Raw genomic sequence first — 72089 nt, forward strand, 5'->3', positions numbered from 1 at the left:
CCCCGCCCTTCACCTTTTGACCAATTAAAAAGGCTGTGAGTGTATCACATCCAGGTTGCCAGTTACGCACCGCCATCTTCGTCGCGCTACTGCCACTGGTAAAGTTACTAAACATGTCAGACCTTAGTTAATCTAAAAGGCCGTATTACGATTCTGAACTTATTCATGACAAAGTCAGGAACAAAACTAGGATTTGTATCGGGGATGCCTTTGAAAGATGGAGACGATTGAAGGCGGAGAAGATTTTTTCATCTGACGCCAAATTTGCTAATTTCCTCCTTGATAGGTAAGTCAGGCATTAACATTTTCTTATTACTTGTAATACATGGAAAAGGAGATTTAGTATGTAAGCTATATTGTCCAATACAGTCTATGATGTTGTCTAACAAAGCTAGTATAATCATGCAACGAATGCTTAGCATGCTAGCCTGGTCAATGACACAGCGACATATAGGCTAACAGTGGAACGATATGCCAGTTAGCCTGTATGTCAATGTCTAATTGCTAGGGCAAAATATATTTTTGACAAATAAAACCTTTGTGGTTATAAGTAGTGTTAGTGCCTATTTTGTTCTCAATATGCTGATATACTGAGGAAATGTGTTCCAACATCCGCACAGCTAATTGCTAATTGCAGCTAATTACACATTTGTGAAGGCACCATACAGGTTTTGGAGCGATTTATGTTGCCATCCAAGCAACGTTTTCATGGCCGCCCCTACTTATTTCAGCAAGACAATGCCATCCATAGTAAACTTGGTCTCGTCAATCAATAAAACAATCAATGTTTATTTGTATAACCCCAAATAACAAGTGTCTCAAAGGGCTGCAAAAGCCACAACAACATCCGCGGTACAGAGCCCACATAAGGGCAAGGAAAAACTCACCCCAGTCAGTCCCAAATGTTTACTGAGTGTTGTTAAAAGGAAAGGCCATGTAACACAGTAGTAAAAATGCCCCTGTGCCAACTTTTTTGCAATGTGTTGCTGCCATTGAATTCTAAGTTAATGATTATTTCCCTGCGATGAGTTGGCGACTTGTCCAGGGTGTACCCCGCCTTACGCCGGATTGTAGCTGAGATAGGCACCGGCGCCCCCCACGACTCCAAAGGGAATAAGCGGTAGAAAATGGATGGATGATTATTTGCAAAAAAAACTGCAAGTTTCTCAGTTGGAACATTAAATACCTTGTCTTTGCAGTGTATTAAACTGAATATAAGTTGAAAAGGATTCGCAAATCATTGAATTCTGTTTTTATTTACGAATTACACAACATGCCAACTTCACTGCACCCCTACATTCAGGAACATGTTCGATGTGTTTCCTCCTCTTGCTGCCATATACGCAAGCGGATTTAGAATGTGGGACAATCTTCCATAATAGCAGTTTCTATTTTTATAATAGGTGAAGCATTCCCAGCTGATTTAGTAGTTTTAAACAGCGGGAAAAGTTAAGTGGACTTGCCTACGTCACATTTCAAACAGTACGAAAGGAATACGTGTAACCCCATTCTTGGGTGGATCTGCCGTGAAAGGAAGAGGGGGGATTAATTATTTTGCAATGCAGTCTGGCGAAAATGATAAGAGCACACCACTACAAGAAACTGACACTGCGGTGAAAGTTGGAATCCTCACAAAACAAATTTTAAGATATTCAACACTCTACTGCCATCTGGCAGCTAAAGCAGATAGTACGCTCCCACATCTGTCACGTTTCATGTGACAGGTAAAACAATGACGAATGGGGCCAAATAAATCTGTACATCATACTTGCCAACCTTGAGGTGTCTGAATTCGGCGGATGGGGGGTTGTTGGGGGCGTGGTTTGGAGGAGGGGTTGGGAGGGGTTGAGGTGCAGACAGCATACACCTTCCACTTCGAGCTGCCCTGGATGAAATGAAATTATTTTTTCCAATCATTTTGGAACTTGCAAGAGTATTTCTTCTTCTTACTCATCGTTACCATGTCTCTTCTTCGTTCTTCTGCTTTGTCTCCATCTTGTTGTGTGTGCAGTTGTGCAATGAGCTCCAAAAGCCGTAGATGTTATTGTAGCGTCCCGGAAGGGTTAGTGCTGCAACGGGTTCTGGGTATTTGTTCTGTTGTGTTTATGTTGTGTTACGGTCCTGAAATGTGTTTGTGATTCCTGTTTGGTGTGGGTTGAGAGTGTGGCACATATTAGTAACAGTGTCAAAGTTGTTTATGCGGCCACCATCAGTGTGACCTTTATGGCTGTTGATCAAGTATGCATGCATTCACTGGTGTGTGTGTGTGTGTGTGTGTGTGTGTTTGAAATCAATGTGATCATTAAACCACTTGAAAGATCACACATTGTGTCACCATTCTTGACATCTTCGAGTAAAGACCATTGTTAAACCCTTCAAATGCTACAGTATTATGTGACTGGGCCGTCACGCTGTTTATATGGAGGAAAAGCGGACGCCTGGATAGCATGCGGCTGGCAAGGGGTGAATGTTTCAGGTGAGAGAGTGCCTTTAAGGCATACTCCCAATATTTTTGTCCGGGTGGAAATCGGGAGAAATTCGGGAGAATGGTTGCCTCGGGAGATTTTCGTTAGGGGCGCTGAAATTTGGGAGTCTCCCGGGAAAATCTATATGCAGGGGCTGGGGTCCTGATACAGCCGCTATAGCCACAAAGGACCTGAAATATTTTTAACGTGCATATCTCTTATATCAGGGGTGCTCACTTTTTTTCTGCAGGCGAGCTACTTTTCAATTGACCAAATCGAGGAGATCTACCTCATTCATATTTTTAATTTATATGTATTTATTTATGAAAGAGACATTTTTGTTAACAAGTTAATGGTGTTTAATGATACTACAAGCATGTTTAACACATATAGATTATTTTCTTTCATGAAGACAAGAATATAAGTTGGTGTATTTGATTCAGATGACTTGCATTGATTGGAATCAGACAGTGGTGCTGATAGCGTCTGCTTTTTCAAATGAAGGAGAAAAAAAATCTTCCTTTCTGTCCAATACTACATGAAAGTGGTTGGATTTGGGGTCTCATTTGTCCAACTTGCATAATCGTTTTTAAACACTTTGTTATGAGAGTAGCATATGTGTGTGTGGCCCTTTAATGTGTAACAACAGGTGAGTGATGTCAGTGAGTGTGTGGCAGTGAGTGTGTGGGCGAGCGAGGAGAGGGAGCGGTCGCTTAGGGCTGGGGAGAAATACATTGGCATCAAACTCCGTAGCTTGCTAGCTTGTGCACGCTAGCTTTCTGAGACTTTTATTTTGTTAGCACAGGCAGGATGAAGCAGGACTTTTATGGTGAAGACAGGAACTGTGCAGCGGTCTTTAGAGTTTTGACAGCAGGTACGGCCCAAGAGTCTGTTGAAATAAAAAGTGTTTCTCACCGTCCGTCCTGTCAGTGATTTTTTTCTTAATAATGAGCCCGCAGCAGCCAGCGTCATCTCACAAGATCCTCGGGTGCCGAGAATGTCAAACAACTGTCGAAAGTGAAGTCTTGGTGAAGATTGATGATTGCTCATTTTTATGTCTATTTTTTTTTAATGCCTAGCTCGTGGTCGACTGACACACCCTCCGCGATCGACCGGTAGCTCGCGATCAACGTAATGCCCACCTCTGTCTTATATCATACAAACACTATGAAGGAACATTTTAATGGTTTTAAAACCATCTCTTTTTTATACCTTAAATTGGTAACTGGCCCATGCTTAAACACTAATAACCTCACAAACACTGTTCATAGAAAAGAAACATTAGATTTTTTTTTTTTTTTTTATGTTGACAATTGCCAGACTGGAATCCACCTGTGTGTGTTATTGAGGACTTAACTTAATATCAGAGCCTATTCTCAGTCCATTACACTGGTTCTCTGGGGAGGAAAAAGCAAATTAGAACTATCTCTACTTCACTGACTTCATCATTAACATTAGAATTGGGCTCCCTGCACTCTGCCTGTCATAAACACTCTTTCACATACTGACCAGAGAAGCACACACAATCACGTGACCCAAAGACACATCACAGTATGCATGTTCAAAATACTCTAATACCATAACCATCACAGATACAAATCACCAGATAAACATGACTCTTGGAACTATCGATCAGAAAACATAAGGGGGTGAAACGGCTTTGTTTCAACCCTCACATTTTCAGCATGACTCTTCTATTAAAGAACGCTTCCCTGGCTGCCACTGTGTTCCGTCCAATCTGTTGATAGACCTGCGTGTGTGTGCCAGTGTGTGTTGGGTCAATTACCCAGCGGTGGACTGCCTTTGATAATGATGAAGAGAGAATGGCTGGTCATTTAGTTGATAAAGCTTCACACCAGGTTTCATCCCCCACTGTTTCCCATTCAAGATCAATAGTGGCAAGGGAAAGAGCCCATCGCACAAGAAAAGTGGCCAGAAAAGGTATATATGTACTAATATCAGAGCCTGTTTGTGGTAATCAAAACAATAAAAATTGATAATTGCAACATTTTCTTTCTAAACGAAAATCACCTAAGAGAAAAAGAAAGCTTGTGTTTGTATTTATGTTTAGACAATTGTGATCCAATTCCACATGCTTTCTCCTGGAAATGTGAAGGAAGTCTTTGGAAAGAACAAATTGCGCACTTATTCAAATAAGACTGTTTCAAGTCATTCAGTGCTGTGAATGAAGGATGCCTGTATTCTTGTTGGCAAAATTGTGTGTGTAAACCATACCCATGCGGTATGGGTGCGTTTCCAATAAAGAAATACTATTATCAGAAGTATCTTTGGATGAAAATGAGCAAGTATCATGTAGTTCAACCTTGGAGTTAAACAGAGATGTTATACTGTAAATCTGAGTCAGAAGATTTCAGATAAGAGGTGGAGGAAAATACACAATGGGCAGTCAGCCATAGGGTTGATTTTATGGCCTTGAATATATGAGCATTGCCATTGTGTTCCTATACAAGGCCTCACAGCAAACGGTAACCCACAACAAGTGGTATCTGGTTCGATTCCAGCTTGGACCACTCTTAAAGTGACTTCCTATGTCCCACTCTCCCTTGTGAAGGGGGTCCGGTCCGATGTCCTTGGTTGAAGTTCTGGCTGTCCAGAGTCGGGACCCAGGATGGACCACTCGTCTGGAGTTGGGACCCTGGATGGACCGCTCGCCTGTGTATCGGCTGGGCACATCTCTGCGCTGCTGATCCGCCTCCGCTTGGGATGGTTTCCTGCTGGCTCCGCTGTGGACGGGACTCTCGCTGCTGTGTTGGATCCGCTTTGGACTGGACTCTCGCGGCTGTGTTGGATCCACTATGGACTGAACTTTTCACAGTATCATGTTAGACACGCTCGACATCCATTGCTTTCGGTCCCCTGGGGGTGGGGGGTTGCCCATATATGTGGTCGTCTCCAAGGTTCTCAGAGTCCTCATTGTCACCGACATCCCACTGGGTGTGAGTTTTCCTTGCCCTTATGTGGGCCTACCGAGGATGTCGTAGTGGTTTGTGTTGTGGTTTGTGCTGCCCTTTGAGACACTAGTGATTTAGGGCTATATAAATGAACATTGATTGATTGAGTGATTGACTGTGATAGAGATAAAACTTATACCACTGAAGAGCAGAGCCAGAAATTCCCACCCAGTTTTTTAGCCTTGCTCAACCGTGTCAAGTCCAGCAGTACTACAGTTGAGACTTTGCCTGCCTTTTTGTTCAGGCTGGTATCCCCTTGAACAGAGTGATTTCAGTGCTGTTTACAAAACCTCAAGCCTGATTAAAATGCACCGAATGCGTTGTTTTGCGGGAAAAAAGTAACTAAGCGGTTGGTACCGTATTTTTCGGACTATAAGGCGCACTAAAAATCCTTTCATTTTCTAGAAATCGACAGTGCGCCTTTTAACCCGGTGGACCTGGATGGCAGTCACACATAAGAGACACGTGTAAACTGCAAGATGCCGCCAGTAAACAACACCAAAACTTAAAATGTTTTTAAGTTTTTAAAATAAACACCACCAAAACATTGAGAATATAGAACTACACATGACGCTCAAAATCTGTCAAAATGTTTTAGTACGAATTTGGTAAGCTCTGAAGTTGCGCCGCTTGATGGATTCTCGGAGCATTACGGTGACCGTAGTCAGACGTACTGTGATTCAACATACGGGTGTTATTATGGTGTGTATAAAGACCCCGAAATGGCATCTATTAGGAGACATTATCTGCCGTCTTTGTTTTGCAAGATTGTGCAAAACTAACTTTTCTTACATTTTGGTACCTGCTGATGTATATTTGAGATCTACATAAGTCTTGAAAATGTGCACTCATCCGTCATTGTAGTCCGTGAGGACACCGTAGTCGATAAGCTCCTTCGTTTTCTTTACCTTCTTGTTATGGGGCATTCATCTTTCGCTAATGCCATTTCTACTACAAAATAGGGTAAAGTTCTAACTGTCAGTACACTCCCGATGGAAATGCTAAAAACTACCGGTGTAGTGATTTTACACAATTCACCCACAGAACTTTAGTTATTAGAGAGTTCTGGTTGAATGTTTTTTCACGAGACACGATGTTGTTGCACTAGTGAGCCATGGATGAGGAGATGCTGCTCCATTATTGATTTAAGTAAAGTTTGTCAGTCATAAAAAGTTAGCTCCATCTTTTTCTTCGACTCCCGCCCTTGCACGCTACACCGCTAAAACAAAGATGACAGAGAGAAGATGCTGTCAAAGTGAAACCACGTAAATAAGGCTGCCCACGAAAGGGTGCATCCTGAAGAGACGGTCTGAAAGTGACTTGAAGATGAACTGTTAAACATAATCTATGCACTATTTTGACCAAAGAACCACCATAACATGTCATGTAAACTACAAGATACAGTTTAAAATGTAGAGAAAAAAAATATAACCCCTTTAATGCTCCGTGTGCTTCCGTGCTTATCTTCATGTGTCCTGTGTCAGCACCTGCAGCTCCTCTTCGTTCCCTGGATTCGAGATGTGTGTCTCGTCTCCCCGGATTCCTTCCTGTCTTCTTGCTGCCTTCCTGGATCTTGACCCCTCGTTTGGACATGGACTCTGATGCCTCGCTCTTGCCTTTGACCTCTTGCTTGCCCACGGACCTCCGAACCTCCCTTGCTCTTTCTGCACCTCCCTCAACACACACCTTCAACAACTCCTGGTAACACTCTGCTAAACCCAACACATAGTCACACCATACGTATTTGCATTACTTGCACACGTCATTCTATTGTTTTAAAAAACACGCCTAAGGCTTAGCGACGTCCCTGTCTCAGTGCTCTTTCTTTCTCTGCCACACATATCACAGATACATTTAAAAATGTATTGTTGCGGCTTAAGGGAATGCCAACCACAGAGGAAAACGTACAAGAAACTGTATGAAGCTACGTACTACATGGATGAGAGAACACTACACCTCTGACAATAGCTGTATCGTTTGCAGTCGCCATAATAATATTATAAGCAAATTTGATACAAATAAATATTTCTTAACCTCGGAAGCAGCATTAGTGTTTGTAGCTCTGCAAGCGGGAGTTCCTACTACAGGTGGAGAGAGATAGACAGAGGTAAGTTAGAGCATACAAATTTGAGGCTTGCTATCATCAGAACGGTGTTAAATCTGCAAACAATATAAAAGACCTACAAACAATATAAATGTAGTAACAAAGTGCTTTACCCAAGAAAAAAAATGTTTACAAACTGCATAAAAACACGAATATCATGATTATAATCATGATTATGGGAATTACAATGATGACATTATAATGATTTCAATTGCTTTATAAACATGTAGTCACACAGCACAAACACAACTCATTTCCTGCTTGCTGACGACACATAGTGCCTTGTGGAGACGCACACTCAAAGTCGTAGATAATACATTATTGTCCTGAATGGATTTAATACTTGGATGCACAACCTACTAATACTGACACTTTTCCATGAGTGGGGTCAAAAATGTCCCTGATTAAAATCAATGTGTTTTTGCAATAACTGGGTTGTTATTCTTTAAAATCTTTAAAAAGAAAAGTTGTAATATTTTCATATTCCAGGTCTTCCTCATAAAACATGTTTGTGACATGATGCCATTTGCATTGTTATTTTGTTTTTCATTAATTTTAAGAAATTGAAGTTTTTGTATCACCATACTTTCCAACCCTCCCGGATTTTCCGGGAGACTCCCGAAATTCAGCGCCTCTCCCGAAAACCTCCCGGGACAAATTTTCTCCCGAAAATCTCCCAAAATTCAGGCGGATCTGACTCAGCAATGTTGTGACCCTCTTAAACAGGAAAATACTGCCATCTACGGTACATAGAATAGAATAGAATGTACTTCATTGATCCCTGGGGGATATTCAGCACCACAGTTTGTTCACAATAAACAATGATAAGAATAAATAATATAATATATATAATATATTATATATATAATATATGAATAATATAAATATATTCTACATTTAAGTGCAATCAAGGAACATATGCATTAGGGAGTTTGTTCTGAAGCCCACAGTAAAGAGACGTAACTTCATCACGTCGCCTGGTTATTGACTCCAACCCAATATATTACACCGTCTATGAGCAAAATGAAGAAATACGCTTGCAAGTTCCAAAACGAATGGTAACAAGAATTTCAGTTTATCCAGGAGTTTTCAAATGGGAAGGGGTATGTTGCCTGTAAATTTTGTAGAACAGACTTCTCCATTGAACACGGTGGCCGAACGGATATACTCAGTACCCATGAGCAAGCACAGTACAGTTAGTAGAACAACTGTGTTTTTATTACTGTGTATTTGATAGGTGCCGTCAGAAATTCAACTATTTATTTTATTTATGTATATAATAAAATAAATATATATAGCTAGAATTCACTGAAAGTCAAGTATTTCATGCATATATATATATATATATATATATATATATATATATATATATGAAATACTCGAGTTGGTGCATTACACTCCTCCCCTCTTAACCACGCCCCCCGCCCCAACCACGCCCCCAACCACACTTCCGCCCCACCCCCACCTCCCGAAATCGGACGTCTCTAGGTTGGCAAGTATGTGTATCACTGCCCCACTCTTCCACAAACGGGGTCAGAAATGACCCACAGCAGTTTCTATGGAATTTTCGATTGAACCTTTTCATTTTTAGCAACTGCTGACTGTTCCATTTACACATCGGATGTCATCTCTCACATTTGTTGCAACTCTGACTGTCATTACTATACACCCAGGAAGGGATATATGATCCACCAAAGACTGTAGGACGACAGAAAGCTAATGAGGTAATTACAAATACTGTAAAATCTGTAACTTTTTACTAATTTTAGATGTACAAGCCATGGCAGGTGCATTGTACAAGTTGGTTATGTTTAACCTGTAAGTTTTGTGTTGTATATTTCAATATTTGTCAAATGTGTTCGTACTCTGAACATTGGAAGCTGAGTCTGCTGCCAACATGGCCATCAAACACAACTAGTAAATGGATTATGCTTCTATAGCGCTTTTCTACTTTCAAGGTACTTAAAGCGCTTTGACAATATTTCCACATTCACCCATTCACACACACATTCCCACAATGGTGGTGGAAAGCTGCCATGCAAGAGCCTCACTACGACCCATCAGGACCAAGGGTGAAGTGTCTTGCCCAAGGACACAATGGACATGAATAGGGATGAAAGAAGCTGGAATCGAACCTGCAACCTTCAATTTGCTGGGACATCCGCAATACCCTCTGCTCCCCCACAACATGGATGGTCACCAAAGACAACTAGGCATTTGACTTTCCTGTATATTTCCGCAATACTAATTAATCATTTTCGGTACTATACCAGCTAACTAGCTAGCGGCTAAAGTCCAGCCCCAGTCGGCAGTTTCTTAGCTACTTCTAAATCACTAATCCTCGCCTCCATGGCGACAAAAAAAAGTATGTTTCTTACAAGTATCATTCCTGCAGTAAAAGGAATAGCCATTGGTGGATCTCCACAAAGCATCCACTGTAATGATACCAAGTACAGTAGCGCATCAAGTCGATACTACTATGATTACATCGATATTTTTTGGCATCACAATCTTCTTTCGCTTTTTTTTTTTAATTTATATTATGTTTATAATCTCAATAACTATGTCCCTGGACAAATGAGGACTTTGAATATGACCAATGTACGATCCTGTAACTATTTGGTATTGGGTTGATACCCACATTTGTGGTATTATCCAAGACAAATAATCGAACAACAGAACAATAAGTGATTAATATATTTTAAAAGAAGTGTAGATACAACATGTGAAAAGAGAATGTAAGCAGATATTAACAGTAAATGAACAAGTAGATTAATAATTAATTTTCGACCACCTGTTCTTAATAATGTTGACAAAATAATAGAATGGAAAAAGACACCATATATCAATGCATACCTCAGGAGCTAAATTAGGAGCCTTTGTTTGCTTACTACTAAAAGACAGTTTGTCTAGTATGTTCACTGTTTTATTTAAGGACAAACTTGCCAAAAGAAAAACGTTTAATGTACTGTAAGATTTGTTTGTTAAAATAAAGCCAATGATGCAATTTCTTTGTGGTTGGAAAGGTATCGAAATTACCGGTACCAAAATATTAGTATCAGGACAACACTACTCTCCTGCAAACAAGGCCACTAAACACAACTAGTCACATTTCTCTTCTGCCAGTTTGATGGCCAATTGCATCACAGTTCACATCGCCTGCACATGAAATCTGTGCTGTGTTGCATGTGTGTGTGAAGATGTAGGGCTACAACCATGTATCTGTCAAGGCATGGACTTTGGTGTGGTTTGTTTTCCCGTGGTGCAAAGTGACTGGACCGGACACGATGGGAAGGTAATGACATATTTTAATTAATAACTCAAAAAAGGAACAAACGAAAGTCGCTTACAACGGAGGTACAAAACTTGGCTATGAAAACAAAAAAAGGCAAAACTATTGTCATAAAACAAAAACTTGCACTATGGCATGAATAACAAAAAACTTACTTGGAATGAGAAAGGAACAGGAATCATCGGCATGGATAACAAGGTTGTGTCGAGGGTGAGTAGAAGGTGATAGAGGGTGATGTCGCCACGCTGTCTGCCTGGCAACTACAGGCTTAAATAGTGACGTGGTGATTGGCAACAGGTGCGTGAGTCCAAGTGAATCAGGTGCGTGACATGGGGACAGGTGAAATCTAATGGGTTGGCATGGAAACAAAACAATGGAGTGAAAAAACAGGAACTAATGGAGTCTTGAAGTAATCTAACACAACTAAACAAAACATGATCACAAAGACATGACAGTATCAGTTAATTCATTTAGAAAAAAGTTTTGATTTATATTCTGTTGCTTTTGATTAATCGCAAGAGTGTAACGAATACAACCTGATAACATTCGGACTGCTATATATTTTGCCTAAACTAAGTTTTGCTGCAATTGTTTACAATTCTGCAGCACGAGTGTATCGCAATGTGTAACATGTGTTTCATGTGAATGGAAATGTTCAAAGCTCTATAATATAGTTTTGCAATTAACTCGCTAGTGAGTGTTTAAGGTTTTTTTTTATTACTAATAACTCAGTTTACAGAATATTGTTGTTGTTTTTTTTCAGAAAAATTGTGAATATAGGGAATTTACAGACAAACTGTGGAAGAAAAAAAATTCAGACTGTCCAAAAGTATGCGTGAGAATGTGACAGTGTGGGAAGCTCGGGAGTGTAAATGGTTTATACCTGCATGCAGCCTACAGTAATTGACTCCAATCGGAAGAGGAGGGCCCAGGCCATGGCCCCCAAATCTCATTCAGCTCTGGGACACGAGGGGTGATTTGCTGATAGGGGAAAAAAAAGTGAGAAGGGAATGAGTGGGTGGATGAGTGCGTCAGGGCCCTGAAGCTCTGGGAAAAAGAGAACAAATGGAAAAAAAAAAATGCAAAAAATAAAAACTAAACCAGGCAAGAGAGGATGTCGGGAGGTATGACGGCCAGCGGTAAAAGAGTCAGCAAAGAAGCATGGGTTGGAAACAAGAGAGGCATTATCTTGGATGGATTGAAAGAGTAAACAGAGGTGAGGGAGGGATAAAAAGGGAAATATCGGCTTGTTTCTTAGAAAAAACAGCGAGTGGTGCCGCACTGTGCAAAAAGGTGAACGAAAGAGTTTCTTGTCACAGAGGAAAGTAGTGGAATGAATTATGTGGAAAAAATTGGGGAGAATATAGTGTGGAGAAAGATATAGGAACTGGAGAATGGGGGAGAAAAGTGTTTTAGGAAAGAGAAGACTGAAGAGAAATGAGTGTGTGTGTGTGTGTGTGTGTGTGTGTGTGTGTGTGTGTGTGTGTGTGTGTGTGTGTGTGTGTGCAGTTGCACAAGTGTGACTGATTTGGCAAAACCAGACGTATAAGGTTAGTTTATTACGGCGGGTGGTGAAGAGATCGGAGGAAAGAAGCCTGAAGGATACACACTTTTAGAAGTGGAAGAGAAGATGAGTGTAATGGAAGGGGGTAACAGAGAGCCACTGTCTCAAAACTGCCCAGAAAGAAAGTTACCGCTGTTGTATCAAATTTTTTTTGTGAATATGAAATCTAATGTGTTATTGGTTACCCATCCATTTTAAATGCCATTTGTTCTTTTTAAGGTCATGGGTAAGATGGAACCTATTCCAGCTGACTTTGGCTGAGAGGTGGGGTACTAGAAACCTGACTCTCGCCAGATCCTTGTAGTTCGCTGAGCTCTGACGGTTGTTTTGGTTGTAAAATCTGAATGCAGAGATGGCAAATGGAATGCACCTAAATAGTATTTAATAACAAAATATAGTGCAGCAGAGAAGTATACCATCCATCCTTCTATTTTCTACCGCTTGTCCCTCTTCATGTCGCGGGGGTGGCTGGAGCCTATCTTAACTGCATTTGGGCGGAAGGTGGTGTTCACCCTGGACAAATCACCACCTCATCGCAGGGCCAACACAGATAGACAGACACCGTTCAAACACTAGGGCCAATTTAGTGTTGACAATCAACCTATCCCCAGGTGCATGTCTTTGGTGGTGGGAGGAAGCCGGAGTACCCGGAGGGAACCCATGCATTCACGGGGAGAAAATGCAAACTCCACACAGGGATTGAACCTAGGACCTTCTTATTGTGAGGCACACACACTACCCCCTGTTTCACTGTGCTGCCCAGGGAAGTATACAGAAAGGCAAAATAGACACAGCAAGCATTAGGAAGGCAATGCTGCATGGAGGTTCAAAGCAAAACAAAGATCCTCTAGATCAGGCCCGGGCAAATTATGGCCCGGGGGCCACATGCGGCCCGTTATGATTTTCAATCTGGCCCGCCGGACATTCCCAAATATTTTTTTTAGATCTTTAAGATGGAACGTGTAGCTGCCATTATGATGTGCACTCATGTTTTCTAATTTTCTAAGTCTTCAACTATACAAAGTATTTCAATGGTTGGAATCTGCGCTTTTGCATGATATACTAGTTAATATGGTCAACTAATTAGTTACTATTGTCATCTAATTAGTTACTATGTTCATCTACATCACAGCAGCTCAGACGAGGCACCAAGGAGTGTTGGGCAGGAAGCGTTTCCACAGACACGGAAGGAGATTTTCACAACAAAGTTGTAAATCTTAGTGATGTATCGGATGTATCAGAATGTAGGTGGGTTTATTCTGTACCCTTTGCGTTCATATTTCACTCTTTGTTGCATTTTTGTGGTGTTTAACTTGATTGTAAATTGTGTCGATCGGAAGGGGGCTTGATGTTCATATTTTGTCAATATTCAGCGTTTTATCCTTCATAGAATAATGTAAAATTCCATAACGTTTTTTAGTATTCAATCAGACATTATTGTGAGGTTTTGCATTAGTTTTCATAAAAATAGATATACCGGCCCCCAGATACATTTGTTTCTCTAAATGTGGCCCCCTAGTCAAAATAGTTGCCCAGGCCTGCTCTAGATCAAATAAAGTCTGCTGATTGGTAACTTAGACTAGAAAACGGGTGACAAAAGGAGAAAAAACAAAAAGTGTAACTGAAAAATAAGAGTGTGGAAAGGAAATAAAACAAATCACAGGAACATAAGTGAGTCCAACCCTGAAACATTGCTCTACAAACAAGAGGCACCACTGCACATTCAGAAAATGCACTCTTCCCTATTCTTATTTGGTTCTTTCTAAACTTTCACTTTAATCTGACGTAAAATGATCAGTTATTTGTTGTAACAACAGTAGGATGTTTGCCAATAAAAGAAAAAAAATAAAGCAATATCCATCTGTTTTCTAGTTGAAAGTGATGGATTTTTGTTAGATTCCTGTAATCGATGCATTTCCATAACCCCCCACAAATAAACAGATCTAATTTGCGAATTATCAATTTACCGTGAGCCAAAGAGAAGCACCAGGAGAATAGAATTTAGCCCATGGTCGGCTCTACGCAGGGGCAAGAGGGGGCAGAGCCCCCTTAAATAAATTTCTTGCCCCCTCAAATCAAAATTTGAGAAAGCTAATTTAAATAAACTCACAAAATTACTACATTACAAGTGGACAAAATTATCTGCACTAGCGGAAAAATTCGCCGAAAAAGGGACACACACGATATAGTAGTGTCGGCTTCCCTCTCCTCCCTCCCTCCGCTGTGCGTGTATTCAACATTCCACAGGCTGCAGCAGACACACACCCCTCAGCCCTCAGTAAACATACAATCACTGTTGCAGTATGAAAGTAAAATAAAAGGAAAAGTTTTTTACATTTATCATATACTTGTTAGGATGGGTGTATTTGTGTAGTCTTATCCGTCATCAACACGTTTATCGTCGCGGACTTTCGGTGCTACGGAGTTCCTTTTTTTTACAACTTGACGAGAGCAGTGACAGCGGAGGCTCTGAACAGCAGTGGTTTGGAAGGCAGAGAGCCTCCACTGTCCCTGTAACGAGCTACAAGTCATTTATGATGCTGTTAATGACGGTAAAAATCAAACATAAGGTATATATCCTGCTTAGCAGTCCTACTCTGCTGTGCTCTGTCCAGAGCGGAGTCCCTAGCAACGGTCTGACAATCGACTTTTTCTCTGTTGTTTTTCTTGTAATTCTACATAGTCAACCCTTAATGATTCAATCTACAAAAACAAAAACACTGCAGTTTTCATCAATTTACAAGCAAGTGGGCAACACACATACATTGGAGTGAATGAATTTTGTGCCCAGATGAGTGCCCACGTCCACTGCATGTGACAAACTGAAGACAAGTGACCTGTGTCTAACAGACCCCTACGTAAAGCCCCTCCCCAGGCTGTAGTCCTGTACTGTTGTTGTTTTTCTTCATGTAATCACAGCAGGTTTTTTCTGTTGTTGTTCAAGCTTACTTATTTTCTGCTCCAGCTTCCAGCAGCTCACAAAGAGAAAGTTAATGCTCTGTAATGCATCCATTTTTCAGAGCATTTAAAAAGTTTAGTCCTGCTCCTGCGTGTAGTAGTAGCAATGATGCTACTGCTAGTACACCTGGGACAGTAGCTAGCAATACTGCACCTTTAGCACCAGCAAGCACTGTTTCTCCTGCACCAGCTCCCTCCGTCCCCCCAACAAGCGCTCCCCCAAAGCAGCCTGCTCAGCTACCAAGTGACTTAAAAGGCAACGCACCATCTCAGCCAATACCAAAGCATGCATTTGATACAACATTAAGATCATTCAATCCTGCCTGGTACCACACACGACCATGGCTAAAGTATTCTGTGGTGCGAGACGCCTGCTTCTGTTTCCCCTGTCGGAAATATGGCAGCGCTGTTAATGTTTCCCCCCCCCCTGAGTGATTGCCACCTTATTGTGGTCAGGGGGTTTGCGTGCCTCAGTGACCGTAAGAGCTATGCCAGTAGGAGCTTAGTCTTCAGGTGAGACACCCAAGTTGGACAGGACTGAAGGTAGATGCCTGACAAAGTGCAATCCACTACTCCAGGTTGGGGTTGGACACATAGCTAAAGACCCATTTCAATGAAGAAAGCATCGTTAACTATAAGCACAGAAAAACAAGTGCTGGAGCATGATGTGTACACATGATGCCCCCTTCACATTTCTGACTGCCCCCTTATATAAGCATGCCTAGAACCGCCCCTGATTTAGCCCCATACCGCCATAGACAAGGACATGGAGATGGCTCCTTTATATGGCAATTAGCTAGTTATACTCAGTATGAATATGCATTAAATTCAGTGGCGCGCCGTGCGTTTCCCACCTACGCCGTCAGTGATGTCCGACTTCAATGATTACCTTTAAAAATATTGGAGAAATACTAGATATAATTGAATATATAAAATACAATATATAATTGGATAAAAATATAAAATAAAATATATAATTGGAGACACATTTACGCACTATTAGACAGTGTACAAAATGGGTTATTTTCTGGCGCATCTAAAAATCAATAAACCCGCATCAGCAATCAAAACATATCTTGTGTGGTACTGTAAAAATTAAAATAGCAAAAACATAAAATGTGAAAAAATAAAGAAATTAAATATTTGAACTCGCAATTTGAAGCACCCATTCAACGCCTTATAAGCCAGGGGTACCACTTGTAAAAGTGAAATCTAAGTAAGATGGAATATCTCAAATAAGGGTGATATTTGCTTATTTTCTGTCTGATAACAAAATTCTTCTCACTAACTAGATTTTATGTTAGAGTTTTTTTTACTTGTTTTAAGGGTTTTGGTCCTAAATGATCTCAGTAAGATATTACAGCTTGTTGCTGAGATGTGATGACCTATATTGAGTAAATCATGCTTGAAACTAGAATATCAACTGATGCAAAGCTGTGTCATCAACACTCACAAGTATAAAACAACTTTTTTAAAGCAATAATTTCTTACTTCAAGCATGAAAAAAAAAATCTTGATGCAAAGCGCATATCATTATGCATACTTGCCAACCTTGTGACCTCTGAATTCGGGAGATGGGTGGGGCGTTGAGGTGGAGGGGGGGGGGGGGGGGTTAGCTGGGGGGTGTATATCCATCCATCCATCCATCCATCATCTTCCGCTTATCCGAGGTCGGGTCGCGGGGGCAGCAGCCTAAGCAGGGAAGCCCAGACTTCCCTATCTCCAGCCACTTCGTCTAGCTCTTCCCGGGGGATCCCGAGGCGTTCCCAGGCCAGCCGGGAGACATAGTCTTTCCAACGTGTCCTGGGTCTTCCCCGTGGCCTCCTACCAGCTGGACGTGCCCTAAACACATCCCTAGGGAGGCGTTCGGGTGGCATCCTGACCAGATGCCCGAACCACCTCATCTGGCTCCTCTCGATGTGGAGGAGCAGCGGATTTACGTTGAGCTCCTCCCGGATGGCAGAGCTTCTCACCCTATCTCTAAGGGAGAGCCCCGCCACCCGGCGGAGGAAACTCATTTCGGCCGCTTGTACCCGTGATCTTATCCTTTCGGTCATGACCCAAAGCTCATGACCATAGGTGAGGATGGGAACGTAGATCGACTGGTAAATTGAGAGCTTTGCCTTCCGGCTCAGCTCCTTCTTCACCACAACGGATCGATACAACGTCCGCATTACTGAAGACGCCGCACCACTTCCTGCTTTAGTAAATTGAACTTGAATACTGTAATTGGATACTCATTTTGGAATGACAAATGAGTATCCAGTCAGAGTCTTGTTTACTTCAGGATACTTAGATAAGCTACTGTCAACAACTTGTGATCTGATTTGCTATCGCAACTGTCTGTCAACTGTATGTGTTCGCAAAAGTCATCCGTGTGGCACTGCTGTGGCTCAAACCAGTGAGTATCAAATCACAGGGCGCGTAAATTTCATGTTCAACGTAAGGCCAGCTAGAAGGTCTTACTGACAACAACTCTCGATCTGATTGGCTATCGCAATTATCTATGACCTGTATGTGCCCGTTAACTTACAGTGCACAGACGCCCTCATTGTTGATTCTGACGGCCCCGGACAGATTTCGTACAATTTGCCAACATAAACTAGCTGAATTCTAATCGGATAAAAACTAATCTAAAAACAAACAGCACCCGGAAGGAGCATAATGAAGAGAATATAAATAATTTTCAATATTATGGGAAAGTAAATAAAACATTACTTTTATCTCTAATTATGATCAGGATTTCTGGTTATGTTAGGCCAGCAGAGAAGACCTTGCTGGCCTTGATTGCCCACCACTGATTAAATTTGGAAGCTACCCTATGGAAAGCCAAATCTAATGACTGGCTGGAGGAAGCAACTGTCATAACAAGGTTGCTGTAGGTGAACAGCGGAAGGATAATTACCGTTGGCTAGAGGGGAGCTGTGACAGAGGCTTCCTGCTCAAACAAACTGGTTGATGTCATACCCCAACAGTCCAATTTCCGGCGAGTCCATTCATGGCTAATGATGGAGTTTGGCACAGGAGTGGCGTGGCACGGCATGTCCTGATAGACATTCTCCCAACACACCTGCTGTATGTAGTTTTCCATAGGTACTCAACTCGCCCATGGATTTAGGATGGGTTTCAATGTCCAACTCTTGACTATCAACCTTTGAGTCGAATCAGATTCCTCCAAAACTAATGGTCGAATACTTGACATTTCGAAGACACCCTAAAATTCTAATTTTTTTTCCCACTCAGTGTGGTTTGTCAATGATACAATTCAATGCAGGAACGGAATAATACAAATCAGGTTTTACTCTAAATTGAATAAAACACGAGGACAACCGTGTGTAAACAGACGCGAACTCCGCTGAAAGCACAGTGTTTCTTTGCACCACTTAATCCATTGCTTTTTTCTTTTGCTTTGTCACCCCTATTCCTGCCCAGGCAGTCATTGGCTCAGTGCCATGGACAACAATTGAACTGGCATAGCTGGTGTTAAAGATAAACTGCCTGATATTGACGGCGAGCAGACAGAGATGAAGAGGGGTGCGTGAACAAAATGGGAAGAGGTAAAAATATGGGCAACAGGAACAAGGGGGGGTTACTTAGCACAGGAATCGTAAGTCAGGACGACAAGGAATACCCAACGTAAATGTTGCATTCGCAAACAAGGAAGCCAGACTGAGCGTGGCGAGCAGAAAACGAGCAAGACGATCGAGGACAATAGCGAGATGACGAACCCACGCAGCGGATGCAAACGCCGGACGCCGAAAGACGTGCAGCGATGGCAAGCTGGAAATGCCCGCGTACTGAAAAGTGACGCAACCGAGTGGCCAGAAGAAGAAAGAAGATTTATCGAAATAATAAATCCAAGTCAAACCTGCTATGATGCATCTTGTGTCCAGTGTCACGGCAACCCACACGGTGACGGCGGCAGGAAGTCCGCCACAGTGTTATAGTACCACAAGTGTTGGGCTTAACCGCAGCTCAAGCGAGTGCCTATGTGTGCTTTTGGCACACATTCATGCTTCCTGAGCTCTATGTCCAGTAAGAAGGGGATTTATATGGTCCCATTTGTCGCGGTTCACCCAACACATAAAACATGACACATTTGGGGTTACACCATTCACTTTAGCCGCCAGATGGCAGTAGAGTTTTGTGGTTTTGTGGTAATTCTAACTTTCACCACAGTGCCAGTTGCTATGTAGAGTGGTGCTTTCAAAAATTTGCAGCAGACTGCATTACAGAATGATTAACCCCCTGTTTCATCTTACTGTAGATCTATCCAAGAATGGGGCCGTATGAATCCCTTCCCTACTCTTAAGGTTAATGTATCCATCCATCCATCCATCCATTTTTTACCGCTTGTCCCTTTCAGGGTTGCGGGGGGTGCTGGAGCCTATCTCAGCTGCATTCGGACGGAAGGCAGGGTACACCCGGGACAAGTCGCCACTTCATCGCAGGGCCAACACAGATAGACAGATTTAGTGTTTCCAATCAACCTATCCCCAGGTGCATGTCTTTGGAGGTGGGAGGAAGCCGGAGTACCCGTAGGGAACCCACGCAGTCACGGGGAGAACATGCAAACTCAACACAGAAAGATCCCGAGTCCGGGATTGAACTCAGGTCTACTCAGGACCTTCATATAGTGAGGCACATGCACTAACCCCTGTTACACCGTGCTGCCTAAGATAATGTATATGCTATTGAATTAGTATACCACCATAAACATCGTATTAACTGAGTGGTTGCTTTTCCGGGTTTCTGATTGGAAAAAATGTGCGTGATAGCTGGTGTGTGCATTTGCGTGTGGACAGAGAAACTACATTTTTGGGAATGGTGATCGTTTTAACCCCATATACGCATTATCAGTGTTTGTGTAGACATGGCCTAAGTATGCCGGGCAGATGAAGCAAAACCTGTTTATTAGTACTTTTTGTAATACAACATATTAGCGTTGAGACACTGCCTTGGAATGTCTCATTCTGAAAGACAGTGAAGACAAGAATGGGGCATGGGGAAAAAAGACTGAAGGGAATGGAAAAAGCAAAGATGAATGGCAGATAGAGGGATGGAGTCAAACAACACCATCAGTCAGGGAATTAACAGGCCATGATGAGCCAGCTTGTACGATAGTCCATTAAACACATCCTCCATTGTCAACAAGCAACTCTCCTACGTTTGTTTCCCATGTATGTCATGTTTGAGAACAGACAAAGGGAATTAGACAGAAAAAGTATTAGGCTAACAGACAACTTGGAAAACATGCTTTAAAGGGTAACTGCACTTTTTTGAGAATAGTTCACAATCATTATGAAAAGACATGACGACCAATGCATTTTAAAAAAATGCATTCAAAATATTGAATACATTCGATCAAAAGTTCACTTACAATGGAGCCTATGCGAGCTGTTCAATTCTGCCTATAGAGCTCTTAAAAAACATCAAAACACCTCCTTTAGGGTTTTATATACATGATGTAAGTTTATATGTAATGTAGTAACAGAGATATTTATAATAACATTTAATATTTACATAGTTTGATCATTTTAAGCACATGCGGCACATTTTTTTCAAAAATGCATTACGTTTGCTTTTATTTTTCTTCATCACTGATTTCTGCTCACTACAGACTTTATGAGAGCCAACAAACCTAATAAAATATAATTTTCTGTACAATGTCTGTTGTCGTTAGGATGCTGACTGCTAGGATGTTCATATGTTCCCTTTTAGAAGAAAAATGTCTCAACAGGCGCTTTTGTGACAAAAGCAAAAGGGAGAAAGTGCGCCCTATACTGGGAGCATCGCTAAAAGCTTACAGCACCTGGTATTCCTAGGCAGTCTCCCATCCAAGTACTAACCAGGACAGACCCAGCTTAGCTTCCCAGATCAGACGGGATCGGGAATGCTCAGGGTAGTATGGCCGTATGCCGAGAAGTAATCCTCAAAATTTGATCTTTAAATGTGGCAAGCTGGTTGACAGGACCTTTCTGCAATGGGTGTGATACAATAATCATCGCTCTTTTTCTCAGCCTATCTAACTCTTTGGACTTTTGCCCCACTGTTAGCACTGAAGTGCATTGAGGCACATGGGTCACTGTTGGCGACACTGCAAATCTTGCTATAAATTTCAGACCGAGTCAAAACTAAACAAACATGTTTTGGGTGGAGACCAGCGTTTTGTTTGGACGAGCATAATGTAGCGTTTTGATAAGTTTGGCAAGTATCTATAGCCTTGTGACAAAAGCAAAAGGGAGAAAGTGTGCCCTATACTGGGAGCATCGCTAAAAGCTTACAGCACCTGGTATTCCTAGGCAGTCTCCCATCCAAGTACTAACCAGGCCAGACCCAGCTTAGCTTCCAAAATCAGAAGAGATCGGGCGTGCTCAGGTTATTATGGCCGTATGCCGAAAGATAAACCTCAAAATTTGATTTTTGAAATGTGGCAAGCTGGTTGACAGCACCTTTCTGCAATAAGCTAAACGTGTGTGATACAATAATCACTGCTCTTTTTCTTAGCCTATTTAACTCTTTGGACTTTTGCCCCACGGTTAGCACTGAAGTGCCATGAGGCACATGGGTCACTGTTAGCGACACTGCAAATCTTGCTATAAATTTCAGACCGAGTCAACATTAAAAAAAACATGTTTTGGGTGGAGACCAGCGTTTTGTTTGGACGAGCATAATCTAGCGTTTTGACAAGTGTGCCAATTATCTATAGCCATTGTGACAAAAGCAAATGGGAGAAAGTGCGCCCTATACTGGGAGCATCGCTAAAAGCTTACAGCACCTGGTATTCGTAGGCAGTCTCCCATCCAAGTACTAACCAGGCAAAACCTAGCTTAGCTTCCGAGATCAGACATGCTCCGGGAAGTATGGCCGTATGCCGAGAGGTTATCCTCAAAATTCGTTTTTTAAATGTGGCAAGCTGGTTGACAGGACCTTTCTGCAATGAGCTAAACGTGTGTGATACAATAATCACTGCTCTTTTTTTCAGCCTATCTAACTCTTTGGACTTTTGCCCCACTGTTAGCACTGAAGTGCCTTGAGGCACATGGGTCACTGATGGCGACACCGCAAATCTTGCTAAAAATTTCAGACCGAGTCAACACTAAACCAACATGTTTTGGGTTGAGACCAGCGTTTTGTTTGGACGAGCATAATGTAGCGTTTTGACAAGTGTGGCAAGTATCTATAGCCATTGTGACAAAAGCAAAAGGGAGAAAGTGCGCCCTAAACTGGGAGCATTGCTAAAAGCTTACAGCACCTGGTATTCCTAGGTAGTCTCCCATCCAAGTACTAACCAGGCCAGACCCAGCTTAGCTTCTGAGAGCAGACGAGATCGGGCGTGCTCCGGGTAGTATGGCCGTATGCCGAGAGGTACCTCTCAAAATTCGATATTTAAATGTGGCAAGCCGGTTGACAGGACCTATCTGCAATGGGTGTGATACAATAATCATTACTCTTTTTCTCAGCCTATCTAACTCTTTGGACTTTTGCCCCACTGTTAGCACTGAAGTTTCTTGAGGCACATGGGTCACTGTTGGCGACACTGCAAATCTTGCTATAAATTTCAGACCGAGTCAACACTAAACAAACATGTATTGGGTGGAGACCAGCGTTTTGTGTGGACGAGCATAATGTAGCGTTTTGACAAGTGTGGCAAGTATCCATAGCCATTGTGACAAAAGCAAAAGGGAGAAAGTGCGCCCTATACTGGGAGCATTGCTAAAAGCTTACAGGACCTGGTATTCCTAGGCAGTCTCCCATCCAAGTACTGAGCAGACCAGACCCAGCGTAGCTTCCGAGATCAGACGTGCTTCGGGTAGTATGGCCGTATGCCGAGAGGTGATCCTCAAAATTTGTTATTTAAATGTGGCAAGCCGGTTGACAGGACCTATCTGCAATGTGTGTGATACAATAATCGTTGCTCTTTTTCTCAGCCTATCTAACTCTTTGGACTTTTGCCCCACTGTTAGCACTGAAGTTTTGGACTTTTACCCCACTGTTTGCACTGAAGTTTCTTGAGGCACATGGGTCACTGTTGGCGACACTGCAAATCTTGCTATAAATTTCAGACCGAGTCAACACTAAACAAACATGTTTTGGGTGGAGACCAGCGTTTTGTTTGGACGAGCATAATGTAGCGTTTTGACAAGTGTGGCAAGTATCTATAGCCATTGTGACAAAAGCAAAAGGGAGAAAGTGCGCCCTATACTGGGAGCATCGCTAAAAGCTTACAGCACCTGGTATTCCTAGGTAGTCTCCCATTCAAGTACTAACCAGGCCAGACTCCGCTTAGCTTTCGGGATCTGACGAGATCGGCATTCTCAGGGTAGTATGGCCGTAAGCCGAGAGGTGATTCTCAAAATTCGATTTTTAAATGTGGCAAGCTGGTTGACAGGACCTTTCTGCAATGTGTGTGATACAATAATCACTGATCTTTTTCTCAGCCTATCTAACTCTTTGGACTTTTGCCCCACTGTTAGCACTGAAGTTCCTTGAGGCACATGGGTCACTGTTGGCGACACTGCAAATCTTGCTATAAATTTCACACCGAGTCAAAACTAAATAACATGTTTTGGGTGGAGACCAGCCTTTTGTTTGGACGAGCATAATGTAGCGTTTTGACAAGTGTGGCAAGTATCTATAGCCATTGTGACAAAAGCGAAAGGGAGAAAGTGCGCCCTATACTGGGATCATCGCTAAAAGTTTACAGCACCTGGTATTCCTAGGTAGTCTCCCATCCAAGTACTAACCAGGCCAGACCCAGCTTAGCTTCCGAGATCAAACAAGATCTGGGGTGCTCAGGTTATTATGGCCGTATGCTGAGAGATGTTCCTCAAAATGTGATTTTTTAAATGTGGCAAGCTGGTTGAAAGGACATTTCTGCTATGAGCTAAATGTGTGTGATACAATAATCACTGCTCTTTTTCGTAGCCTATTTAACTCTTTGGACTTTTGCCCCACTGTTAGCACTGAAGTGCCTTGAGACACATGGGTCACTGTTAGCGACACTGCAAATCTTGCTCTAAATTTCAGACCGAGTCAACACTAAACAAACATGTTTTGGGTGGAGACCAGCGTTTTGTTTGGACGAGCATAATGTAGCGTTTTGACAAATGTGGCAAGTATCTATAGCCATCGTGGCAAAAGCAAAAGGGAGAAAGTGCGCCCTGGGAGCATCGCTAAAATTTTACAGCACCTGTTACTCTCCCATCCAAGTACTAACCAGGTCAGACCCAGCTTAGCTTCCGAGATCAGACGAGAATGGACGTGCTCAGGGTAGTATGGCCGTATGCCGAGAGGTGATCCTCAAAATGTGTTTTTTTAAATGCTGCAAGCTGGTTGACAGGACCTTTCTGTAATGAGTTACGTGTCGTTCTCACCTGTTTTTGGGTCTTAAATGGCTGTCAAAGTGTCCCAACTTGTCCGATTATATCCTCAGCCATCTACTTTTCAGGTGCGATGCTTGATTTATAATTTACAATATACTTACAGGGAGCAGGAAAGCGAGGAAACAGCAGACCACTCGGTAATGTAAACATAGGCACACACGGAAGTGATCACGGCGCCGCTATAAACAGTTTGTCTGTGTTAGCGCTTATAATAACAATATTACTAATACTTGGCTTATAATCCAGTCACAAAATATAAATGGAGTATTGTTGCAGCTTTTTAAGTGGTTATCAGATTTTATGGGCAAGAGAGTCAAGCTTCCATTGGCTTTGCTGTAAGCAAACTTTTATATACGGTTATTTAATTGTTACGTCACACGCGCAGTCCGTTTTTCCTTCTTCTGCGGGAGCACCTAGAACCTTTGCTGTGAGCCCCGCCAGACACGCCCTCGCGCTCGCCGCGGAGACCACGCCCACTCTCCGCTGCAGCCAGAGGCAATCTGCAATCAACGCACCTGTTTTTTATGAAGGACGACAAGATAAAGAGCCTCGCCGCTGACTTCTCTTCGTCGTAACGTAGCTCTATATACAGTAAGCTTAGCGTCTCTGAATTCCCTCCTGCTCTCGCACGTTTTGCTTGTTCCCTCGTGCCTTTTTCCTGATCTCATTTTGTCTCTTGTTTTTCCCACAGTCACTTGTGTCTCTGCTTCCGCTGTGCGCCTCCGCTGCTTCCTTTTCCCCCTGGACTTTTTCTCTCCCCAATCCGTTAAGCCCTGCTTTGGACTTCCGGACTCCTCTCTCCTGCTTACGACCCCGCTCGGACCTTGGACCGATTGGTTTCTTCCCCTTGGACTTTGATGCTGCACATCCAACACACAAGTCAACAGACTTTACGGTATTTGCATACGGTTAATTTCCACACATAGTTTTCAATTCACACACCCTATGGACTCTATAAACCTGTTGAGCTTGATCAGCTGTTGTCGTGCCCTTGTCTCCTTCCCCCAGTCCTTACATAACATTAGTAGTTAGAATACATTTTTAAAAATCCATCCATCATCATGTCATTGTGAACGATAGGCAAAATTCCAAAAAAGGTGCAGTTCCCCTTTAAGATTACCATAAATTTAAACATGCAGATGCTTCCTTTTGGTTCAATATTTTCCTGATACCGCCAAACAAAAATATAATCTATCAAGTTGAGGCGACAGTACCTCTGATGAGAACAAATGGTTTGAAACATTCTAACAATCTAAGGCAGCCACAAGGGATGGGTACCAAATTCGGCACGCTTATAGGAACTGACCGAATTCTATCAGAATTTCTATCCAGTATCATTTCAAGTGAAATCAAACAGTGGCATTGATTGATTGATTGATTGATTGATTGATTGATTGATACTTTTATTAGTAGATTGCACAGTACAGTACATATTCCGTACAATTGACCACTAAATGGTAACACCCAAATAAGTTTTTCAACTTGTTTAAGTCGGGGTCCACGTTAATCAATTCATGGTAAATTATAATTACATACCATTTGTTGCTTGTGATGCCACGTCCAGTTGCAGACTAAACAGCGGCTCTTGAGAAAACAATCAAACAAGCAGCTTTTAAAGCGGATTCAGTCATACTGATGCTAGGTAATTTTGCAATTACTGTAATGCAAGTATGCCTAATAGGAAACACTTGATTGTTATGAAAGGCTCCAATTCTCCAAAATATGCTAGCTTGATGCTAATTTGCATTGGCTTTGCTATATACATGCTACTGATTATCAATTACCGATTTTACATGGCGATTTCAATACCTCCAAATTTGGTAATTAAAATGACAACGACGATGCACATTTTAATCAAACAGCTGATGTGTAATAAGTGCAATACTTAGGCTATAAAGACCGTAGGGCTCAACGAAAGACTTGATTTAACTTCATGGCAAACACTAATTTCTCTCTAGGCAATACGCTGTAGTCAATACACTTCTGCCATCTAATGTCTTCAAATTGAAACTGCATTCAAAGACTATAATATAATATATTTGTAAATGAGACTCAAACATGTAATAAAAAACTAAATATAACAACTTGACAGCAAATTTATCAAATCATCTTATTTTTCAATTTACATTACAATTTAGATATTACTATTGAATGAATAACACACACAAAAGTACATACAATTGGCACAGATGTGTACATGTATCGATTCCCAGGTACCTGGAATTGTTTCTGTATTGGTTAAAAAATAAAAGCAAATAGCAATTACCTTAGCAGGGTTTTCTTCACCTGTCTTAAGCTATGCACCTCCTTTATAGGCGCCTCCTGGAGCCTCCATTATCATTCCTTTATGTATTATTTCATTTGAAATCAAAACAAAAAAAAACAACTGAAAAATATGTGTTTTCGTTGTTTAAACTAAAAAAACGGATTAATAAAAACTATGGTTGGTTATCTTGTTCATCTCCTAAATAAATCAAATACAGTGAAGATAGATAACAAGTGTATCAATGCAATTAATGTAAAATATATTTGTACTGGCAAGTTCACCCGCTAAATACGGTATTTGAAGATTTTTTTTACATAGTAATTAATTACATTTATTAAACAGTATTTTTGTTCAATTACCAATTTGGAAAAGTAATACAGCTAGTAACTATAATTAATTAAAAGTAATTGACCAAACCACAGTAGTAAACTTGGGAATTCAATTCTGCAAAAGGAACACATGTCCAGGAAATTATAAGCAACAAAATCATTTAAAGTGCTGCCTTCGAAAATGACTCACTTCTTGATTCACTAACCGTAATTTAGAAAGTGATGACTTGTGACTCATGTCAGCCAAGTTTTACCAAGGCAATGGTGTTTTCCTCACATTGTTGTTTAAAGGGAGAACGGATCAACAAATCATGTACATGTCGCAAAAAAAACAACTCTAAGCATTTGGAAGCCTGCCAACCTGAAGGCAACTGAGGCATTATAGATAATGGGGTCTTCAGTGTAACCTTGACAAAGCTGAGTGAATATGTAACATTGTGCATTGAACTGAATAAGTCTGAATAAACAGGAATTTGTTTTAAAATGTCCATCGCAGATAACTGCAGGGTCCCTGAAAAATTTGAAACAAAATGGGTTATGGATTAATTTTTGACTGTGAGGGCATAATACTGCATCATTTACTGCTAATTAGTCCTAAACAACTATTCATTCGTCAGGCTAAAGATTTTAACTTGTCTAAGTTTTTTTCACGGGAAAATCGGGAGTTTGGCAAGCTGTCCTAATAAGTCTAGCTTTCAACAACGCATCTTAGTGCATGTTTTGAAGAAACTTTGGCCTGTAACCCAAAGCAACACAACATGTCTACAATTCTTCCACCATGAAATTTGCATCATAAATAGGGAGGTAACGATTGATTGAGACATCGGTAGATCAATTTATATTGCTAAATTTCAAGTATATTGATCTATGCTTACCATGAATTGATTACCGTGGACCCTGACTTGATCTACGTTCCCATCCTCACCTATGGTCATGAGCTTTGGGTCATGACCGAAAGGATAAGATCACGGGCCGAAATGAGTTTCCTCCTCCGTGTGGCGGGGCTCTCCCTTAGAGATAGGGTGAGAAGCTCTGCCATCCGGGAGCAACTCAAAGTAAAGCCGCTGCTCCCCCACATCGAGAGGAGCCAGATGAGGTGGCTCGGGCATCTGGTCAGGATGCCACCCGAACGCCTCCCGAGGGAGGTGTTTAGGGCACGCCCAACCGGTAGGAGGCCACGGAGAAGACCCAAGACACGTTGGGAAGACTATGTCCCCCGGCTGGCCTGGGAACGCCTCGGGATCCCCCGGGAAGAGCTAGACGAAGTGGCTGGAGAGAGGGAAGTCTGGGCTTCCCTGCTTAGGCTGCTACCCCCGCGACCCGACCACAGATAAGCGGAAAAAGATGTTTGGATGGATGGCTGGACCCTGACTTAAAAAAGTTAAAAAACTTATTCGGGTGTTACTATTTAGTGGTCAATTGTACAGAATGTGTACTGTACTGAGCAATCTACTAATAAAAGTCTCAATCAATCAATGCTCGGATAGGTATTGATCCAGGATCGTTTTAACCGAGAATCGATACTACAAGAGGAATAACATTGGATATAAGAATGGGAGATTTTATATGAAGTTTTACACTTGTAATAATAAAGAGATCATATCCGGTCTGCGGTCTCTTCAAAACAAAAATAGCAGATATCTACCGTGGTCGAGAAAGGTCATAAAAGAACGCCACAAGACAATAATGTAATATCTGTCACATGTGTATGTGTGCCCTTAACGGGGGGAACTGCACTTTTTTGGGAATTTTGCCTATCGTTCACAATCATTATGAAAGGCATAACGACGTATGGATTTTTAAAAACGCATTCTAAATATATATATTTTCCAGACTATAAGGCGCACTAAAATTGATTTTTTTTTCTCAAAACTCAACAGTGCGCCTTAACACCCGGTGTGCCGAATGAATGGAATAATTCTGGTTTTGCTTACCGACCTCAAAACTATTTTATTTGGTACATGGCGAAATGATAAGTGTGACTAGCAGATGGCAGTCAAACTAAGAGATACGTGTAGACTGCAATATTATGGCAGTCACACACAAGAGATACGTGTAGACTGCAATATGACTCAAGTAAACAACAGCAACATTTTATATGTTCCACTGAAAACATAAAACATTACACACGCCGCTCAAAAATCTATCAAAATGTTTTAGTACAACTTTGGCAAGTTATGAAGCTGCACCGCTTGATGAATTATATTGTGCTTCAAAATACGAGGATTATTATGGTGTGTGTATAAGGTATGACATATTATCTAGCGTTTTGCAATATTTTGCAAAATCTACTTTTCTTACCTTCTGGTAACTGCTGATATGCATCTGGGATCTGCTTAAGTCCAGAAAAATTGCAGGCTTCCGCCTTTGTAGTCCGTACCGACTGCGTAGTCGACAAGCTGCTTCTTTTTTTCCATCTTCTTGTTATGGGACATTCATCCTCCACTGTTGCTATTTGTAATATAAAGTAGTGTAAAGTTGTTTCTTATATCTGCCATGAAAGCGCTAAAACATATCGGTGTTGTAAGTTTACATTATTCACCCAAGGAACTTTTAGTTATTAGAGAGTTCTGGTCGGACAGTTTATTAAGGGACACATTTAAGGCGGATGAGTATTGATTTAAGTAAAGTCTGAATGTCATTAAAACAGTCAACTCCATCTTTTGACACTTCTTCCACTCCAGTCCTTGCACTCTACACTGCTACAACAAAGAGGACGGGAAGAAGACGCTGCTGAAGGTGAGCCACGTAAATAAGACCGCCCACAAAATGGCACATCCAGAAGTGACTGTCAGAAAGCGGCTTGAAGATGATCTGTAAAATCTATGCAACATTTTGACCAAAGAACCACCATTACATGTTATGTTGACCACAAAGAAGTGTTTTACATTTAGAAAAAAATAAATAATTTGACTTATTTAATGCACCGAATAATCCAGTGCACCTAATATATAAAAAAAGATCCAAAATAGACCATTCATTCGCAGTGCGCCTAATAATCCGGTGCAACCTATGGTCCGGAAAATACGGTAAATAAAAGTCCGCTCACAGCGGAGCCAAAGGGAGCTTCATTAGTCCGCTCATAAAATCAGTTAAGTAACCATTAACTTGAATATTACCAAGTATTAGTGATCTTATTATTATAAACTCCAACGCAGACAAACTATTTAGAGTGGTGCCGTGATCACTTCCGTGTCTCCCTGTGTTTAGATCAGTGGTAGGGAACCTATGGCTCTAGAGCCAGATGTGGCTCTTTTGATGACTGCATCTGGCTCTCAGATAAATCTTAGCTGACATTGCTTAACACGATAAGTAATTAATAATTGCGCTGGTAATTACAGTGTTAAAAATAACGTTGAAATTATAAAACATTCTCATGCATTTTAATCCAACCACCCATTTTCTATCACGCCTGTTCAAGAAGTTGCATCAATGGTAAGAAGTATTATATTTAATTTTTGGTTAACTTTAGAACAACAATGTTATTAAAAAGAAGAAGAGACTTATTATACTCTAAAAATGTTGGTCTTACTTAAAAATGCACGCATTTAGTTGTATTCATCCATCCATCCATCCATTCATTCATTTTATTCCGCTTATTCCCTTTGGTGTCGTGGGGGGCGCTGGTGCCTATCTCAGCTACAGTAGGGCGGAAGGTGGCGTACACCCTGGACAAGTCGCCACCTATATGGCTCTCACGGAAATACATTGTGAAATATCTGGCTTTCATGGCTCTTTTAGCCAAAAAGGTTCCCGACCCCTGGTTTAGATCATCAAGTGGTCTGTTGCTTCCTTGCTTCCTTGCTCCCTATAACTTCATTGTAGATCATAAATCATGTCTCTCACCTGATGGCTGAGAACATAATTTTTTGACAGCTAAAAATATCAGTGAGTCGTTTTGTTGTTAATCCAATGTTCTTTAAATTCAGTGGATTAGACTCAGGGTCATTGGTGATCAAACACAAACTACGCTAAAGAGCACCTTAAATCTCTCTTCTGACAACAAGTTGCCGTGGACATTTTAAATACGGACAACACAAAGGGTTGTCTTTTGTAGATTTTTACTTTTGTAAGAATGCAGTGGGTTGCACACAAACACAACACAGTGGTGACTTCTAATGGAGATAGAGAGAGAACGTGCAGATTACAAACAGAAAAGAAAGAGACAGGTCGCAGAAGAGGAAATAATTTAATATTTTGACACATCTAAAACAGACTGAAAATGAAGGGAAGCCACATTGAAATTCAAATAAATGTAATTGAGAAAAACTTTTATGTAAAACCACACATTGAGTAAAAGTGGGACAGCCGTAAGACATGACATCCTAATTCTAATATTAATTGGAATATGTTCATCCTCTAACACAGCGGTCGGCAAATTTCAGCATACAAAGAGCCATTTGAACCCATTTCTCCCTAAATAAAACCCAACTAGAGCCGGAAACTCTGTTCGATTCCTAAAATTACGATTACACCACTTATAGTTTCGTTACACATTGTATTTCTGGGTATTAGCAAATCACCAAATTATTTTGAACCTTTGCAAAAAAATACACTGGTCCTTCCGTTATTAATGAATTTGAAAAAAATTAAGTTGCGCCAATATTCTGAATGCGTACAACTGTGGCCTATTTCATTTGACTAAAAAGGGAAAATAACAACCTCATCATCAATGATAGCAAATTAATCTGTCCATGAAGCATTTAATGTTCTATTTTCATCAGAAATGTTTCTCTTTTTTGATCCGTCCATTGCTAGCTTACCGGGTGTTGACAGCTAAAAACAATACAATTGCTTGGCAGCAAGAGATGACGCACAGGGGCTGTGACATACGCGAATCCCTTAGGGGTGATGGACGGCTGGGCAGCACCAGAGAAGTTGCAGCCAGCCACCGTAGCCCCCAATCCCTCCCCTATGTTGCAAGTCTCGAGATGTATGTTGTAATATGTATATGTGCTTTGCAATGGAGGTTTTTTCCCACTCCAGACTGGGCCCTCTTAGGTGCCCAGTCTGGATTGTATTTTTTTACTCCCCCCCCAGCGTTGACCTTTTTCCCATCTTTTACAGGGCACCTTCTGGTGACCCATCAGCGTTCCTGTTCTGTAACCTGTACACTGTTTGTTTGTCTAATCTTGAACGGCTTTGTGCTGAAAACATAGTTTCATTGTACTTGTGTAATGACAATAAAGACCTATCTACCGACCTACCTACCTACCTACCTTCGATCAACAATATATCAAAATGTTTTATTATCATATGATTAGATACCAGAACTCGCCAACACCACAACTGTTAGATTAAAAATAACTAAATAAATGTAATTAACTAAGTAACTGTCAAGTCAAAGTACAGAGCAGCACAAACACCACTGAGTTGTAGAGCACACTCCAGGCCTGAAGGGGCAACAGTGAGAGCTGAGGGCTGAACATCTCCACCTGCTTCCAACAGATTGGCTTGATTAAGTTCACCTATTCACCTGCTCAGAGCACATGTTCAAAATGTTTGAGCTTCCAGTCAGTCATCCCTTTTGGACATGCTGCTAAGAGGAAGGAAGACAGCTCCTGTGTGGACTCAGAAGACACAACTGGTGAGAAAACCAAAGGAAAGAAGTGCTTATTTGGACTGAGGGGAATGTTTAAAGAAAATTATTTCACTGGGGAAAATGTTAAAGGAGATAATTTCACCGATGTTTACAAAAAATGTTTAAGTTGACTGAAAGCACATTTAAAAAGTTATCAGTGATGTTTAAGTTTATTCTTGGATTCATATTTCTGGAAATGCTTAAGTTTATTCTTAAACCTAAGCCCTATCAGTGGAAATTAATTTTGGTTGGATTGATTTAAAGGAATGCAAAGCATGGATAATGATGTACGTTTATGAAACAGTGTTCTTTTTTTCTGTTTAATTAAGGTTATCAACCTAATCGGCTATTCTACAATTCAACTATTCTACAATTCAGCTAATCGGCTATTCTACTATCCAATTATTCAACTATTTTACAATTCAACTATTCATCTAATTGACTATTCTACTATTTAACTACCGACTATTCATTCTGTTCATCCATTCATTTACACCAAGAACCCACTTTATTGGATTGCTTCTAATCAAACATCAATAAATCACAAGGAAAGAGGATTGAGTTGTCCTTTTGTGTCCTTCTTGAGTCCCACTGGCCCTTTCAGGTTTGGGCACAGCTGCGAAAAATCCTGAAGAACTTGACAGTAACCATTATTTGTTGACATTTTGTTTCAAAGCGAAAGGGAGCCACGGCGGTGGCATGAAAGAGCCCCATGTGGCTCCAGAGCCGCGGGTTGCAGAACCCTGCTCTAAACAAACTAAGGGTACTGCTGTCTTAATGATACATCCATCCATCCATCCATTTTTCACCGCTTTTTCCCTTTTGGGATCACGGGGGCGCTGGCGCCTATCTCAGCTACAATCGGGCGGAAGGAGGCGTACACCCTGGACAAGTCGCAACCTAGTCACAGGGCAAACACAGATAGACAGACAACATTCACACTCACATTCACACCTTGATACATATTTTTAAATTTAGGTAATTTTATACAATATCTGTACTGTAGTTTATGTTGTATGTACACAAAATTGTTAAATAGGATTTGTATTTTTTATTTTTTTTGTATTCTTGTGTAAAATTATACTTATCAAATCAGCATCTAGATCAATGAGGAAAATACTATTGCTTCAAAAATATATTTTTCATTTTAACCCGCAATTAGAATGCAAATGGCCCTGATTCGGTGAAATAATTTGCCGTTTTTGTGATCATTCAGGGGCTGACATCTCAAAACGTTTCCACCATTTTCTAAAGGAAGGGGTGTGCAGATTTTAACCATCCAGGTCCAAATACCTGAAATAAAAGAATGCCAGAAGCTACATTACTAGGATACATTTTGCACTTTACATTTTCTAAAACCAATTTAAAGTACTATATGCACAGCTATTTGAAAAAAAAAAAAAAAAAGAAAACATCCCCGTAGCTTTTGTGTTATAGTATACAAAGCAAATATTGAATGATTAACTAATTTATCATCAGTACATGTCAACGCCAACAAGAAAAACAGCTCTGGGCAGAAAATGGCCCCTGGTCTGCCTTTTGGACGCCTCTGTCTTAACGTTTCAGACCTCAAGATTTAAACAGAACAAGTAATAGAAGACTATATTTTTTGTTCAAGTAAAAAATGGCGGTATCTCTCTGGTTGTAATGAATTGAATAGCATGTACCCTGACAATGCTATTGTACATTTGATCGTGCGCCAGAAGGATGTTTACCGTTGTTTGACATGCTATCCTTTTATAGTTAAAGAGTGAGTGGTGGATACGTGTGATTCTGCACAGATGGCAAGTCAAGTATTTTTCCTTTTTAAGTGTTCGTCGTGCTAATTGTGTCTACCCTTCATCTGCCTCCAACTGAGTCATTTAGCCAGCTAAGCCAGCTGATTAATAAACTGTGCATGTCGGGCTAAATTGATTCACTGAAGTGATTTGGTGGAGGGATAGTCCACAAATCTTCCTGGATTATTGTGAAGCTAATGGCAAATGACAACAGGATCAAGTGAAGACAAACCAGCATCTTTTTTCAAGGTCACGCAAATAGGTTTAGGAAAAACAAAACCTTCAACACTTTTACACAATTTAGAAATCACAGAGACTGCGTCAACTTTGAACTTCTCGTTTTTATGTTTTAAATTCATAAACCGGTCTATGGGTGTTGGACGGACATGAAATTAAATTAATAAAATATATCGTGTTTATCGGACTATAAGGCACACTTAAAATCATTTAATTTTCTCAAAACTCGACAGTGCGCCTTATAACCAGTGTACGGAATAATTTTGATTGTACTGACTGACCTCGTACCTATTTGGTACATGGTGAAATAAGTGTGACAAGTCACACATGAGATACGTGTAGACTGCAATATGACTCAAACAACATAAACATTGTATATGTTCCATTGAAAATATAGAAAATTACACATGGCGCTCAAAAATCCATCAAAATGCTTTAGTATGACTTTGGTAGGCTATGAAGCCGCACCGCTTGATGGATTGTACTGTGCTTCAACATATGACAATTATTATGGTGTGTGTTTAAAGGCCTACTGAAACCCACTACTACCCACCACGCTGTCTGATAGTTTATATATCAATGATGAAATATTAACATTGCAACACATGCCAATACGGCCGGTTTAGTTTACTAAATAGCAATTTTAAATTTCCCGCCACGGAATGACGACCTGTGCGCGTGACGTCACGGACTGTCAGGAAATATTAGCTCAGCACCAGTTAAGGCTAAAAGTTGTCTCTTTTCATCGCATAATTACACAGTAATTCGGACATCTGTGTTGCTGAATCTTTTGCAATTTGTTCAATTAATAATGGAGATTGTAAAGAACAATGCTGTTGGTGGAAAGCGGTGTATTGCAGCTGTCTTTAGCACCGAGACACAGCCGGTGTTTCTTTGTTTTTAACACAGAGCGGTCAAGCGAACATGTTTCTCTACGTCAACCAGCATGTTTTTGGATGGGAAAATTGTGATTTATATCTTACCGGAGACATTGGATTATACGTCCTCCTGCAGTAGCCGTTTAAAAGGCAGCTGTGAGCTTGGCTCCTCGGCTTCTCTCTGAGACACTGGCGTGTTCACCGCAGCCATCCGACTTCCAGGTATGTCTTTACAATCTCATTAAAACAATAAGCAGATAAGGGATCTTCCAGAGTTATCCTAGTAAATGTGTCTAATTACATCTGAAACACTCACACTGCCAGAGGCTACATTACTAGGATATTTATTTTTTTGTATTTTTCTCTAGTCCTTTGCTATCAATGTCATCATCCACAAATCTTTCATTCTCGCTCAAATTAATGGGGAAATTGTCGTTTCCTCGGTACGAATAGCTCTTGCTGCTGGAGGCTCTCATTATAAACAATGTGAGGACGTGAGGAGCCCTCACCCTTGTGACGTCATCGTCTGCGACTTCCGGTAAAGGCGAGGCTTTTTAATCAGCACCAAAAGTTGCGAATTTTATCGTCTATGTTCTCTACTAAATCCTTCCAGCAAAAATATGGCAACATCGAGAAATATCAAGTATGACACACAGAATGGACCTGCTATCCCCGTTTCAGTAGGCCTTTAAGGTAAGACATTTTTTTTGGTCGCAATATCATGCAAGAGACTTTTCTTACCTTCTGGTGCCTGCTGATCTGTATTTGGGATCTTCATAAGTCCTGAAAATTTGCGCGCTTCCGCCTTTACAGTTTTTGCCGACTCCGTAGTCGATAAGATTTTTCTTTATCTCTATCTTTTTGTTATGGGACATTCATCCTCCGCTGTTGCCATTTTTAGTATGAAGTAGTGTAAAGTTCCTACTTATACTGGTCAGTAAACTCGCCATGAAAGCGCTAAAACATACTGGTGTAGTGAGTTTAATTATTCACCCAAGGAACTTTAGTTTTTCATGGGACACATGCATACATTTAACTGTACAATGTGTATTATGGTTAATTGATCAAAACACATCACATTGTAATGTATGATTTGTAAGCTTACAGATCTGTAATGTGACCATTTGATTAAATTATTAAAAAAAGAAAAAATAAATTATTAAACAGGGCACATGTCGTGAACAAAAACAAATGTTATTGTTTTCCAAATTTTAGATAACTAGATTTAGCTGTAATACACACCGTGTTTACTACATATTTATATATATACAGATATATATTGTATTTATGTTCATTTTCTTTGTATTGATTTATTGTTTCCATTTATCAGTTCAACTTAAGATGTTCTACATCAGACCTGGGCAAAATTGAGATTTTTTTTAGAAGAAAGTTCTAAAGCTTAGTGATATATCAAAAACCGTATTTCCTTGAATTGCCGCAGGGCATATAGTATGCGCCTGCCTTGAATTACTGCCGGGTCAAACTCGCTTCGCAAAATAATTAGAGCATGCTTAGTATTACCGACTGGTCAAAACTTGTGACGTCACGAGTGACACTTCCCCAGTCATCATTTTCAAAATGGAGGAAGCTGATTTCAATACCGGTAATTTGAAATCACATAAAGGGAAGAAGATTAAGAGCTATTCAGTAGGATTCAAGGTCCAAGCTTACATCACACTCAAATTTTTATTGCATGCCTTTGGTAAGTGCCAGAGTGAAAAGAGGTTTTAGAATAATTAGCGCATGCCTACTTTTACCGCATGCCTTTGGTAAGCGCAGGAGTGAGAAGAGGTTTTAAATTAATTAGCGCCCAGGCGGCAATTCAAGGAAATACGGTATATCAGATTGTAGATGTTTTTGTTTTTTTTACCCTTCAAATTCATATTTCGCTGAGTTTGTTGAATTTTTTTTTGCATTTGGCTTGGTTGTAAAAAATTTCGATTGAGAGGGGGTTTTACGTTCATATGTTCTCAATATTCAAGGTTTTATCGTTCTTAGGAAAAAAGTAAATTTTATTCCGCTTTAAAGGCGGTCTGTCATAACATTTCTAGCAATCAATCAGACTTTATTGTGAGGTTTTGTATTAGTTTTCCTAAAAAATATAAATTCCGGCCCCCAGACACATTTTTTTCTCTAAATGAATTGCCCAGGCCTGTTCGACATCCACAACATGCTGGAAAAAGACACATCTTCACGTGATATCGTTGAGTCTTCCCCATCACTAAATATATAATCAACATTTCTCTTGTGTTGTCCACTGTTGTTTTTTTCTTTCTGCCCTTCTGTTGTGCCATCGACTCATCATAATTAAAGACGATTAGATGAGGAGGGGCTTCAACATGCGTGGGTGGGACTTAACGGCTTCGCGGACTCTCATATGGCTCTTTCGCCAAAGGGACCTTGACAGACAAGCCACGGACAGAACCAATCAATCGTCACCTCTCTGTCTGTGTTGAGTATGACAGTATGTCGGGGGCTGTAGGAGTTAGCGCTGCAGCAAATAAATAAATGCCTGTCGAGAACGGTCTATATGTAAGGCCCGCCAGGGAAAATCTTGGTACTCAAAATGGCCAGCCGACCGTTGTGTGTTCTGGTGGTTAGACCGTCTCTCCCGCCGTCTGGACATCCAGGTTTAAATATCAATTGCATGTCTTCCATCTGCTTAAAAGGGTTTTCTTCAAGTAGTCAGGCTTCCTCGCACATCCCCAAACATGCATGTTAATTAGAGACTCCAAATAGTCCAGTTGAGTTGAGTTTGAGTTTATTTGGAACATGCAAGCATGCGACATGACACATGGCAATTTCCAGTTTCTCTATTCAATATGTTCGAAAAGGAGTAGGAAGAAGCAGAGTTGATTTAATCCTACCTGTTTTCCTTTACATAGCAGTTGCTAAAACTTTTGTTCACTTCCCGTTCTCACAATATACTCCATAAATAATCACATTAAAAATACATGAATAATTGGAGAAGTAAATTGTATTTCAGATGATGAGATGACTAAGATTTTCTTAAAAAAGAACATCCAACATTATGTATTATTCTAACTCAGGGGTAGGGAACCTATGGTTCTAGAGCCAGATGTGGCTCTTTTGATGACTGAATCTGGCTCTAGGATAAATCTTAGCTGACATTGCTTGAGATAAGTAATGAATAATTCCACTGGTAATCACAGTGTTAAAAATAACGTTCAAATTATAAAACATTCTCATCCATTTTAATCCAACCATCAGTTTTCTATCGCACCTGTTCAAGAAGTATTATATTTATTTTTGGTTAACTTTAGAATAACAATTTTATTAAAAAGAATAAGGGACTTATTATACTCTAAACATGTTGGTCTTACTTAAAAATACAAGTATTTGGTTGTATTCAGTGTTAAAAAATATTATATGGCTCTCACGGAAATACATTTTGAAATATTTGGCTTTCATGACTCTCTCAGCCAAAAAGGTTCCCGACCCCTGTTCTAACTGATCTTGTTTGTAACATCGTTAGTTAATGAAGTGTACTTTTGTAGTTATTTCTACACAATAACTCAGATATGGTAACACTAGCCAGCAGTAAAGAATATGGAGTGATTTTGGGTCTATAACATGTTTTGCTTTATTCATTATCCATCCATCCATTTACTACCACTTGTCCCTTTTGGGGTTGCTGGAGTCTATCTCAGCTGCATTTGGGCAGAAGGCGGCGTACACCCTGGACAAGTCGCCACCACATCACAGGCTTTATTCATTATTGACGTGTATTCTCGCCCGGAAAACGGTGGATTGCCATCTCCGGGTTGGGGAGGAGACCCTGCCCCGAGTGGAGGAGTTCAAGTACCTCGGAGTCTTCTTGACGGGTGAGGGAAGAGTGGATCGAAAGGTGGATCGGTGTGGCGTCTTCAGTAATGCAGACCCTGCATCGATCCGTTGTGGTGAAGAAGGAGCTGAGCCGGAAGGCAAAGTTCTCAATTTACCGGTCGATTTACGTTCCCATCCTCACCTATGGTCATGAGCTTTGGGTTATGACCAAAATTACTAGATCATGGATACAAGCGGCCAAAATGAGTTTCCTCCGCCGGGTGGCGGGGCTCTCCCTAAGAGATAAGGTGAGAAGCTCAATCATCCGGGAGGAAATCAAAGTAAAGTCGCTGCTCCTCCACATCAAGAGGAGCCAGTTGAGGTGGTTCGGGCATCTGGTCAGGATGCCACCCGAACGCCCCCCTATGGAGGTGTTTTGGGCACGTCCGACTGATAGGAGGCCACAGGGAAGACTATCTCTCCCATCTGGCCTGGGAATGCCTCGGGATCCTCCGGGTGGAGCTAGACAAAGTGGCTGGGTAGAGGAAAGTCTGGGTTTCCCTGCTTATGCTGCTGCCCCCACGACCCGACCTCTGATTAGCGGAAGAAGATGGACAGATGGATGAATGGATTTTTTACCTATTCCTTGCTACTTTATGTTGTATATATTTTACATGAGATTTCCAGTTCAATTTATCATCAATCATTATACCTCGAAATTTGGTTTCATTTGCTCTTTCAATTTCTATTCCGTCTTTTTGTATTTGTGTTTGACTTTCTCTTCTACTGTTACCAAATAACATTATTTTAGTTTTACTGAGATTCAAAGATGGTCTGTTTTTGTCAAACCATATTTTTAATTTGTTTATTTCTTCTGTTATTATTTGTATTAGCTTCTGTGTGTTCTCACCTGAACAAAATGCTGTTATATCATCTGTGAGTGACACATTTGTGAGTGTGAACGATTTTTCATTTACAAACCCTGTTTCCATATGAGTTGGGAAATTGTGTTGGATGTAAATATAAACGGAATACAATGATTTGCAAATATTTTCAACCCATATTCAGTTGAATGCACTACAAAGAAAAGATATTTGATGTTCAAACTCATAAACTTTATTATTTTTTTTTGCAAATAATAATTAACTTAGAATTTCATGGCTGCAACACGTGACAAAGTAGTTGGGAAAGGGCATGCTCACCAGTGTGTTACATCACCTTTTCTTTTAAAAACACTCAAACGTTTGGGAACTGAGGAAATTAATTGTTAAAGCTTTGAAAGTGGAATTCTTTCCAATTTTTTGATGATTTTACGGACCGTAGATGGTAAAATCCCTAAATTCCTTGCAATAGCTCGTTGAAAAATGTTGTTTTAAAACTGTTCGACAATTTTCTTACAAAGTGGTGACCCTCACCCCATCCTTGTTTGTGAATTACTTAGCATTTCATGGAAGCTGCTTTTACACCCAATCATGGCACCCAACTGCTCCCAATTAGCCTGCACACCTGTGGGATGTTCCATATAAGTGTTTGATGAGCATTCCTCAACTTTATCGGTATTTGCCACCTTTCCCAACTTCTTTGTCACGTGTTGCTGGCATTATTCTAAAGTTATGATTATTTGCACAAAAAAGATGTTTATCAGTTTGAACATCAAATATGTTGTCTTTGTAGCATATTCAACTGAATATGGGTTGAAAATAATTTGCAAATCATTGTATTCCGTTTATATTAACATCCAACACAATTTCCCAACTCATATGGAAACGTGGTTTGTTCATGTATACGTGGCGCCTCGGTCTAGTGCCCCAGCTCAAAGGTCTGTTTTGGGATACAAATCTCTCTCGGCTAATAGTTATGCCTCAGGTTGCGTGCAAGAATTGGGGTTATGAACCTCCCCGCTGCTTGTTGGCATAGCGATTGTCACGGCGTACCATGTAAGACCGGACCTAAGCATCCAATGTGTCACCCGCTAGCTCGTTAGCTAATATCTAGCAAGACATATTGAAAGAGTTAATGGTGGCAAGTCTTGATTTAGAGTTGTAAGATATACCGGTGTTAGTATAGCACTACGTTACTAATGAATCGTATTCGGTACTATACCGCTTTTAAAAAGTACCGGTCCCCCACCCATCGTCGTCGTCGTGTCATGCAGATGAGCATGTTTGGTGTTGTACACACACGGAATACTTACAAGCAGACACAGTGTGAAGACAGAAAAGGGAGAACGTACACATTTTGGCTTTATAACTAAAGATAAAATGTGGAGTTATAACAGTGAAACACCCTCAGAAAGAGGTGCTTCAAGACATGGCTAGTCTGCAGTGATACTTCTAAATGGCTAATATTCGACTCCATGGAGACAAGCCCAGTATATTTATTACAAATGACATCCCTGTAAGATGATTGTTACCCACACACACTTCACTACACGCCACAGTCATGGCACTGGATCTGTTAAAAAAAAAGGTCTAAAGTTGATATTACACAGTAAAGACAAGGTTTCAACTTGTCCGCTCATTAACCATTAAGACGTGCATCTTGACATTGAACACTCTACATAGAAGTGAATGAAGGGCATACTTAGTCAATATCCATACATGTCACATTAAGGATGGCCGTATGAACTGTCATAGATACAGTATGTGCCATGTAATGAAACCACACTAAACAACAATGACAAACACATTTTGGGAGAATATTTGCACTGCAACACAACATAAACACTACAGAAAAAATTCCCAGAAGTCTCTGCAGCACTAACTCTTCTGGGACGCTACGATATAAACAAACGCCATTGGTGGATCTACACCTAACATCCACTGTGATGATGCCAAGTACAAGAGCGTATGTAGTCGATACTACTATGATTACATTGATATTTTTTTAGCATCATAAAATCTATCGTTTTTAAAGAATTATATTATGTTTATAAACTAAGGAAATATGTCCCTGGACACATGAGGACTTTGAATATGACCAATGTATGATCCTGTAACTACTTGGTAACAGACTGAAACCCAATTTTGTGGTATCATCCAAAACTAATGTAAAGTATCAAACAGAAGTATTATTACATTTTAACAGAAGTGTAGATAAAACATAGAAATAGAAAGTAAATAGATATCAACAGTAAATGAACAAGTAGATTAATAATTCATTTTCTACCACTTGCCCTTAATAATGTTGACAAAATAGAATTCTAAATAACACAATTTGTTACTACATACATCAGCAGCTAAATTAGGAGCTTTTGTTTGTTTGCTTACCACTAAAAGACAAGTTGTCTAGAATGGGTACTATTTTATTTAAGGACCAAGTGTTACGGTACAGGGGGAAGTATGAGACGGCACAAATGTAGGACGTCGTTTAGCTCTAATTATTATTGAACACAAGGAAGTGGAGTGTGTAAATAAACCAAAGAAAGTATGATGTGACTATGTGTTGCGTGTAACTGAGTATTACCGGGAGTTGTTGAAGGTGCATGTTGAGTGAGAGGGGAAAGTCCAGGAAGGGCAAGGCAAGTTCGGAGGTCTGTGGGCAGGCATGAGGTCAAGGGCAGGAGCAAGGCGTCAGAGTCCGTGTCCAGGAGGGCGGTCAAGATCCAAAAAGGGGCAACCAGGGGACTAGAGGGCAATACGGGGAGATGAGACACACAGTTGCTGGGACGACACGGGAACACGAGACGAATGAACCCCGGGGAGAAGAAAACACAGAGAGAGAGAATGAGCATAGAGCGAGATATGTCAGCTTACGGGATCAGGTCACTACTTTCTGGCCCGGAACGTAGGTTTGCTCTGGCTTCAGAAGCCCGGCGTCTCATCAGTTTCAGGTGTGCAGATTGCTGATTGATTGCAGTTGTGTAACAGGAGTGACGCACGCAGGTGAGGTGCGCGGTTGTAGGTGCGCTCAGCGTAGCGCACAGAGAAATGCGCATTGGAGTGTGCCCGGACCGTGACACAAACTTGCAATAAAAAACATACATTTAATGTACCCAAAGATGTTTTGTTAAAATAAAGCCAATAATGACATTTTGGTGGTACCCTTTATTTACAAAAGTACCAAAAAGCACCGAAATACATTTTGATACTGGTACCAAAATATTGGTATCGGGACAACGCTATCTTGATTCATGAATAAGACTTGTTCATGACTAGCCCATCGCCATTATTCGTTAATAGGAAGTTCGAGTTCACTATTGCAAGAGTTTTATTCATTTCAATTCATTTAAATGGGAAACATTATTTTGAGATATAAGTATTTTGGATGTGGAGCTCTAAACCGAGGTGCAAATGTGAGTATATAAGTACTTTTTTATTTATATAGCACTTCTCAGAGAGAGCTAAGAATGTGCTTCACATGGTTAAAATACAAACAATGCAATCAACATAAGCATATAACATGATGCAAAAACATACACATTGCAAATAAAACAGTAAATATGATAATAAATCTATCAATAAACAATTAATATATAAGATATTTAAAAAAATGATAATTGAATGTAACTGGAATGTATGTGCTCTTTGGTGCATCCTGTCTGAGAAAGAGCTCCAGCGCAACTGGTAACGAAGACCTGAGGAATAGAAAGTGGATGGCTGGATAAGTATATGCCGATCCAAATAAGACATTAACATTAAAACATGGTCTTTAAATTTTGGAAAGTATCGTATTCCAATAGTTACAGTATCTACTAAAAGGTATTTTCCTAGTGATGGGTAGTAACAAGCTACATGCCATTAACTACATTTTCCAGTACCTTAGCGGTAGCTTAGCTACTTTTTTAACAAGTAGCTTTTCTTGTGGCTTAGCTACTTTTAGACCAATGTAGCTAGGTAGCTTACATCAAAGCTACAACGAGAGAAAAAGAACTGCGAATCCAGAAATAAAAAAATACAGAGGAAATACAATGTATTGGATAAATGAGAACATCCATACATAGGGAGAAAATCCATGATTGATTGATTGGTGTTTGAACAAACCCCGTTTCCATATGAGTTGGGAAATTGCGATAGATATAAATATGAACGGAATACAATAATTTGCAAATAATTTTTAACCCATATTCAGCTGAATATGCTACAAAGAACATATTTGATGTTAAGACTGATGAACATTTTTTTTTTGTAAATAATCATTAACTTAAGAATTTGATGCCAGCAACACGTGACAAAGAAGTTGTGAAAGGTGGCAATAAATACTGATAAAGTTGAGGAATGCTCATCAAACACTTATATGGAACATCCCACAGGTTTGCGGGCTAGTTGGGAACAGGTGGGTGCCATGATTGGGTATAAAAGCAGCTTCCATGAAATGCTAAGTAATTCACAAACAAGGATGGGGCGAGGGTCACCAATTTGTAAAGAAATTGTTGAACACTTTTAGAACAACATTTCTCAACGAGCTATTGCAAGGAATTTAGGGATTTTACCATCTACGGTCCATAAAATCATCAAAAGTTTCAGAGAATCTGGAGAAATCACTGCACGTAAGCGATGATATTACAGACCTTTGATCCCTCAGACGGTACTGCATCAAAAACCGACATCAGTATGTAAAGGATATCATCACATGGGCTCAGGAACACTTCATAAATGCACTGTCAGTAACTACAGTTGATCGCTGAATCTGTAAGTTCAAGTTAAAACTCTACTATGCAAAGCGAAAGCCATTTATCAACAAGACCAGGAACGCCGCCGGCTTCGCTGGGCCCGAGCTCATCTTAGATGGACTGATGCAAAGTGGAAAAGTGTTCTGTGGTCTGACGAGTCCACATTTCAAATTATATTTGGAAACTGTGGATGTGGTGTCCTCCGGAACGAAGAGGAAAATAACATCCGGATTGTTATAGGCGCAAAGTTCAAAAGCCAGCATCTGTGATGGTATGGGGGTGTAATAGTGCCCAAGGCATGGGTAACTTACACATCTGTGAAGGCACCATTAAAGCTAAATGGTCCATACAGGTTTTGGAGCAACATATGTTGTCATCCAAGCAACGGTATCATGGACTCCCCTGCTTTTTTCAGCAAAACAATGCCAAGCCACGTGTTACAACAGCGTGGCTTCGTGGTAAAAAAGTGTGGGTACTTTCCTGGCCCGCCTGCAGTCCAGACCTGTCTCCCATCGAAAATGTGTGGCGCATTATGAAGCGTATAAAACGACAACAATACCCCGGACTGTTGAACAACTTAAGCTGTAAATCAAGCAAGAACGGTAAAGAATTCCACTTTCAAAGCTCAACAATTAGATTCCTCAGTTCTCAAAGGTTTATTTAATGTTGTTAAAATAAAATGTGATGTAACACAGTGGTGAACATGCCCTTTCCCAACTACTTGGGCACGTGTTGCAGGCATGAAATGCTAAGTTAATTATTATTTTTAAAAAAAACATCAAATATCTTGTTTTTGTAGTGCATTCAATTGAATATGGGTTGAAAAGGATTTGCAAATCATTGTATTCAGTTTATATTTTCATCTAACACAATTTCCCAACTCATTTGGAAACAGGGTTTGTATTATTAGCCACAGTTAGCTAAGGTTAGGGCGAAATATTAAGAACTGGCCAATCAGAGGATGAATAAGGGGGGTCATCAAAACTAGTAAGCAAAATCATAACAGACATGCACTTATGTCACATGACGATGAAGGAGTCAGAGACAAAGGGATGCTTCAAGCTGACTACTCCCCAAAAAAATTTGAAAAAAAATTTGAAAAAAACATATTTGCAAATGGCAGAGGGATTCTCTTCCGCAGATTAGATTTTTCCTTTGGTGATGAATTTGACCTGCAGGAAACCCAAAATAAAGTGTGTCCTCGGCCATATTTAGACAAGTGTATGCGTTTAGAGAAAACAATGCCCAAAGCCTTAGATTTGAGTTCTTTACTTTGTAAACCAAAGTCATAACTGCTCTCTTCATCTAAGAGGTGCAACACAAAATTCGGAACAGACATTAAGGTGAGTTGAGTTCATGAAAAGTTTTACTGCATGTAACCATTACCAACTGTTCCCAAACAACACAAAAGCCATTGTTTTTTGTTTTTTTTGTCAAGATGTTTTTTACTGTATGTAGAGAGCAGCAATAATATTGTAGGGGTGGGCCAAAGAAAAGGCAAACAATAAGTACATACAGTGGGGTGCAGGGACCCCTAGAGGTAATTGTACGGTATCCCCAGCTAAATCACAGATAGTTAATAGTAATGGACTTTTATTGGGTCCATTTGTACACTCTCAGTTACATCAAAGGCCTACTGAAACCCACTACTACAGACCACGCAGTATGATAGTTGATAAGCCAATGATGATGACGCGTGCGCGTGGCGTCCCAGGTTGCAGGGGATATATTAGCGCAGCACCATTTGCGGCTAAAAGTCGTCTCTTTTCATCGCGCAATTACACAGTATTCTGGACATCTGTGTTGCTGAATCTTTTGCAATTTGTTCAATTAATAATGGAAAAGTGAAAGTAGAAAGATGGAGGTGGGAAGCTTTAGCCTTTAGCCACACAAACCTGGTGTTTCCTTGTTTAAAATTCCCGGAGGTGAAGCTTTACTATGGATCAGAGCGGTCAAGCGAACATGGTTCCCGACCACTTGTCAACCGGCAGGTTTCGGTGAGAAAATTGTGGTAAAAAGTCGCCTCTTACCGGAGATCAGCTGAGCTTGCGCCGTCCTTGCAGCTGCCGTCGACTTCCCTTAGAGACTGGCGTCAAGACACCCGTGGACACACCCCTCCGACTGTCAGGTACTATTTAATCGCACTAAAACACTAGCAACACAATAGAAGGATAAAGGATTTCGCAGAATTATCCTAGTAAATATGTCTAAAAACGTCTGAATCCGTCCCAATGCAATCGCCTTTTTTTTAAATTTATTTTTATTTTTATTTTTTTTTTCTAGTCCTTCGCTATCAATATCCACAAATCTTTCATCCTCGCTCAAATTAATGGGGAAATTGTCACTTTCTCGGTCCGAATAGCTCTTGCTGCTGGAGGCTCACATTATAAACAATGTGAAGATGTGAGGAGCCCTACAACCAGTGATGTCACACGCACATTGTCTGCTACTTCCAGTAAAGCCAAGGCTTTTTTATTAGCGACAAAAAGTTGCGAACTTTATCGTCGATGTTCTCTACTAAATCCTTAGAGCAAAAATATGGCAACATCGCGAAATGATCAAGTATGACACAGAAAATAGACCTGCTATCCCCGTTTAAATAAGAAAATCTCATTTCAGTAGGCCTTTAACATCGACATTATGCATGTTGGCCCAAAAAGAGAAATGTTGTGAAATGTGCGTTTAATCGAGAATAACTTGTAGCTTAGCTTAAAACATTTTCCAAATAGCTTGTCCATCACAGCATTTGCCATTAAGTACATATACTGTGTTGTTTTAATTCAAAAATATCATTTAAAAAAAATAGTAAATAATTTCTACAGTATATTTGTTGGAAACTTTTGCCAATCAAAAGTTCACTGCATTTCTTTCCTAGCACTTTGCGGGTCTGTAAATACGGGCCGGGCTCAATCTGGGCATCCTATTTGAGAAGACTCCTATGTGGCCAGTGATGCACAAAGAGACTGCTGGAATTCACAGAGAGGTTAACAGGTGAACGAGTAGGAGGTAAGAGATGGGAAATGGATGAGAAGATTTTTTTTTGTTTTTCCCCCACACTGGCACCCGGACCATGTGACCTCAGTCAAGCCTCATGAGCGCCATCATTCATCCACCTGATGTGATGAACAGCAGCCAGTGAAGCATAAAATCCCTCTGCAGCTACTATGGCTCTGCATGACAATGAAAGTGGCCTAAGTTCATGTTCAGCTAATTAAAATAGTTTTGCTTGATTCTATTTTAATATAATGTTTGGGAAATGGTAATTGGTAGAATACATAAATTTATACACACAATTTAACAATATATTATATTAATAAATGCAGGATGGAGTTGGGTTCCATACTGTGAAGGTGTAGTATTGTCACTTTTAGCAGAATCTCACCTTGTCAATTCACTGTCTTCAGTGATGACAAACTTGATTGCAGTGATGGATTCATCGCTACCTCCCTTCACACCGCTTTCCTGAAAACAATTTACTTTTTGTCGTGTTTTGTGGTCACGTTCTGTTTGGTTTTGGACTCATTTTGCACTTTTTTTTGTTTTTGTCACCATGACAACTCATTAGTTTTCACCTGTCATGTCACGTACCTGATTCACTTGGATTCATGCACCTGTTAAAGTTAAAAAAAAAAGTTAAAGTACCAATGATTGTCACACACACTAAATGTGATGATATTATTCTCTGCATTTGACCCATCACTCTTGATCACCCCCTGGGAGGTGAGGGGAGGAGTGGGCAGCAGCGGTGCCGCGCCTAGGAATAATTTATGGTGATTTAACCCCTAATTCCAACCCTTGATGCTGAGTTCCAAGCAGTGAGGTAATGGGTCCCATTTTTATAGTCTTTGGTATGACTCGGTCGGGATTAACCACTAGGGCACTGAGCACTATTTAAGCCTGCAGTTGCCAGGCAGTGAGCCTGGCGACATCACTCTCTACACACCCTTGTTATCCAGCCGATGATCCATGCTCCCTTTCTCGTTCCAAGTAAGTTTTCGTTATTCATGCCATAGTTTGCAAGTTTTGTTTTATGTCCATAGTTTGTTGTAGTAATAGTTTTGTTTTCACAGCCAAGTTTTGTACCCCCACTGAGAGCGCCTTTTGTTTATGCCGATTTTTTTATTTATTTGTAAGATGTGCTTACCTTCACGCCATGTCCGGTCCAGTCGCTTTGCACCACGGGAAAATAATTCACACCATAGTCCTAGTCATGACACTTTTTTTTGGAGTGTGGCACATTTAACACGGGCAAAACACAGATACTTATAAAATACCTAAAATTTGTCTGGATTAAAGAAGCAGAAAATATGTATTTAATAAGATGACCTACTAAGACAGTGTTCTTCAACGTGCGGTGAGATACAGTCTGGTGTGCCGTGGGAGATTACGTAGTTTCACCTATTTGGGTTAAAAAATATTTTTTGCAAACCAGTAATTATAATTCGCAAATAATCTGCCGATATTGAGTGTCTGTACTGGCTAAAGCTCGGCAGAGTAACCATGTAATTATCCTCAATATCAGTACGTGGAAGCTGGTAGCTATTTGCTTTGTAGATGTCAGGAACACGTCGTGTGAGACGACAATGGTTTTGTCGTGATCACAATATGCGGACGACAGCGGGAGGCAGCATGCAGGTAAAAAGGTGTCTAATGCATGAACCAAAAAATTAACAAAAGGTGAGTGCCCCCCCAAAAAAAGGCATTGAAGCTTAAGAATGGCTATGCAGAACGAAACTACAACGGTACTGGGTACAAAGTAAAGAAAAACAGAATGCTGGACGACAGCAAAGACTTACAGCATAAGGAGCAGAGATGGCGTCCACAAAGTACATCCGTACATAACATGACAATGAACAATGTCCCCACAAAGAAGGATAAAAACAACTGAAATAGTCTTGATTGTTAAAACAAAGCAGGTGCAGGAATAGCGCTACAAGAAAGACATGAAACTGCAACAGGAAAATACCAACAAAACAGGAAAAGCCACCAAAATAGGAGCGGAGAACATTACACACAGGAAAACACCAAAAAACTCAAAATAAGTCACGGCGTGATGTGACGGGTCGTGACAGTACTTTGAGACAAGCATACTTGCCAACCTTGAGACCTCTGATTTCAATAGGTGGGGGCGTGGTGTTGTTGGGGGTGTGGTTAAGAGGGGAGGAGTATATTTACAGCTATCCATCCATCCATTTTCTACCTTTGGGGGCGCTGGGGCCTATCTCAGCTACAATCGGGCGGGAGGCGGGGTACACCCTGGACAAGTCGCCATCTCATCGCAGTATGTGTAGAAATCTTTATAATTTGAATCACTTGTTTATTTTTCAACAAGTTTTTGGTTATTTTTATATCTTTTTTTCCAAATAGTTCAAGAAAGACCATTACAAATGAGCAATATTTTGCACTGTTATACAATTTAATAAATCAGAAACTGATGACATAGTGCTGTATTTTACTTCTGCTCCCTTGGTTGCAAGTTGGTGTGACATATGCAGAGGTGGGTAGAGTAGCCAGAAATTGTACTCAAGAGTACTGTTACTTTAGAGATTATTTACTCAAGTAAAAGTAAGGAGTAGTCACCCAAATATTTACTTGAGTAAAAGTAAAAAGTATGTTGTGATAAAAATACTCAAGTACTGAGTAACTGACGAGTAACCTGTTCGTTTAATGATTACGGCAACAAATAATGCACAAAAACATAAAAATAGCAATGAGCAAATTCAGAGCCAGGAATATCTCTTCAGCAACTAAAACAATATTAAATATTAAATAATTGTACATTAAAATAAAAATAAGGCAATTTGAGCCACAATAACTTAACAGCTCAGTAGGCATTGATTGATTGATTGAAACTTTTATTAGTAGATTGCACAGTACAGTACATATTCCGTACAATTGACCACTAAATGGTAACACCCCAATAAGTTTTTCAACGTTAATCAATTACTTAATAAATGACCAAGTCGAGGTGATCTACCTCATATATACATATACATATCACATATCATATATATATATATATATATATATATATATATACATACCTTTATATATACAGTATATAATTTATATTTATTTATTTTGCCGTTTTTGTTCACATGTTAAAGGTGCTTTAATGAATATACATGCATGTTTAACATATAGATTCCTATCTTTAATGAAGACAAGAATATAAGTTGGTGTATTACCTGATTCTGATGACTTGCATTGATTGGAATCAGACAGTATAGTGCTGATAACGTCCCGGTTTTCAAATGGAGGAGAAAAAATGTTCCTCCTTTCTGTCTAATACATCATGAAAGTCGTTAGTTTTTGGCATCTTATTTGTCCAGCTTCCATATTCGTTTTTATACACTTTACAAGAAATACATTGGCGGCAAACTCCGTAACTTGCTAGCTTGTTTGCGCTGGCTTTCGGAGACTCTTATTTTGTTAGCGCAGGCGCGATGGAGCGGCACTTTTATTGTGAAGACAGGAACTGTGCGATCAGTCTTTAGGCTTTTGACGGGAAGTACGGTTGAAATAAAAAGTGTTTTTTTTCCTTTACTCTTTTGATTGATTAATTGATTGAAACTTTTATTAGTAGATTGCACAGTACAGTACATATTCCGTACAGTTGACCACTAAATGGTAACACCTCAATAAATTTTTCAACATGTCGGGTTCTACGTGTGACGGTCACGTGACCACCTGGCTCTGTTTGATTGGTCCAACGTCACCAGTGACTGCATGTGATTGGTGAAACCCAAGCATGCATAGTTCCTACTTTGAATGCGTGTCTGACAAAAACAAAACAAACAGAGCGTGCATTAACAGATCGATTAAAAAAAAAAAAGTAGCGAGTAGCGAGCTGATTGTAGATTAAATGGAGTGGAGTAAAAGTAGCGTTTCTTCTCTATAAATATACTCAAGTAAAAGTATGTTGCATAAAAACTACTCTTAGAAGTACAATTTATCCCAAAAGTTACTCAAGTAGATGTAACGGAGTAAATGTAGCGCGTTACTACCCACCTCTGGATATATGTATGTTTAATGTGTGCAATGCTATGTGAGGTTTTTTCCTAGGACTAGACCTCTCCTGAGGGTCTAGCCTTGGACTGATATGTTTTTACTCCCCCCTCTCCTAATGTCACCCTTTTCTTATCTTTTTAAGGAGCGCTGTAACCGGCTGATCCGTCGGCGGTCTCGTCTTGTCCACCCCCTGTAAAGTATGTCTGATCTTAGTGGGACTGTGCCGAAAATGTAATTTCAGTTCTGATGTGTCTTGTACATGTTGGAACAGAAAAATAAAAATGATTCTGATTCTGATTCTGATTCTTTATCCTTTTTTTTTCAACCAAAAATGCTTTGCTCTGATTAGGGGGTACTTGAATTAAAAAAAAATTCACAGGGGGTACATCTCTGAAAAAAGGTTGAGAACCACTGCTCTAAAAGCCGTAGATGTTAATGTCACATATGCTTGCACAGTAAATGGCAGTATTGTCCTGTTTAAGAGTGTCACAACATTGCTGTTTCCTACAGACGAACGGCTTTACGGTAGACGAAAACGTGACTGCTGTTGTTGTGGGTTGTTGCCGCGCTGGGAGGACGTTAATGAGACTGCCTAACAATAAACCCACATAAGAAACCAAGAACTCGCCCTTGATCATTCTGCAGTTATAGCGTCATTGGGCAGGCACTCTGTTTGTATTGTGGGAAAGTGGACGTGAAAACAGGCTTTTGAAAAGTCACTCGGGTCCGCATTGGAGCTGGAGGAGGCGTGGCCACCAGCTCCGCCTGAATTTTGGGAGATTTTCGGCAGAAAATTTGTCCTGGGAGGTTTTCGGGAGAGGCGCTGAATTTCGGGAGTCTCCCGGAAAATCCGGGAGGGTTGGCAAGTATGGAGACAAGTGATGCATGTTTGGTTATGGTTTAAATTCATATTCAACAATTGTGACGGCGACTTTTTATTGTTCAATGTTTCAAAGATTTCTGCTGGTGGTGTGCCTTTTTGGATTTTTTCAATTAAAAAAATGTTCCTTGGCTCCAAAAAATTGGAAAAACACTGTACTCAGATTCAAATACTGAGCGCTAGAGTATGTGCAAACTTGACAATTGTGTGTACTATTAGTGGGCATGTTGCGTGTGATTTTTGGGGATGTGTGACTCAGTTGGTACCGCTCCCGTGTCAACAACTTGAGGGTTCCAGGTGCGATTTCCACTTCCGCCTGTAGTCACCACTGTTTTGAATTTGGGCAAGACACTTTACCTACCTGCTTCCAGTTCCACCCGCACTGGTTTAAATCTAGCTTACAGATGTAGGTAATGGGTTTCACAATGTAAAGCGCTTTGAGTAACTAATAAAAAGCGCAGTATGAACATAATTCACTTCACTTCACTACTAAGATTCGGTATAGAATTGAAAACAAGTGCAAAAGCGCCACAGATCGCCTTATTTAAATCAGGTTTTTGCTTGCACTGCATTTTCCGGACTTTAGAGCGAACCGTATATAAGCCTCACCCACTAAATTTTAAAAGAAAAATCATGTTTCTATATATTAACCACACTAAAATATAGGCCTCAGATATATATGTCGAGAAATAAGTTATTTACACAGAAATATGTAGTAAATGTTTATTTACATATCCTAATTGTTTCCAAACGGTGTCTGTAACAGGGCTGTAAAACAGATGATCAAACAAAACAGAAGTCATCGTCAAGGCGCCCCGAGCTGCGTAAGCTAGGTCTCCAAAAGGCTAATCAGACGCAATAGGTCTACGGTGACGTTTTGGTGATTTTAAGAAACTGAAACAATTCAAAAAGAATGCCATTGGAAGTTAATAATACATTTTACTTACACTTTGAATATTCCGGCTTATGAGACAACTAATTCAATAATGTTTCTATGCTGACAGCCAAACTAGAAATATACACATAAACATGGACAAGTTCGTTCAATGCAAGTGCAGCAGTCTCCTTCCCTTTACTAATAGTGTTTTCAAAAGGAAGTACCGGTAGAGTGCCGTTCAGTCTACATAGTCGTTTCTACTCGTATGGATTTTTTTTTTCAGAACTCCAAGCAAAGTTGACAAATACTAAAACGTCCCATGTGATGTCTGTAGGAGTGTAGTCATGGATATGTGTAGGTGCTATTGTAATGTAAAAATGCTAGCGTCGTTAGCATGAGCTAATATGCTAACATTTTTACGAGTGTCTTTGTCAGTATTATTAACTTACAATAGCATTATTTTTATATTGTTTTAGTTTCACAGATTCCTCAGTAAATTCACCAAGACGTCAGTGTGGAGTTATTGGTTCTGTTTAGCTGATTGGAGAGCTGGATTCCACAACTGGTGGGCTTAGGGTGTATTTCTGTTTTGATTGATCATCCGTTTTACAACCTGTTATAGACCCCATTTGGAAACAATTAAGGAATGTAAATAAACATTTACATGACCTTTCTGTGTAAAACAAACCCATTTTGTATCATAGTTATCCGAGGCTTATATACCGGTGCGGCTAATAAATGGAAAAATTTATTTTTCACTTAAATGTTGTGGGTGCGGCTAATATACCAGTGCGCACTATAGCCCGGAAAATACGCTACTAACAAAGAGACTCGTAAACGTGTTAGTGCACCCCCGAGTTGTTAGCATTAGCTAATGTGCTATCGACTTCAGATGGCGGTAGACTGTAAAATATCTTCAAATGTATTTTGTGGCAATTCCAACTTTGACCACAGCGTCAGTTGGTATGTGAATTTTAAGCAAACTATATTGAAAAATTATTAACCTTCTAGAGTGGGATCCACTTAGGCATACTTGCCAACCTTGAGAACTCTGATTTCGGGAGGTGCGGGGTGGGGCAGAGGCATGGTTGGGGCAGGAGCGTGGTTAAGAGGGGAGGAGTATATTTACATCTATAATTCACCTACAAAATGTATATATGTATGAAATACTTGACTTTCAGTGAATTCTAGCTATATATATTTATTTTATTATGTATATAAATAAAATAAATAGTTGAATTTCAGACGGCACCTATCAAATACACAGTAATAAAACACATTTATTCTACTAACTGTACTGTGCTTGCTGGTTACTAAAAAAACCCCAACAAGACTTACTTTTCACTATTTGAGTAACTTTTGTTCTCCCGTTTGCGTACTGGCGAGAGTCACTTGCCTTCAGGTGCGCAACACCACATAAATCCTTGGCCAATCCAAAAGCAACCCCATAACGCTATAGCCAACATTCACCAGAGATGGCAACAGACAACATAGAATCACTCTATTACAGATGGCGTCGCCATGGCTGTAACTTCCTCGTTCTTCTGCTTCGTCTCCTTGTGTGTGCAGTTTTTTATTAAAATCCGTAGATGTTGTAACGTGATTGGGCAGGCAAGCTGTTTATATAGTAGGAAAGCGGACGTGAAAACAGGCTGTCTCCACTCAGGTTTTAGCATGGAGCTGGAATGGGCGTGGCCTCCAGCTCCGCTGAATTTCGGGAGATTTTCGGGAGAAAATTTCTTCCGGGAGGCTTTCGGGACAGGCGCTGAATTTCGGGAGTCTCCCAGAAAATCCAGGAGGGTTGGCAAGTATGCACTTACGATTGGTGCCATTTAAATCCCTTCAGTACTTTTGTTACCACTTTTTCTGTGCATTTTTGAGGCAGTTCTGCAGTTCGCCCTTAATGCTGCTCGCTCAAGGCTAAGTTATTTCTGTCTGTGTGTTTTTAAGTATTTCACAGCTTTCTTAGCCCTTCTGTAACACATTGAGGAGTCTTATTCAACTTGCAAAGTATCCACTCGCTCTGCTTCACCCCTTCACTTTCGGCTGGCTGGGTGCTAAGCTGACGCCCGTTGTCTGAAGACAGCCAGCTCGGGGAAAGTAATAACGTGACTATGGTTTCCTGTACTTCATGCACTCTTCTCATGGATAGGTTAGCCCTGCTAGAGGACCGTTTCCACCAACAAGTGCAGAGTAACTTTGTAATGTTAGATGCCACAGACACGTTTGCTAGTGTTAGCAGTAGTGAGCTAACTAGCCCAGTTTGTAGTAGCTCTAAGCTACGGTGAGCCGGTTATGAGACATAGCTAATCTTAGGGAACTTACTCGCAACAGGCCTAGTAAAGATGTACGACAGGCTAATCGCACCACTAGCTTGTTGAACATAGTTGTAGTCGTCGGCTCCAATGATTCTAGGATGAGACAGTCAGACAGCTTACTGCAAAGGCACCATCACTCCTCCTAGAAACGTAGATCACGGTTTGAGTCGCACTTGACTAACTGCACTCAAGCAGGCACAGGCGGACACAGGCAATTAAAGCGCCTGTTAGAAGGGGTGAGGAGTCATTTAAGCTAGAACTAACCAGCATCTGGCTGGAAAATTTCTGCAAACACAGCATTTCTCGTAGAACATACATTACTCGCATAGTGTTTTTTCTCTGACTGTAACAGAGGTAGACATACATTCTGAGGTACAAAATTATGAAGCCTCAAGTCTACAGCAGCGAACAAATTATTTCCAAATCATCACCGTATCAATTCCTAGATGTGGTTGAACCTATAAGAATATAGAAGTAATGTTATTATTATCACTTCCACGGATACCATGAACAATAATACCTTGAAACAGCCCATAACCTATAATATGGGGTTTTTAAACATCTGATCATTGTCTCCTAAAACGTTACAAGTTAATGAAGTCATTAGGGACAACAATCGTAACGTTCTTGGTCTCAGTGCGACTTGGCTTAAACCAGATGAATTGTTTTCTTTATACAAGGCTTCTCCTCCGAACTATACAAAGTAGCTCGTCCCCCTAAAAGGAGTGGAGGGGCTGCATTAATCTCCAACCTTAACTTTAGTCCTAATTTAAATAACAAATATAAATAATTACTAGGAGGTCTGTTACCGCTCCATCTGGTTATTATCTACTGCCCCCCTGGGCCATATTCGGACTTTATCAGCGACTTCTCAGAGTTTGTTGCTGATCTAGTGACAAATGCAGATAATATAGTCATCATGCACGATTTTGACATCCATATGAATATCTTGTCGGACACTTGTGTGTGGTACTCCAGACTGTAATTGAAAGCTGTGGTCTTACATAAATAATACATGAACCCACGCATCGCAACGGGAATACATTAGACCTAGTCTTTGTCTGGGTTGTCACCACCTCTAAAGTTTTGGTACTCCCCTACGCTAAGGTAATGTCCAATCATCCATCCATCCATCCATCTTCATCCGCTTTTCCGAGGTCAGATTCTCTCTCTCCAGCCACTTTGTCCAGCTCCTCCCGGAGGATCCCGAGGCGTTCCCAAACTTGCCGGGAGACATAGTCTTCCCAACGTGTCCTGGGTCTTCCCCGTGGCCTCCTACCGGTTGGATGTGCCAGAAACACCTCCCTAGGGGGGCGTTCGGGTGGCATCCTGTCCAGATGCCCGAATCACCTCATCTGGCTCCTCTCGATGTGGAGGAGCAGCAGCTCTATTTTGAGCTCCTCCCGGATGACAGATCTTCTCACCCTATCTCTAAGGGAGAGCCCCGTCACCTGGCGGAGGAAACTCATTCCGGCTGCTTGTAGCCGTGATCTTGTCCTTTCGGTCATGACCCAAAGCTCATGACCAAAGGTGAGGATGGGAATGTCCGACCACTGCCTTATAATATTGAATGTTCCGAACAATTGTCAACATGCTTCTAATAACCAACACTTTAATAGCCATAAGGTTAATGCTACCACAACGACTCTTGCTGGCCTATTGCCCTCTGTAATGGTACCATTCCCAAATCATATGGGGTCTATCGAAAACCTCACTAACAACTTTAACGATGCCCTGCGCAACGCCATTGATAGTATAGCACCGCTAAAGCTAAAAAAGACTCCTTAAAGGTGTAAAACCCTGGTTCACGGAAGAAACCAGAGCTCTTAAACTATCATGTAGAAAGCTGGAACGCAAATGGAGTGCGATCAAACTGGAGGTGTTCCATCACAGCAATCTCTCTCACTTTGAAGAAATACAATTAGAGGAACTCTTGCGACTTGTAAATAGGACAAAACTTGACCCGTTTTCTGGGAGACTTATCTAGTAGCTGTTTGTAATATTAGGACCATCAGTGCGAAATATTAATAACTTTCCTCTGGTACTGTCACCCAATCATTCAAAAAAGTGCTTATTCATCCTTTGAACTGCCGGCCAGTGTCGCAACTCCCCTTATCTCTAAAATCCTCAGAAAAAATTGTTGCACCAAAGCTAAAGGAACACTTGGCGTCAAACAATCTCTATGAACACTTTCAGTCCAGTTTCAGGTCAAGTCACTCCACTGAGAAAGCCCTTGCAAAAGTGACTAAGGATCTATTGCTAACTATGAATCCTGATGCATAATCTATGATGCTGCTACTTGATCTCAGCGCTGTTTTCGATTTTGTTGATCATAACATTCAATTAGAACAGGGGTCGGGAACCTTTTTGGCTGAGGGAGCCAAAAAGCCAAACATTTTCAAATGTATTTAAATGGGTTGTACTTGTATAGCGCTTTTCTACCTTCAAGGTACTCAAAGCGCTTTGACACTACTTCCACATTTACCCATTCACACACACATTCACACACTGATGGAGGGAGCTGCCATGCAAGGCGCCAACCAGCACCCATCAGGAGCAAGGGTGAAGTGTCTTGCTCAGGACACAACGGACGTGGCGAGGTTGGTACTAGGTGGGGATTGAACCAGGGGCCCTCGGGTTGCGCACGACCACTCTCCACTGCGCCACGCCATTTCCGTAAGAGCCATTTAATATTTTTTTTAACACTGAACACAACTAAACACGTGCATTTTAAAGTAAGACCAACATTTCTAGAGTATAATAGGTCTCTTATTCTTTGTAATAACATTGTTATTCTGAAGCTAACTGTGGAGGGGGCGTGGCCCGCGGGCCTGCAGCAAACTGGGGTGTGCCTGGACCGGCCTCGAAATCAGCGAGAGCTGCGTAGATGGCCCACCTGAGCCTTGTTATCTAATCACTTGTCGCTCTGTTATAAGCAGCAGCCAGGAGGAGCGACGGGGTTGGCGCTGGAGCTAAAGCGCGAGCGAGAACGAAAGAGAAAAATACAATTGCTGGAAAGCAACTGAGAGACTTATTGAAAAATAAAACAATAGTGTAACCCTGAAACAGGCTCTCATGTCGGTGCTTGGTGGTGAAGAACCCCCAGGAGGACAAGCCCCATACTAACCAATAATAAATAAGTAACTTCTTAACGCAACTTCTTGAACAGGTGCGGTAGTAAACGGATGGATGGACTAAAAATGCATGAGAATGTTTTATGTTATGAACATTATTTTTAACACTTATTACAAGTGGAATTATTCATTACTTATCATGTTAAGCAATGTCAGCTCAGATTTATCCGAGAGCCAGAAGCAGTCATCAAAAGATGATGTGGCTCGCGAGCCATAGGTTCCCTACCCCTGAATTAGAACATATTAAAACACACATCCGTATGTCAGACGTTGCCGTTTGTTGGTTTAACTCCTATCTTACTGAAAGGATGAAATGCGTCTCCCATAACAAAGTGACCTCGGAGGGGACAGAGCCTTCTCTGTTGCGGGTCCCAAACTCTGGAACGATCTCCCTCTCTATGTGAGACAGGCCCCTTCTTTGGCTATTTTTAAGACCCTTCTTAAAACCCATTTTTATTCAGTGGCTTTCAACCCAGCATGAGACTTTAAACTCTTTTTAACTTTTAACTTTTTTAACAGTTTTTAACTTTTTAACTGCTTTTTATCTAACACATTGTTCTTAGGGTAATTCATATTTGCCATTTCAATGTGTTTTTAACTTCTGTTTTAAATTGTTTTTTTTTGTTTGTTGTTTAGTCTGTCCTTTGCCTTTATTTCTTTGTGGTGTACAGCTCTTTGTTCTTCAACTGTGGTTGTTTTTAAAGGGCTTTATAAATAAAGTTGGTATGGTATGGTACTGTATGTTAAGGTAACGTGCGGAGTTCCATAGGTTTCGGTTCTGGGCCCTGCACTCTTCAGCACCTATATGCTTCCGCTTGGTGACATCATACACAAATGCATTTGTTAGCTTTCAATTTAATACTGATGACACCCAACTTTACATGCCCCAAAAGCTGACCAGCACGCCAGATTGTATTTAAAAAACAATGTGTGTCCAGCAACTGTTTGCATCTTAATGCTAACAAATTTTGGAATATTTATTTAGGAAAACTACTTTAAAATTTAACAACAAAACTATTACATAAAGCAACATGGTGCAATATCTCTGCATTATTTCCAACCCAATTCTCGTTTGAGTTGCGTATTAAAAGAGAACTGCACTTTTTTAAAATTAATTTTGCCAATTGTTCACAATCGTGATGGATGTCATGGAAGTCATTATGATGGATGTTTATGTATTGTATTTTTAATGCATTCGAACTCGTGAATAAAAGTCCGCTTACAGAGAAGCCAATGGGATGTCCTCTCTTCCAATCATACAACCAAATATAAAAACAACCAAAAAGCACCAATAATATTCCATTTGGTGACTTGAATTTTAACCAAGTATGAGTAATATTGTTATTATTAGCCGTGATCACAAACGTGTGTGCCAATGTTGCCATATAGACTGATTTCTTTGTTCTGCAAACTTTATTCTGGATCAGGGGTGCCCGTTCTGTTGATCGTGAGCTACCAGTCGGTCGCTGAGGGTGTATCAGTCAATTATGAACCGAAACATTTGCGATCATTAATCTTCACTATGATGTCACTTTCGTCACTTGATTGACACTCACGGACCCAGAATCTTATAAATGATGCTGGCTGCTGTGATCTCAATATTAAGGAAAAAAACGACTTGCAGGAAGGCGAAATATATATATATATATTAGAGGTGTGGGAAAAAATAAATTCGAATACGAATCGAATCGAATACGTTTTGCGAATCACAATCGATTCTAAATTTTTTTGTAAATCTTTTTTTTTTTTTTTTTTATCAATCTAACAAATCACTACACATCAATACCATAACAATGCAATCCAATTCCAAAACCAAACCTGACCCAGCAACGCTCAGAACTGCAAAAAACTGAGCAATTGAGAGGAGACACAAACACGACACAGAACAAACCAAAAGTAGTGAAAGAAAAATGAATATTATCAACAACAGTATCAATATTATTTATAATTTCAGCATAGCAGTGATTAAAAATCCCTCATTGACATTATCATTAGACATTTATAAAAAAAAAAAAAGAAAAAGAACAATATATGTTTGGTTCGTTTAATAGTTAAAACAAATTGACATTATTGCAATCAGTTGATAAAACATTGTCCTTTACAATTACGAAAGTTTTTTTTCTATTATTTACTACTCTGCTTGCAAATCAGCAGACTGGGGTAGATCTTGCTGAAATCCTATGTATTGAATGAATACAGAATAATTTTGAATCGGAAAAATATCGTTTTTGAATCGAGAATCGAATCGAATCGAAAAAAATCGATACATTATCGAATCGTGACCCCAAGAATCGATATTGAATCGAATCCTGGGACACCCAAAGATTCGCAGCCCTAATATATATATATATATATATATATATATATATATATATATATATATATATATATATATATATATATATATATATATATATATATATATATATATATATATATATATATATATATATATATATATATATATATATATATACTTGGTCATTTAAAAAGTATCTCACCTGATGAAAAAAAATGGTTACCCTGCTCTCGATCATAAATAATGCCTGTCACCTGGGTAGTAAAATGACGAGGAAAAATTACGACTAATTGGTACACTTTGACAACCAAATTAGACCCGGGAATGGCGAGAATGACACAAAAAGATGATTGGCTCCAGCCCCCTTTTCTTCGCAAGGATTATGAGTCATTGTTCATCTACAAAACCCAAAATTTGTGAAGTTGGCTTGTTTGGTAAATCGTAAAAAAACAGAATACAATGAATAGACTGCAAAGACAAGATTTGAAAGAGGATATCTACTAGCCTTGTGTCATCAGGAGACACGGCAATGTAGTGAAGTAAATTATATTTATATAGCGCTTTTCTCTAGTGACTCAAAGCGCTTTACATAGTGAAACCCAATATCTAAGTTACATTTAAACCAGTGTGGGTGGGACTGGGACCAGGTGGGTAAAGTGTCTTGCCCAAGGACACAACGGCAGTGACTAGGATGGCGGGAATCGTTGCTGGCTTGGCCACTCTACCAACTGTGTAATATCAGCATAACTGTGGAAACTCATGCTGTGTAGGACGGAGCTTCAGGCAATTTCCTCCTTTCTCACAGCTATTTCTAAGCAACTGCCAGTTTGCATGTTATTTCTAGACATACTAAATATATACGTTTCAGAACATCCATCCATCCATTTTCTACCACTTGTCGTGGCGGGTGCTCGAGCCTATCTCAGCTGCATTTGGGCGGAAGGCAGGGTGTACCCTGGACAAGTCGCTACCAAATCACAGGGCCGTTGTAATGATCAGCATATATTCTGCATATTCGTGAAGAAAGACACACTAAATGGATTGCACTCCTTATGTTGCTCACTTAATAATCACAATCCTCTGCGCACAAGCTTAGTATATCAGCTTTGCGTGTGCTATCGCGTTTGCACACATTTTAATAAACGCAAACTTTTAGTAGATCAGGCCCACAGTGAACCTATTGGAGCCAACCAATAAAAAATCAGTTTGAGATAAACACCTCAAAGACCTAAAGGCTACCCGTAGCAATAATACACGATACAACCACTATTTGTATGTAATTACCTAACAAATAATAGACAGAGAAGACATGTAGCATGGAAAATTAGATGCAGCAATTTAGTATTGTCCATGTTCTTTTGTTCAGATGAAGCGGCCGGCACTTATTCCAAGGTTGGAGTAGACAAAAGAATAACAATTCATTCGCAGGTACGTTTAGTCAAAGTAATAAATCAAAACTTCAATAACAGAAGAGAAAAGCAGCGTTTCATAGTCTGAAACAGTGGAAGACATCGTTTTGCTATTTTCCATTTCATACATGGAAATATAAATTTGTCCTGTGCCAATTTGAAACAAATATTGACTCGAGATATGAGAATTGCACAAAAATAAACCTGGAAAATATCTAATATTATGTGGTGTGTTCGATTCTGTCATAAAAAAAAAAAACCTGTACAAGCAAAATAATTGACATGGGTCTGATTTTGACTGCAGTCTAATAAAAACACATGATACAAAAAATGAAAAAAAAAAAAAAACAGTATATGAAGGAAAACATTCTGATGGACGGATGGAGTTTGTTTATATGTGCCATGCGTTTGTTTGACTGATGACCTGGTGTGCGGTAATTCGCTCATTTACTCTGTTACATTTATTTAGGTAACTTTTTAAAAATACATTGTAAGGATTTTTGTCAACATTTCAACATAGTTTTTACTTGTACTTGTGTATTTTTGTAAACAAAAAAAACAAAAAAATGCTTCTAATACTCCGTTACATAAGACCCTTTTCCACCCAAAATTCCTTTTGTTTCCTGGAACCCCTGCTTTCTGGATCTCTAGGTTCCTGTAAAAGTGTGTGGTTTGTGTTCCCACTACATTTCCCAGTTACAGTCACAGTTCACCGACAGGTGGTTTACTATATTTCTATACTGACACCATGTAAATAATATCAGGTCACAGTTATTTTAATTAAAAAGTAAGTACCATATTTTTCGGAGTATAAGTCACACCTGCCGAAAATGCATAATAAAGAAGAGAAAAAAAAAACATATACCCTATTTCCTTGAATTGCCGCCGGGGCGCTAGTTAATTTAAAACCTCTTCTCACTCCTGCGCTTACCAAAGGCATGCGGTAAAAGTAAGCATGCGCTAAATATTTCAAAACCTCTTCTCACTCCAGCACTTACCAAAGGCATGCAGTACAAATTTGAGTGTGATGTAAGTTTGGACTTTAAAATCCAACTGAATAGCTATTAAACTTCTTCCCTTTATGCGATTTCAAATTACCGGTATTGAAATAGGCCTCCTGCATTTTGAAAATGATGACACGGGAAAAGACACTCGTGACGTCACGAGTTTGACCAGGCGGTAATACTAAGCATGCGCTAATTATTTTGCGAAGCGAGTTTGACCCGGCAGTAATTCAAGGCAGGCGCATTCTATATGCCCTGCGGCAATTCAAGGAAATACGGTATAGGTCGCACTGGAGTATAAGTCACATTTTTGGGGAAATTGATTTGATAAAATCCAACACCAAAAATAGACATTTGAAAGTTAATTTAAAAAATAAATAAAGAATAGTGAACAACAGGCTGAATAAGTGTACGTTATATGACTCATAAATAACCAACTGAGAAGGTGCCTGCTATGTTAACGTAACATATTATGGTAAGAGTCATTCAAATAACTATAACATATAGAACATGCTATACGTTTACCAAACAATCTGTCACTCCTATTTTTAAATCTGATGAAATCTTTTACGTTTCGTCGTACGTGAATGAGCTAAATAATATTATTTGATATTTTACGGTAAAGTGTTAATAATTTCACACATAAGTCACTCCTGAGTATAAGTCGCACCCCCGGCCAAACTATGAAAAAAACTGATTAGAGTCCGTAAAAAACGGTAATTGAAACACAAAGCAACCATACACAAAACGATAAAATGATATGATTTATAAATGTGTACCGAATTGTTCATAAAAAGTCGGGTCTTTGTCGGCAACTTCCAACAGAAGGCAGTCGTCATCTCGATAAATGATGAATTCATAAGGGGCAGGTGATTCATTTTGGTCCATTTCGGCTGTAAATAACTATATATAAATAATACATGTCGAGGTTTATATCACGCCGACAACACAAACACATCGGCTTTAGCGTTAGCTTGTTAGCATTAGCATTCTGTTCACTCACGTTGAGGCTAACAACTACACAATTGGAATGTCACTGATTACTTTTACAACATGTAATAAAGTAAATAGTTAACATTTCATGTCATTTATCTTTGTTCCTTTTTTCCCACATTTATCCAACAAAGTCCGAGTAGTAAGTAGCTGAGGTCCCTGCTTTGAGTCCGGCTTCAATTTCCTCTGTAAATATGTTTAAAAGAGTCGGTCCACTACTCGTAGCTTCGCGTAGCGAAATTAAGTTTGTGAAATATAATAAACAGTAAACTGCAAAGAGTTTATAGACTTTAGCTGAGTGAAAACACTCCAAATTAGTTCCACTGATTAGCGTTCTTCACCACAAAGATGCCCCACAAACGCTCAGAACATCCATCCATCTTTTTCCACTTATCCGAGGTTGGGTCACGGCAGCAGCAGCCTAAGCAGGGAAGCCCGGACTTCCCTCTCCCCAGGCACTTCTTCCAACTCTTCCTGGGGGATCCCAATGCATTCCGAAGCCAGCCGGGAGACATAGTCTTCCCATTGTTTCCTGGATCTTCCCCATGGCCTCCTATCGGTCGGACGAGCCCTAAACACCTCCCTAGGAAGGCGTTCGGGTGGCATCCTGACCAGATGCCCCAACTACCTCATCTGGCTCCTCTCGATGTGGAGGAGCAGCGGCTTTACCTTGAGCTCCTCCCGGACGACAGAGCTTCTCACCCTATCTCTAAGGGAGAGTCCTGCCACCCAGCGGAGGAAACTCATTTCGGCCGCTTGCACCAATGATCTTGTCTTTTCGGTCATAACCCAAAGCTCATGACCATAGGTGAGGATGGGAACGTAGATCGACCGGTAAATTGAGAGCTTTGCCTTCCGGCTCAGCTCCTTCTTCACCACAACGGATCGATACAGTGTCCACATTAATGAAGACGCCACGCCTATCGATCTAACGATCCAGTCTTCTGTGAACAAGACAGGTACTTGAAGTCCTCCACTTGGGGCAGGGTCTCCTCCCCAACCCGGAGATGGCACTCCACCCTTTTTCCGGCGAGAACCATGGACTCGGACTTGGAGGTGCTTATTCTCATCCCAGTCGCTTCAAACTCGGTTGCGAACCGATCCAGTGAGAGCTTGTCTTATTGTGTGATTTTTATTTAGTTTAGTTGTTTATTTACTAAAAAAAAAATGTTGATATAATGTTCAACTAATCCCTCGCTTATTTTATTTTAGTACAGTTGCTTTAACTGGCAGGTTAAAAACAACGTAAAAAGAATTGTGATATGATCGAAATTTAATGTTTTTTTATTTTTGCCAAATTCTTCCAGTTTTAGGATCTGATTATCAGCTCGGAATAATTACAACAAAGTACAGATACAAATACATATATTACCGATAATAGGACCGATGAACACCGATAAGGATAAGCAGTATCAATATTGGTATCGATGAAATCCTCACAATATTTTAGTAATAAGTGACTAAGTGACTTTAAGTAAGTGACTTTAAAATGAGCATCCTTTTGTTGTCGTAGTCTCTCTCTGTCTCACACACACACACACACACACACACACGCACACACACACACACACACACACACATCAACTACAGTTGTAGTTGAAGTACCATTTAAAAAGTAGCTGCTACTACATAAGATTTGTGACAAGACGCATTTTTTTGTCCAGATTTTAGGGACAAAAATCTATGCATCAAACCTTTTTATTGTACATTTTGGCCAGTCTGACCTTCTTCACACGTCCTGCTTGTGTCACGTGTTCTCATCTTTACCCTGACATCATGACAGGAAGATATCTGCTGTCAGGACCAAAAATGTGATGGTCAAAACCGACGAAGAATGAAGATGGAACAATAGTGAGCAAACATAATGTTACATTATAAAAGCAAAGTTATTATTTTAATGTAGGTTTTAGAGACTATAGGCTCTCCCGCCATCAGTGTGTGAATGGGTGAATGTGGAAATAGTGTCAAAGCGCTTTGAGTTCCTTAAAAATGTAGAAAAGCGCTATACAAGTACAACCCATTTATCATTTTATCACCAGTTTGGCAGTAAACCTGATATGATGAACAATAGCTATATTAACAACTCATTTATTGCATTCATTTTTTTCTCAAATAAATATCAAGTATAAATACAGCCGTTGGGATCCCAGAAGACTTTGACTACATTGACTGACTTTTCACCTTTTCTTTTTGTTAAGTTTATTTCCTGTAAATAATTTCCATTAATTTCAGTTGTCGGCCAAAATACTCTCAATAATTTTAAATGTATACAATAAAGGCAGCAGATGGAAAAAATGCATCAACAGCAGCAGCAACATTTTTTATTGATTTACCTGTTTAAAAAACGACCTATGGTTTGAATGTCAGCAGGTATAGGCTTCAGCTTACGCGTGACCCTAATGAAAATAAGTGGTATGGAAAAAAAAGACATAATTTTGTTTAATAAATTGTCATTAAAACATTAACAAACTATTTTAATTTGTATTTCCATTTGTACTTGAGATGCCATTTCCTCCAGTAGTTTTCTAAAGAAGACAAAACCCAAGATTATGACATTCAAAATTCATATAAGTTTAAAACATGTATGTGATTTGGACAAATGCAAAAAATAACTAAGTTGTGTTCCAATTATGTATGTAATTAATACCTGACAGTAAAATGATAGAGTCATCCCTTGTTTTGTTTATTTCTGTTAATTGGTTCGGAGCATGATAAATGAATTGAATTCCGGTGAAGTAACAATAAGAATTAAAAGGTCAAATATCTGCATAACTAGAACATAAAAACTCTGTGTAAAACCTTATAAATACATTTTCAACATTATGAGAATAGGTTGATTGGCAACACTAAATTGGCCCTAGTGTGTGAGTGTGAATGTTGTCTGTCTATCTGTGTTGGCCCTGGAATGAGGTGGCGACTTGTCCGGGGTGTATACCGCCTTCCGCCCGATTGTAGCTCAGATAGGCACCAGCGCCCCCCGCGACCCCAAAGGGAATAAGCGATAGAAAATGGATGGATGGATGGAACATTATGAGAGCCCTCTAAACATGAAATACAGATTGTAGAATATGCTTTGAAAAAAGATTATATATATATATATATATATATATATATATATATATATATATATATATATATATATACCCATCCATCTTCTTCCGCTTATCCGAGGTCGGGTCACGGGGGCAACAGCCTAAGCAGGGAAACCTAGACTTCCCTCTCCCCAGCCACTTCGTCTAGCTCTTCCTGGGGGATCCCGAGGCGTTCCCAGGCCAGCCGGGAGACAAAGTCTTCCCAACTTGTCCTGGGTCTTCCCCGTGGCCTCCTACCGGTTGGACGTTCCCTAAACACCTCCCTAGGGAGGCGTTCGGGTGGCATCCTGACCAGATGCCCGAACCACCTCATCTGGCTCCTCTTGATGTGAAGGAGCAGCGGCTTTACTTTGAGTTCCTCCCGGATGCCAGAGCTTCTCACCCTATCTCTAAGGGAGAGCCCCGCCACACACACATATATATATATATATCCCCAAAAAGGAAAATAAAATAATAAGCGTTGATTAAGCTGCACTATTTGTAGCACCATGTGGCGAGTAATGACTCCCCAGTCTGCGCTCATAAAATCAACACAGGAAGTCCTTGAGTTACGAACAAATTCCGTTTTGACGTCCGTTTGTAAGTCGGTTTTGTATGTAAGTTGGAACTTAAGCCCATTTTTTACAGGTACATATGTGAATCTGATTATACCTAACAATACATGTAAAAACAATTTCCATAAATATAATACATGCAACATTTGAGTGTTCGCACTTGTACTGTGGTTTGAATGAACTGGTAACCAAATACAGGCTTTTTCGCTATAGCCTGAAGCAAAAGTAGTTGAAGAGTCTGGGTTGATTGGAGGAACCATGTCTTGTGATGCTGTGGAGGAAGAAGGCACAAGGTCTTGTGATGGAGTCATTTCAACTTTATTGATAAAACAATCAAGGGAATATTGATAACTGTCTTTTTCTCTTAATAAATCTCCTTTTAACAACTCACAGACTCTGTCACAGATCTGTAGACCTCAATGTACCTTGCTGAGGTGGAATCTTGGGCTTCTATCATTGACATCATCTGAAGAGCTTCTGCCAACACCTTGGCTATAAATCTCTTAGGTTCTGGCTCTTCTTCTGCTTCCACTTCTTCTATCATCGGCTTCTCCAGCTCAATGAGGTCCTCAGTGCTCCACTCCTCACTGTGAGATTCGAGCAGCTGTGTCACATTATCCATCTTCATTTTGAGTTGCAGCTGGTTACCAAGAGCCACCAAATGCTCATCACTTCTCCAACTGTATCCTCATAACCGTGAAAACCATTCACAAATTCAGGGCATAGCTTTTTCCACACACCATTCATATTGGAAATCGTAACCTCATCCCATGCATCTTGACATCTTCATAAATGTTGTACGACCACCACCATTCCTCTAACGCAGGGGTAGGGAACCTATGGCTCGCGAGCCAGATGTGGCTCTTTTGATGACTGCATCTGGCTCTCGGATAAATCTGAGCAGACATTGCTTAACATGATAAGTAATGAATAATTCCACTTGTAATAAGTGTTAAAAATAAGGTTCAAAACATAAAACATTCTCATGCATTTTTAGTCCATCCATCCGTTTACTACCGCACCTGTTCAAGAAGTTGCGTTAAGAAGTTATTTGTTTATTATTGGTTAGTGTGGGGCTTGTCCTCCTGGGGGTTCTTCAGACCACCAAGCACCGACATGAGAGCCCGTTTCAGGGTTACACTATTGTTTTATTTTTCAATAAGTCTCTCAGTTGCTTTCCAGCAATTGTATTTTTCTCTTTCCTTCTCGCTCGCGCTCTGGCTCCAGCCCCAACCCCGTCTCTCCTCCTGGCTGCTGCTTATAACAGAGCGACGGGTGATTAGATAACAAGGCTCAGGTGGGCCATCTACGCAGCTCTCGCTGATTTCGAGGCCTGTCCAGGCACACCCCCGTATCGCTGCAGGCCCGTGGGCCACGCCCCCTCCACTGTAACTTCAGAATAACAATGTGATTACAAAGAATAAGACACCTATTATACTCTAGAAATGTTGGTCTTACTTAAAAATGCACGCGTTTAGTTGTGTTCAGTGTTAAAAAAAATATTATATGTCTCTTACGGAAATACATTTGAAAATATTTGGCTTTTTGGCTCTCTCAGCCAAAAAGGTTCCCGACCCCTGCTCTAACGTCTTGCCAACTGGTTCTTTCAGTTGCTTTGAGAAGGTCCTCTGTAAATAGTAAGCTTTAAAAGAGGCAATCACACCTTGGTCCATTGGCTGGTGAAGGGATGTAGTATTGGGTGGAAGGTACGCAATTTTAATATTTGGATAAAAGTCATCTAAAAATGCAGGATGGCCAAGAGCATTGTCAAGAACTAACAAAATCTTGAAAGGAATGTCCTTTGCAGCGCAGTATCTCTCAATCTCAAAGACGGCCAATGTTACCCAAGCCTTCTTGTTGGACTTCCTGATGACTGGAAGTGAGCCTTTCCAAATACCCTTAAAAGCCCCTGGGTTCTCAGATTGGTAATCAAGCAAAGGCTTAAGTTTACAGTCTCGCACAGCAGTCCCTCCAAGCAAAAATGTCAGTCTCTCTGTAGCCACTTCATGTCCTGGTGCCGATTTATCTTCCTTGGCGATGTACGTACAATCCGGCATCTGCTTCAAAAATTAGCCTGTCTCATCCACGTTGAATACTTATTTGGCACTGTAATGAGTCCAAAAAAAGTGTTGAAAATACACCGAACACAAATAATGCACGAAACGTTTCAATCCAATACTGTATGGCGTTAAACTAGTCAGCGTCTTTCCTTCCTTGTTCACCCGCCCTGCCCCACCCCGCCCCTGCAGACCGTTCATAGTGACGAGATGCCTGAAGTCAAAATGCCGTCACCTGGGGACCTCCCAATGAATCAATATTTAGGTTTGTCACCCCTTTTACGAATGTTCACAAGTTTTTCTTTTTTAAGGCCTGATTAAATTTTAATAAATCATTTGTTCTTACCTTCACGCTGTGTCCGAAGCCCTACTGCATCCCTGAGAGAGCGACTCCGCATCACCATGCGACCAAATCGTTACATTTACAAGTGTATATACATTTTTGATCGCGTGTGTATATATATATATATATATATATATATATATATATATATATATATATACATACATATATATATAAATATATATATATATATATATATATATATATATATATATATATACATACATATATATATAAATATATATATATATATATATATATATATATATATATATATATATATATATATATATATATATATATATATATATATATATATATAGTTATTAGTAGTATATTATTCGGGCCCAAGCGGGAGAGGCCACTTTTTTCAACTACTTTTTTTATATTTCTAACTATGTTATTCATCTCTCCTACAGAGTCTGTAGCAATGACTTATGCAAACGAGGCAAAGATGTCATCCAGCCCCTTTTAGGACGGCCAGTAGAGTAGCTACCTTCCTTACAGCGTATGTGCTGCTAAGAAGTATGGGCAAAGTGGAATGGGTAAAACTGCTTGAAGAAGTGTGCCAAGCCTGTGGCATCGTATTTGTCAGGCTTGTCCCTGACAGTTTGACTATGTCTTAGTTTTTCCTCTGCATTTGTCTTTGTTTCCTGTCTTTAGTTCCTGTTAGCACTCTTATTTTGGTTCTGTTTCCTGTTTGTCTCCCTGAGAGCTGTGTCCCCTCAGCTGTGGCTGATTGGCACCTGGCCACACCTGGTGTCAATCAGCCAGCCACTATTTCGACCTGCTTTCTCCTCCAGTCAGTGCTGAATTATTGTCGCTCCTACCGTTTGTTGTGTGTACCTGTATCCTATAGCTGTTGGCGGCATGCTGTCATTTCGTCTAAGTTCCTATTTCCTGGTATCCTA

At 40.3% G+C, this 72089-nt stretch overlaps 5 pseudogenes; all 5 read right to left on the reverse strand.

Annotated features, from left to right (window-relative positions):
* Positions 1-21155: 21155 nt before the first annotated feature.
* Positions 21156-21274, reverse strand: LOC133567076 (5S ribosomal RNA; annotated as a pseudogene).
* Positions 21275-21632: 358 nt separating this feature from the next.
* Positions 21633-21751, reverse strand: LOC133567392 (5S ribosomal RNA; annotated as a pseudogene).
* An 847-nt stretch (positions 21752-22598) lies between these two features.
* Positions 22599-22717, reverse strand: LOC133566214 (5S ribosomal RNA; annotated as a pseudogene).
* An 860-nt stretch (positions 22718-23577) lies between these two features.
* Positions 23578-23695, reverse strand: LOC133567292 (5S ribosomal RNA; annotated as a pseudogene).
* Positions 23696-24053: 358 nt separating this feature from the next.
* Positions 24054-24172, reverse strand: LOC133567487 (5S ribosomal RNA; annotated as a pseudogene).
* Between the last annotated feature and the right edge of the window lie 47917 nt (positions 24173-72089).

This window comes from Nerophis ophidion, linkage group LG13 (genome assembly GCF_033978795.1).
Source record: "Nerophis ophidion isolate RoL-2023_Sa linkage group LG13, RoL_Noph_v1.0, whole genome shotgun sequence".
In the NCBI taxonomy this organism is placed as follows: domain Eukaryota; kingdom Metazoa; phylum Chordata; class Actinopteri; order Syngnathiformes; family Syngnathidae; genus Nerophis; species Nerophis ophidion.